Source organism: Bicyclus anynana, chromosome 2 (genome assembly GCF_947172395.1).
Source record: "Bicyclus anynana chromosome 2, ilBicAnyn1.1, whole genome shotgun sequence".
In the NCBI taxonomy this organism is placed as follows: Eukaryota; Metazoa; Arthropoda; class Insecta; order Lepidoptera; family Nymphalidae; genus Bicyclus; species Bicyclus anynana.
Window position 1 is genome coordinate 17,644,882 of NC_069084.1, and position 66,346 is coordinate 17,711,227.

At 37.7% G+C, this 66,346-nt stretch overlaps 3 protein-coding genes across 5 annotated transcripts; all 3 read right to left on the reverse strand.

The window, feature by feature from the left end:
* Window positions 1-1,850: 1,850 nt before the first annotated feature.
* On the reverse strand, window positions 1,851-18,350 carry LOC112044656 (myrosinase 1). 3 transcript variants are annotated; one of them, XM_052886719.1, is made up of 11 exons: window positions 18,046-18,345; window positions 16,558-16,673; window positions 13,476-13,623; window positions 11,508-11,674; window positions 9,823-10,083; window positions 7,785-7,873; window positions 6,338-6,485; window positions 5,250-5,413; window positions 4,783-4,935; window positions 3,511-3,602; window positions 1,851-3,068 (listed from the first exon to the last, which is right to left on the reverse strand). In XM_052886719.1, exons 1-11 carry the CDS (start codon window positions 18,066-18,068, stop codon window positions 2,834-2,836), a joined length of 1,596 nt encoding a protein of 531 aa, XP_052742679.1. In that variant the 5' UTR covers window positions 18,069-18,345; the 3' UTR covers window positions 1,851-2,833. The 3 variants fall into 3 exon arrangements, with proteins under 3 accessions (XP_052742679.1, XP_052742683.1, XP_052742691.1); XM_052886723.1 differs by lacking the exons at window positions 1,851-3,068; window positions 3,511-3,602 and adding an exon at window positions 3,611-4,127 and having other exon boundaries at window positions 18,046-18,350; XM_052886731.1 differs by lacking the exons at window positions 1,851-3,068; window positions 3,511-3,602 and adding an exon at window positions 3,611-4,099 and having other exon boundaries at window positions 18,046-18,347.
* A 1,019-nt stretch (window positions 18,351-19,369) lies between these two features.
* Window positions 19,370-32,617, reverse strand: LOC128198756 (myrosinase 1-like). The gene is made up of 11 exons (XM_052885575.1): window positions 32,612-32,617; window positions 32,259-32,382; window positions 30,932-31,079; window positions 29,916-30,082; window positions 29,180-29,440; window positions 28,254-28,342; window positions 27,520-27,667; window positions 21,894-22,054; window positions 21,166-21,318; window positions 20,470-20,561; window positions 19,370-19,562 (listed from the first exon to the last, which is right to left on the reverse strand). Exons 1-11 carry the CDS (start codon window positions 32,615-32,617, stop codon window positions 19,370-19,372), a joined length of 1,542 nt encoding a protein of 513 aa, XP_052741535.1.
* A 2,660-nt stretch (window positions 32,618-35,277) lies between these two features.
* Window positions 35,278-57,295, reverse strand: LOC112044678 (myrosinase 1). Its single transcript, XM_052889547.1, has 12 exons — window positions 57,212-57,295; window positions 52,501-52,610; window positions 51,351-51,498; window positions 49,372-49,538; window positions 42,992-43,117; window positions 42,024-42,158; window positions 41,017-41,105; window positions 40,131-40,278; window positions 39,399-39,565; window positions 38,564-38,716; window positions 37,266-37,357; window positions 35,278-36,610 (listed from the first exon to the last, which is right to left on the reverse strand). Exons 1-12 carry the CDS (start codon window positions 57,238-57,240, stop codon window positions 36,463-36,465), a joined length of 1,512 nt encoding a protein of 503 aa, XP_052745507.1. The 5' UTR covers window positions 57,241-57,295; the 3' UTR covers window positions 35,278-36,462.
* Window positions 57,296-66,346: the final 9,051 nt, after the last annotated feature.

Below are 66,346 nucleotides of genomic sequence, written 5' to 3' on the forward strand. Positions count from 1 at the left end.
TTCATGAAAGCAGTCCCCAGACGCGGCGCTAATGTCTTTTTGGCGCTCATTGTCATTTGGTACCTTACCTTTAGCCGCAGGACTTCTTCCATGAAAAGGAAGAATATCATAAATATTTAGGTTTTTCAGACAGCGATCTTTTACGCGTTTTTTAGGATATACGGCATACAACAAAATAGGTACGTCTACGTATTTAGGTTTTAGAAGTCGTATATATTTTTTTTTCCCATTTTTAGTGTAACCCCCCTACACCATAGGAGGGGTAGTGTAAACAAACAAACTCTTCAGCTTTATAATATTAGTATAGATATAGGAGTATTGATGGAAAGATCGTAGGTACTGCAATGTTCTTGTATATAGACAAGGCAGAATACAAAGTAAAAGTGAACGATCATTGATGTACCTACATTTTAATATGGTCATCAATCGTTCCGTGTAATAAGTCCTCATTCAGTTCCGGTTGTCTGAATATGGTCGTAAACATTACATTAGCTAGCGGAGTTCTTAATTGAGACCAGAGGAAAAATTACGTGACAGCCATTATTGACGTATAAAAACATGGCATCCATGTTTGTTTAGTTATTGTGAGACTTTGTGATGGTCAAACCTAACCCTCAAAATCAAAATCGAAACCAAAAATCATTTATTTCAAGTAGGCTCAGTTTACAAGCACTTTTGACTCGTCAGTTGACCATTTGTAAAGATTCTACCACCGGTTCGGAAGGCAGGTTCTGCTGAGAAGAAACCGGCAAGAAACTCAACCGTTGCTTTTTTTTAAAAAATCATACAACATTGTAATTTACAATTGATGACAATATTACAATTTCTTATAGTTTTACTTCCTGTGTGAAGGTGGAAGCTGATCCAACGGCCTCCAAGCATCTTTATCATTAAGGAACTCATCAATGTTGTAGTAACCTCGACTAAGTAAATGTTTTTTAACACATTGCTTAAAGGTATGCATTGGCAGGTCCATCACAGTCTTGGGGATCTTGTTATAGAAGAGTACACCCAAACCTACAAAAGATTTTTTTACTCTTTGGAGACGATATGCAGAAATAACTAACTTATGCCCGTGTCTAGTAACACGTGGCTGTAAATCTCCTTTTCGTTTGTACAAATTAATATTTTGTCTTACATAGACTACTTACCTACCCTACATTACCCTAGTCCTACCCCTACCCCTATCATACCTAAGTCTCAGCATTTGGTTTGGTTAGGTGAGCCCGTTCTTGAATTATAGAATTACAACGAAAAGTGGCATTGATTTTATATATATATATATATACCTATATAGATTGTAAAGTTTGTGTGTTTGTGTTTATTATATATTTTGGTGATTATTAATGAATCCTAAAATAAACAACAAATCAATTGTCATCTACATCATTATTATCAAACCATATTTGACTTAATTCTGAGCTCGAGTCTCTTCTCAGAAAGAGAGAGGTTAAGCCAATAGTAAATTTTTAATTTGAAATGTATGCCAATGCGGATTGGCAGACTTCACACACGCAGAGAATTAAGAAAATTCTCTGGTATGCAGGTTTCTTAACGATGTTTTTCCCCTCACCATTTAAGACGCGTGATATTTATGAAAAGTTGGAGGTGCATCCCGGACTGGATTCGAAACCACACTCTCTGGAATCGGAGCCAGAGGTCATATCCACTGAGCTATCATGGCTCATTTACTTATTATGACAAAATACAAATGTCATCCGGTGCTTACTGGTGGATATCATATAGTATGTAGATGATTGGTGAAACCTGCAGGTCAATCCGTTCAGTAGTCTTTAGGTTTATAGCGAACAGACAGACGAGGCAGAGGACTATGTTTTATAAAATGTATACATAAAAAATAAATAAGCCATTTATTCCACATTTCTAATTTATTTACATTTCAAATATTGTTATTAATATGTTGGTAGATTTTCTTAAATTATGTTAGTAATATTAGTGTTATCGCCGCGTTGCAACGACTTGCGGTACAGGCGGCTTCAGTGTGCTCGTGGCGTTCGAGCCGCCCACATCTCTTGTTGTGTAATTCTTTATAGGTTACTTAGGATAGGCGAGGAGAGTGACATTGAGTGGAAAAGGGGAGTGTTTGTTAACTGTCAAAGGATCCTTTAACCCTACACACATCGTTCACAAGTGCGTGACTTCACTCAAGGTCATTCTCTGCCATTCTAGGGCCTTATTTTGGCTACAGTTTGCTTTGTTTATTAAGTTGTCCTGACAAATGTTGGGAATCATAACCTTTGTTCGACATTAGTTTTCTTATTTTTATAATCACCGTTGAGTCTGATAAAAAAGTAACATTTATAATTAAAAAAAAATGAATTATAGTCATGAAAAACTTGTGATATAACTTCGATTTACTCAGTTCAGCGATACTACTTTTGCCCATTGTCCTTGTTTCTTTTTATAATATGATTTATTTCGTTTGACATTATTGATTTAATATTATTCAATTAATTGTTATTGTTCTTCTATTCATTATTTAACTCTTTAATATTGTGTTTATGGTGTAATTTCAAAAAAAGCGATATGTCACTGTGTATGCTATGTAGATATAGCTTGGCAAGTTTGTTCGTAACACTGCCGATGGTTCGCGCAGGCCGAGGGGTGTGTAGCGATGAATGAAAAACCCACGACTGATGCATCTCACTTCCGCATGATTTCACACCCGTGATTTCCCCCGTCGCCCGCATATCATGACAGTGTAAACTTGCCAAGCTATAGTTAAATTTTTTGGACACAATGCGTGCTTTATAATAATGGATGAACGTGGCTTCTTATGTTTTCTGTATTCTGAGATTAAAATCACACTACATTATAAAATGACATGTATAAGTATAAAAATAAGCAACAGTTCTTTGATACTAATTGTAGCTGGAGACGAATTATTAGATTTAAGGTTAGTTGACTTCAAGTGCTGATACTGTTCGGGGCTGTGGTTGTCCAAGGAGTGGTGTTTGATGACGTTGGCGTAGAATAGGGCGGAGGCTCGCGGCGTACGTAGGCGCAGAGGGTGGGAGAAGTCTACAGCATATAGGCCGAATTTCATGCTGAAATAGAATTTTTTTATATACAGGGTGTATCGTAATTAATCGATAAAACGCAAAAATGATACACCATGTTGATGACGGCCTCCGCGGCGCAGTGGTATGTGCAGTGGATTTAATGACGGAGGTCCTGGGTTCGATCTCAGGTTGGGCTGATTGAGGTTTCATTAATTGGTCCAGGTCTAGCTGGTGGGAGGCTTTGGCCGTGGCTAGATACCACTCTAGCGACAAAGACTTAGCGCGATTTAGCGTGTTGCGATGTCGCGTAGAAACCGAAAGGGGTGTGGATTTTCATTTTCCTTTTATCAAGTTAGCCCGCTTCCATCTAAGATTGCGTCATCACTTACCATCGGGTGAGATTGTAGTCAAGGGCTACTTGACTACAACCTAACCTGTAAAAAAAAAATGTTATGATGGTTGTTATTGATGCATTGTCTATACTTACGTGTATCCGAACATCCACTCAAAGTTGTCCATCAGGCTCCACACAGTGTAACCAATCACATTAGCTCCGTCTTCCTTAATAGCCAGCAGTACCTTCAAGAATTACATTTATAATATCCAGTTTTTTTTTATAAGAAAGAATACAGTAATCCTTGTTGCAGTCGAGTAATAAGGCACTTTCTAATTATCACATAATACTACGAGAATGGGGCGCGGGTGAAACCACAGGGCATCAGCGATAATTTTTCGCTCCTCCTCTTTAATACCTGCGAATATCATGAGTCATGATTTTTTATCATCATCATCATGATTAACAGCCGATTATAAGCCGGGTCAGTGGGAATAAAAACACAACTGCCTTTTTCACCAGAATTATCGCATATAATCTATTGTATTTATAATACATAAGAATAATCAATGATAATACATGGGTATTTATGCACTTTTACATATAATTATTGATTTTTTCCTCACACCGATCTCTCTTTTGTCCTCTCTGTACCATATATCCTTTCCCTCCAACTCGTCGACCGACTACGTCACTTTCTCTGCTCTGATTGGTCAATGTTTCTCTGCGTCAACGCTATTGGCTGTTACAGTAAACTTACGTCTAAAAATCTAACAAATAATTAATCACATTTAAATAGTTGAAAGAGAATAGCTTAATTAATTTATCTACTTCCAAATTTACGGAGTATCGACTGTGGGATTTGTGGCCATCTTTAACAGAACCTAACACGATGGACGTCCAATGTTGGACATAGATCTCTAGCATCTACTTTCAAAAAACGTTTGCTCACAGACGATTTACGATTCATGTACTGACAAGTCAATCCTCAGGCTCGACTAGGCTTAAGTATTTTATTAACACCTAGGTGTTAGTAACTTTAATGTTAACTAACACCACAATGGCCCCATCTATACTAATATTATAAAGAGGAAAACTTTGTTGTATGTTTGTTTGTTTGTTTGATTGTAACGAATAGGCTCAAAAACTACTGGACCGATTTTAAAAATTCTTTCACCATTCGAAAGCTACATTATCCACAAGTAACATAGGCTACATTTTATTTTGAAAAAAAAAAGAGGGTTCCGTAAGATATTTGGGTTTTTCGGACACAAGGTGTAAAAAATCAACCAGAAAAGTAGGGTAGGGGTAGGTAGGAGTAGGGTAGGGGTAGGGGTAGGCTATGGGTAGTCGAGTTTCACGCGGACGAAATCGCGGGCGTTGGCTTGTTTGTGAATAAAAAGATTTTTTTTTATTGTTAATTACCTCTCTCAAGTATTCACGTATGAAGTGGATGCGTTGCGTGTCATACAAGCCGGGGTCGCGAGTCGCGAAGCCGTTCTCTGTTATGAGGATGCTCACATTGTTGTACCGCTCTTTGATCCAATTGATTTGTCGGCGCATACCCGACGGTGTTACCTGTACATTATATGCCATACAATTTATATATCCCGTGCATTTACCCGTATCTATACTAATACTATAAAGCTGAAGAGTTTGATTGAACGCGCTAATCTCAGGAGCTACTGGTCCGATTAGAAAAATTCTTTCAGTGTTAGAGAGCCCATTTATCGAGGAAGTCTATATATTATATATTGTCCCCGTATTTCTACGGGAACGAGAACCACGTGGGTGAAGTCAGCGAGGCCACAGCTAGTATACGATAAATTATCCCGTAAAAATCTGTTTCTCGTGGAATGTGTAAAAATCTGAGTAAACTGAAGGAAACTTACCGCTATCATTTTCAAATCGCTGAAAGCCCACTTGGGGTCGGTCTCCAATACCACATTCAGCTCCTTTGAGCCGAAGCTGAACCAAGTCCCGGGTGTCTCGTCCTCATGAGCGGCTCTGACTAGACGGCTGGTGTACTGGTTCAAACTGAAGAAATCGTATGTGCCTGAAACCGGAGTTCTGTACTATTGAATACAGTTCGAATGATGTTTGTACTGTGTTTGTTTGGTAGCCAGGTGTCGAGTTAATGCGCACGAGTTATATTTACAGACCAGTGGCGCTAACATGTGACCAACTAGATACTCTCGTGAAGACAAACAAACAAAATTCATCCAATGTCAATGCAACCGCTTTCATTGCGTTGGGACGAAAGTAATGACAACTCCGCCATTAATGGACGATATTTTGTATATTTCTCTTCACTTGGTCGCATGTTAGCGCCACTGAAAGTCAAAATGAAATGAGGAGATCCGCAGAAGAACCAGTCACCGAAAAAACTCAACGTTGCGAAGCTAAAACTTCAAAATAAAAGTCTTTACTTTCTTTCTTTCTGAAGTGGCAATTGCACTTGACACATATTTCGAAAAGCCGATGGACGCTGCGGTAGCCCAGTGGATATATCTACCTTCGATTCCGAGGGCTAGGTTCGAATCCAGTCCGGGGCATGCACCTCCAACTTCTCAGTTATAATGTAAATGGCATAATTTTGGAATTCCTTGAATACTATATCTGCATTATTGTGTAATTGCTTTGATTTTATACTAATAATTTAAAGAGGGAAGAGTTGAAAAACTCTTTCACTGTTGGGAAAATACACTAGCCCCGGGTGCTATAGGCCATATTTTAAGCCCCTTAGTCCAACAGGGTGAAACCGGGTGAAACCACGCGGTTTCTGCCAGTTGATCATATTTTGATAATCATTGTAAGTGTGGTATTTAAAAATGGGTATAAACACTTCAAATAAGCATTTAATGATATTAATAAAATATTAGCCAAAGCCTTTAAAATTTACTAAAGGTATACCTAGTGGATTAAACAATAGTCCAAATAGTGGAAACCGAACTTAGTAAAAAATTTTAACAAAATATACCTTGTATTAGTTTCTTCTCCTCTTCTGTAAAAGACGGTAACCTTGAATATGGAAAGCCTTGCTTCTTGCTGTACTCTGCCATTATCTCCTCCACGGCAGGTGGCCAGCCACCTTGCTCCGTATAAATGGGATCCGAGTAACGCCCAGTCTGAGAGAAGAATGCTGAATTTTAGGCCAAAGTTCGTCGTCATTAACCCACATTCGGCTCACTGCTGAGCTCGAGTCTCCTCTCAGAATGAGAGAGATTAGGCCAATAGTCCACCACGCTGGCCCAATGCGGATTGGCAGACTTCACACACGCAGAGAATTAAGAAAATTCTCTGGTATGCAGGTTTCCTCACGATGTTTTCCTTCACCGATTGAGACACGTGATATTTAATTTCTATTTTCGTGATTTTAAGGCCAAAGTTAACGTCTATAACGGTAATCAGTCGCGAAGACTGAAATTTTCTCATAGATAAACCTTTCATGTGTTTTTTAGTCTGTATGTGTTTTGGATGAGTACGTCAAACTAAGGCGGAATTATATTTGTCTGACGTGTCGTGTCGTGACGCGTAACAGAATCGGTATCGTACTTTTTGTATACGGCACATTAGAAGCTAACTATGGGCCTCATAAGAAAGCTCAGAGTCACACAGCGGGCGATGGAACGAGCTATGTTAGGAGTATCTCTGCGTGATCGAATCAGAAATGAGGAGATACGCAGAAGAACCAAAGTCACCGACATAGCTCAACGTGTCGTGAAGCTGAAGCTGGGCGGGGCACATAGTTCGAAGAGCCGATTGACGTTGGGGTCCCAAAGTGCTGGAATGGCGACCCCGCACAAGTAAGCGCAGTGTTGGACGACCTCCCACCAGGTTGACATCAAGCGAGTCGCAAGGATTCGCTGGATGCAGGTGACTCAGTATCGTGATGTTTGGAAGTCCCTACAAAAGGCCTATGTCTTGCAGTGGACGTCCATCGGCTGATATGATGATGATGATGATGACGACATGTCACAACACAAACTCATTAGTGCCATAAATGCCGTTTTAAAGTATGCTTTGTATATTTACTTGATAAAACCTAACCAGTTTAGATAGTTGTGGGGCCCCATTTTTTTATTTGCACTTCGGCCCTTGGTTACCTAGCTACGCCACTGGTCGTAAACTGTCGATAGCGAATGTTATTTGCATACATTTTGTAAAATTCGAAGCGTTTGCGATCGTAGAACGAGAATCGACGTATCACTTGGCCGAGATATGTGGAGATCCGAAGAGAAAGAAATATAAGGATATAATGAGCTATCTCTGCCAATCAAAGCATACTCATAAATTACATACCTAATTAATGTTTCTTAATTCATTAAATATTATTTAATTTGTCGATTATTTTTCACTTAATTAAATGGTATCATAAAGCTCTTTATATAGGAAATAAACACATGGATTTATAAGATTTAACTTACTCCAAATTCTCTTGCAAGTTCTGTTAACTCTTCATCTTCCTCTGACAGAGGCTCCAGCCATATAGGGTTATTGGCAATGGACACCTTGCCTGCAAAATATGAACCCCATCACGATCTATTGTTTATTCGATTTTTGTAAGTTACCGGACCCCCCGCGGTTTTACCCCCTTAGTTTCCGTTCCCTTAATCTACCTAATATAATATTTTATAGTCCATTTTACTCGAAGATAAGTTATATACTCAGAGCCACAATTATCCGCCCACTTTAATATACTCGCGTCATTTGTTCATAAATTTCTGATTCAGTTTTTAACATGACTCGATATTCACGTATGGAATCGTAACGACCTTATTAAACGAATAAAAATTGTGTACTATTTATTACTATTGAATAATATAGCTTTAGAATGAGGGTAATTAAAAACAATGTTTCATATTCCGATATACGTTAAGCTACGAACTTTTCAAATGTCCCTAAACTTGCCATTAGTTATAAAATTCTTGCCATTAGGTAGAAAGAGTTTATAAAATGGATTCGATAGGAAAGCGTAAGAAACAAACTCACTTTCGCTTATAAAATTATTATAGCTGTATGGATGTTTTGGGCCATAAACGGCATTTTCCGTTGCAATAGATAAATTCTGCACAATGACACATACGCTTTTTTAAATTATACGAGAGAAATTCAAATTCAAATTCAAAATTCATTTATTTCAAGTAGGCTCAGTTTACAAGCACTTTTGACACGTCAGTTGACTATTTGTAAAGATTCTACCACCGGTTCGGAAGGCAGGTTCTGCTGAGAAGATACCGGCAAGAAACTCAACAGTTGCTCTTTTGAAAAAGTCATACAGTATTACAATTTACATTTGATAACAATTAAATTACAATTTCTTATAGTTTTATTTCCTGTGTGAAGGTGGAAGCTGATCCAATGGCCTCCATGCACCTTTGTCGTTAAGGAACTCATCAATAGTGTAGTAACCTTGACTAAGTAAATGTTTTTTAACACATTGCTTAAAGTTGTGCATTGGCAAGTCCATCACAGTCTTGGGGATCTTGTTATAGAAGAGTACACCCAAACCCACAAAAGATTTTTTAACTCTTTGGAGACGATATGCAGAAATAACTAACTTATGCCCGTGTCTAGTAAGACGTGGGTTTAGATCTCCTTTTCGTTTGTACAAATTAATATTTTGTCTCACATAAACTATACTGTTATATATATACTGACAGGCTACTGTTAAAATGCCTATTTCTTTAAACTTTTGACGAAGGGACTCGCGTGATTTTAGTTGATATATTGCTCGAATTGCTCTTTTTTGAAGTACAAATATAGAATGTATATCAGCAGCCTTGCCCCACAACAAAATACCGTAAGACATTACGCTGTGAAAGTACGCAAAATAAACAAGTCTAGCTGTATCAACATCAGTAAACTGTCTTATTTTTCTCACTGCAAAAGCAGCTGAGCTGAGTTTACCTGACAGTTTTTCTATATGAGCACCCCACTGAAGTTTAGAATCCAAGGTCACTCCCAGGAAAACTGTGGAATTCTCTATTTCTAGTGTTTCACCATTGATCATTATAGACTTATCTAATTTTATAACATTTGGTAATGAAAACTCAATACATTTAGTTTTCTTTGCATTTAAAAGTAAGTTGTTAACAGTGAACCAATGCGACACATGCGATATGGCACGGTTTACATCGTCGGAATTATCTTTACTTCTGTCACTCTTAAAAATTAGGGATGTGTCGTCAGCAAACAGTACTATCTCACAGATGCCGCTAACATGGTGTGGTAAATCGTTTATGTACACTAGAAATAGAAAAGGACCCAGAATTGAACCCTGTGGGACGCCCATTGTGTTAGAAAAACCGCGAGACTTTGAATCATTTATGCATACCTTTTGTGTTCTATCACTAAGATAAGAGGCGATGAGATCGAGTGCAACACTTTTTATGATAAATGAGATAAAAAGATAGAATCACCACAAACACACAAATGAAGGACAAAGTTCAAATAGATAGCTACCATGGTAATGTGGCTTATAAGTGTCGTTGTAGATCCTCCAAGCCTTCGCGTGAGCCAACAGAACATTCTTGTTACACACGTAGGGCCCAAGAAGATCTTCCTTGACCATGGGCACTATGTCACCGACGTTGTACATGTGGTCACACAGTATGAGTGGCTCATTGATGGTGATCCACGTCTTCACTCGGTCGGCGTAGTGGGAAAACACGATCCCTGCGTAGTCCGCAAACCAGTCTACTATGAGAGGATTTGCCCAACCTCCTGAAACATATTTTAACCATTTTTGGTCTTAGAGAGAGAGTGTAAAACGTAAAAGTTAAAATAAAATTAGTCATACTAGTTATCGCCGCGTTGCAACGACTTGCGGTACGGACGGCTTCAGTGTGCTCGTGGCGTTCGAGCCGTCCACATCTCTTGGTGTGTAATTCTTTATAGGTTACTTAGGATAGGCGGGGAGAGTGACTTGAGTGGAAAAGGGGAGTGTTTGTTAACAGTCAAAGGCGCCTTTAACCCTACACACAACGTTCACAAGTGCGTGACGTCGCTCAAGGTCAATTTCTGCTATTCTAGGGTCTTATTTTGGCTACAGTTTGATTTGTTAATTAAGTTGTCCTGAAAAATGTTGTGAATGATAGCCTTTGTTCGACATTAGTTTTCTTATTTTTGTAATCACTTCTGAGTCTGCTAAAAATACGCTATACGTATTAATACGTTAGGTAATTTAGGCCGATCGACATTTGGGAAACAGTGTTAAATACTGAAACAGCGAATAAAAATACGTATGGAAGCTCATTTGACTTGTCATGACCTCTAGAAAAATGGTGCAAAATTTCAGCTCTGCACAGAAACAATTGCCAAAGTTTTAAACAACCAAAGATTTTTTTAAAAAAAATAGGGCTCTACATAAATGGAAATTACTCCAAAACTATTGGTGTTAGAGATTTTTTACATTTTTATTTTCATTCTTTACAAATTTAGAGTTTAGACTAATATATAAAGCTGAAGAGTTTGTTTGTTTGATTGAACTCGCTAATCTCAGGAACTAGTGGTCCGATTTGAAAAATTCTTTCAATGTTAGATAGCCCATTTATCGAGGAAGGCTATAGGTTATATATTATTCCCATACTTCTACGGGAACGGGAACCACGGGGGTAAAACCACGCGGCGTCAGCTAGTTTTCTAATAAAAATATTAAATCGTGTAACTTAATCTCTATTGATAATATATTTTATTTAATGTTTAAACTGGGTTTCCGGGCGGAAAAATCCTTTCTAGAGCTTGACAACTTCGTTCGATACACTCCCGATGTACCGCGCGGGCCGGAGGGCGTGTAGCGATGAATGAAAAATCCACGACTGATGCACGTCACTTCTCCGCGCGCACGATTTCACCAACGCACAGTCTTTCCCCCTGTCGCCCGCATATCACGGGATTGTGATCAACGAACTTGCCAGACTATACACACGTATTTTTATTCGCGGTGTCAGTATTTCCCAGATGTTGATTGGCATAATAGTATAAAAATTATTAACTCTGGTTTTAAAACCTGCTCATGCTCATCACACAAACATTTTTGAGTTGTGAGAATCGAGTCCACTGCCGCGGATGCAAAGAGCAGGGTCACTACCCACTACGCCACACGGCTAGTAGAATTAATAGCTAAATAGAAGCTTATAAGAGTTTACCAAGAGATTGTATGTTCTGAGGCAGATCGTAATGGTACAGGGTCACTACTGGCTCCACTCCGCTCCTCAACAGGCCGTCGATTAGTTTATTGTAGTAACCGACGCCATCTTTGCTGATCTTGTTAGAGAACCCAGTCGGTAGTATCCTGCTCCAGGCTATGGAGAAGCTGAAATGTTTATAAAAAAAGTCCAACCAACTTCAAAATTATCACATAATATTATGCTGCCACTAAAAAGCGGAAAATAGAATTGTCTACTATCTACTGATCGGCTTATAGGTTTTTTATACAAGTTAGCCCTTGACTACAATCTCACCTGATTGTAAGTGATGATCTAACTTTCTAGGAGGAATATGAACACACCCTTTTCGGTTTCTACACGACATTGTACCGGAACGTTATATTGTTAGGTGGTACGTCTTGGCCGGTAGGGTTAGCCACGGCCGAAGCCTCCCGCAGCACCAGACCTGGACGAATTAAGAAAACCTCTATCGCCCCAGTCGGGGATCAAACCGATTACCTTCGTCTTCTACATCCACCGCGCACCCCACTGCGCCATGGAGGTCGTCAAAACCGGTTGGTAAATAGTAAGTAAATACGGGCAGAGCCAAAGAGCATTTTGAAGTTTTAATTAGTTTTTTGGCTTTCTTTTTTTAAATCGGTTATTTTTTTTTATTCTTTACAAGTTAGCGCTTGATTATAATCTCACCTAATGGTAAGTGATGATGCAATCTAAGATGGAAGCGGGTTAACTTGTTAGGAGGAGGATGAAAATCCACACCCCTATTGGTTTCTACACGACATCGTACCGGAACGCTAAATCGCTTGGCGGTACGTCTTTGCCGGTAGGGTGGTAACTAGCCACGGCCGAAGCCTCCCACCAGCCAGACCTGGACAAATTAAGAAAATCTCAATCTGCCCAGCCGGGGATCGAACCCAGGACCTCCGTTTTGTAAATCCACCGCGCCTACCACTGCGCCACGGAGGCCGTCAATTAAAACAAACTCAAAGAAATTAAAGTTACAGATTAGCACTGATAATAATATTATAAATGGTTAAATTTTACAATAATTAACGTATTGTTGTACGCTCTTCTTCGTAGGTTTTAAATCTCAGATCTATACTTTTTATCATGTAATAATTGTCAACAAACTGTGATAGCCCAGTGGCAATGGATATGACCTCTGCTTTCGACTCGGAGGACGTAGGTTTGGATCCGGTCCAGGGCTTTCAACTCCAACTTTTCAGCATTTGAAGAAATTGAATATCATGGTGAAGAAACATCGTGAGGAAACTTGAGAAAACATGAGAATTTTCTCAATTCTCTACGTATATGTGAAGTCTTGCAATCCGCAATGGTCCAGTGTGGTGGAGTATTAACCTAACCCTTTTCATTCTGGGTTGTTGATGATTAATGATGAATAATAATAATAGTGTTGTTAATGAATAATAATAATTCTGTTGGATCAAGAGTCGGATGCAGAAGGCAGTGACTCTTGAGACGGCGCGTATTGTGAGGAGGTTCCTCACTCTGGAGCCCTGACCACCGGTTGCTTGGGCACTCAAATGTCCCGCAGCGGGAGGGTTATATTTTTGTTGTATAAGTTTTTAATAGTGTTTTTTATATTTTGTATGTTTGTTAAAAATTAAAATAAATAAATGAGAGTAATAAAAAAAAGTGTTGTTTTATAATGATACCCGTATTGATTTAATTCTTACTGAATTAACGGAAGTATGTTGCAGATTTTGAGGTAATTAATACTTTTGACTTTAACAATTTTTTTTTAATTGTTAGCCTTTGACTACAATCTTACTTGATGGTAAGTGATGATGCCATCTAAAATGGAAGCGGGCTAACTTGTTAGGAGAAGGATGAAAATCCACACCCCTTTCGGTTTCTACACGACATCATGCCGGAACGCTAAATCGCTTGGCGGTACGTCTTTATCGTTTTTTAATTGATACTCACCGGTAAAAGTGCAGCCCCAAGGTTTTTGCCATATGTATATCCATCCTCCACTGGTGGTAGGAGTCGCAGGCGATGTCGCCGCTCTGACCGTCCGCTGTCACGCTCGGAGTATTGTGCAGCATTATGTCCCAAACATTCCTACCTTTATCTATGGAATACACAAACGTTACATTTAAATTAAAGCCTCAAAAGCTCAAGGGTAAGTAGACTCATCACTGACAGGTCGTAGTCAGTTACTTTGGTTCATCTGTGGATCTCCTCATTTATGTTTCGATCATGCACAGATATACAAAGCATAGTTTTATCGTCTGCTAAGTGTTTATATGAGGCCCATAATTAGAGACAAAATCTTTGTTTTACTTGACACGCATTTTCAAAGACTTTCGGCTTTGTCTTTGCTTTTGGTTTTGAAGAACTTTGACCGAAAATATGTCACGTAGTTTTCCGAACGCCAACCAGCCTATCTAACTGGATTCAAGTAGGAACGCGTCTACAAAATATATTTTTTAAATATATAGGTATATACTCGCAACAATGATACTTTTAAAGCAACTGTTTGAATATATGTCCCGCTGTGGATGGATACAGACTGTTGATGATTATAATTTATAATGATGTTATAAAATATGAGCGCCATCTAGTAAAACATTGGACTGCAATTTGTTATCAAAGGCCATTATTAAAGAGCACTTTAAAAGACATTATATTGATTATTCAGTACTGACCATATCCCTTTAAGTACTCTTGTAGTTACGAGTTACCTACGTTAAAATAATACTAAGTCAATTATCACTTAATTATAACCCGTTTCTATAATTCTTTTAACCAACAGCGAGGCATAATATGTCTGTGAGACCAGCTGGGCTATTAACTTTTTGTTTTTTTATCAACCTATTAAAATAAACATCAAATCAATAGATAAAATGTCATTTACCTACTGTGTGATATCTACCAGTAAGCACCGGATGACATTATACATAGAATCTCATTTTCGTATATACTCTGCGCCACGAAACAAGTCCCGTAGACGCGGCGCTAATGTCTTAATGGCGCTCATTGTAATGGCGGTCTTATTTTCATTAATGTAAGGCGATGTAAATTTTACTTCCGTGGCGCGGAATCTACGTCAACTAGTATGTCAAAGATACGGAATAAGAGCTCACTTACAACTTTTAGTCGGCCGATTATAGAACAGGTATTATGTATCGATCGGTCAACTAAAAATTGTCAGTGAACGGCCACCCTAAGCCTGCCTGTCATTTTAAAAATTCAAATAAGTTTTCCTACCAAAAACGATTTTCGTTGAGATTTGGGATAGCTGCCGTATTACCCATCCCCCATAGTCCGTTCAACCTGCAACGTCAAAGTAGGTGCAGGTTTTAGAGTTTTGATGCCAACCCGGTCTGTGAGACCGGGGTCACCGTTTACGCGAAGACAGGTTCTGATTGATTCAAAACCGAACAGCTGGACCTGCCACGTTACACATGATTATATTGTTATCATCCGAAGCCCACCAATACGCACTGGAGCAGTGTGATGGGTCTAAGGTTCAAATTCTCTCCAAACAACTCTCTGGAGATCAGGTCTTCTTTGTTCTATAAGAGCTCAGTTTTAAGGATAGCTATAAGACGATTAGTACTCTGTGACAAAATCGACATACTTACCAAGAGACTTCTTTTTTAAAAGTTAGTTAAAAATGTTAGTCAGGGATTCGTAGAACATTTTTTTACAACTGATTACTAACAAGTTAATTTTTCGTGAGTAGCGTCATCTTGATGAGCTGCACAGAATTTTTATTTCCTGATAACTAACTCAGTTAGCTACCAGAATCAAAAATTTTCCTCAATAAAAAAGTTGATCGTCTCATCGATGAAGCTACTCACGAAAAATGTTCTGCGGGTCCCTGCCTTTTTTAATTTTAACAAGTTAGCCCTTGACTACAATCTCACCTGATTGTAAGTGATGATGCAATATAAGATGGAAGCGTGCTAACTTGTTAGGAAGAGGATGAAAATCCACACCCTTTTCGATTTTTACACGACATCGTACCTGAACGCTAAATCGGTAACTAACCACGTCCGAACTATTATGTTAATGAAGCCGCAGGAAAATGTTAGTAAATAATAAATAAGAAATAATTATGGTTTAATTTGTATTAAAAGTATCCACAGAGAAATGTTAATGAATAATAAATATGTAGTAAAATGTAACCTGCAATTACTACAACCAGTAATAATCCAGTAGTAAAGAGCTATAATCTTAGTTGACCTTTTTAATGGTAATCTGAAAAAAAAAACAGGCAAGAGCGAGTTTGATTCGACGCGTTTTTCTGAAGTTAAGAAAAAGAAAAGTTTGCCTCTAGCTATGTTACATAGATAACGATTCTCTTTCTACCAACGCTAACTAAAAAAATTATGGTACTGACATATCCGATTGATAGGTTGTCAACCAAATTGTCAAAAATTGTCAAAACAAATGACATCTGTATACATTTATAGGGTGCCGTACCTTATCGGGAAAAACGAAACCCTTTTAAGGTCATTTTGTTGTTCGTCTGTCTGTATTTTAAGACTCAAGACTTTATTTCGGGAATACGTCGAAGCATTAAGTTGAAATTTAAACCGTATACTCAGGTCTATTGTTCCATGAGGTTGTGAGAAAATCAAACTTGAATATAAATTTTCTAAATAAACGCGCGTAAATCGCATAGTTAGACACTCTCAAGGGAATCCAATCTCATAAGGCTCAAATAAAATTTGGCAAGTAACATCGTTATATAGACCAAATACAAGGAAAAATCTCAAATCTCATTTGTAATTAAATAAAAAACAGGGGTTTGAAATTACGGAAAAGCTCGGCAAAAACTGCGCAAATGGATTCCTGAACACAAGGGCTAACTTGTGTTGTGTTGTAAGGGCTATTGGTAGTTAACGTATACCTCGGTGTGCGAGTCCGATTCGCACTTGTCCAGTTTTTTAGTTTTCGAAGCGTTAGCGTTTGTAGAAGATAACTTGGCTACACGTTCAAATTAACCGTTACTTGTGTGTTCTTTTTTTTTTTGAATGTGTTGGCACATTCTTACCACTGGCGTTCCAGGCACCTTCAACTTGGTATGCGGACGTGGCTGCGCCGAACTGAAACCCTGGAGGAAACCTCAGATCTTCACACCAGCTACCTCCCCATATAAGACTGAGTACACTGTAAATAAGTTGAATGTAAACATTCACTCTTCATCATTGATAGCTCTCGTGGCAGTGGTATACGCGGTGGATTCACAAGATGAAGGTCCTGGGTTCGATCCCCGGCTGGACCGATTGAGGTTTTCTTAATTGGTCCAGCTCTGGCTGGCGGGAGGCTTTGGCCTTGGCTAGAAACCACCCTACCGGCGAAGATGTACCGCCAAGCGATTTAGTGTTCCGGTACGATGTCGTGTAGAAAACGAAAGGGGTGTGGATTTTCATCCACCTCCTAACAAGTTAGCCCGCTTCTATCTTAGATTGCATCAATACTTTAAGGTTTGACGGCCTCCGTGGCGCAGTGGAATGCGCAGTGGATTTACAAAACGGAGGTCCTGGGTCCAGGTCTGGCTGGCGGGAGGCTTCGGTCGTAGCTAGTTACCACCCTACCGGCGAAGATGTACCGCCAAGCGATTTAGTGTTCCGGTACGGTGTCATGTAGAAACCGAAAGGGGTGTGGATTTTCATTCACCTTCTAACAAGTTAGCCCGCTTCTATCTTAGATTGCATCAACACTTTGAGATTGCAGTAAAGAGCTAACTTGTAACTTGTAACGTAGGCCACTTCTTTTTACTTCCAACTTTTGGGTTTTTTATTATTAGCAAATCTGCCTAAAAATAACCATTATATATCCATATGTAACTGTGACTAATCGACTCAAATATAACATATTTACGAAAACAATTTAAATAATCAATTATATAATATTAGGAGGAGGATGAAAATCCACACTCCTTTCGGTGTCTACATATCGAACCGGAACGCGAAATCGCTTGGCGGTATGTCTTTGTCGGTAGGGTGGTAATTAGCAACGAACGAAGTCTCCTACCAGCCAGACTTGGACCAATTAAGAAAACCATTTTTAAAATGTTTGTCTGTTTGTCCAGACTAATCATTAGAACTGGACCGATTTCAGTAGGACTTTCACTATAATATAATGCAGGTTATTGAGCAACATATAAAATCCTTTTTATTCCGAAAAAATCAATGGTTGAAAATGCGGGATAGTGCAAAAAAAATTGCAATCTCAAAATAGTAATTAGATACCGGCGACTTCGAGTATTCTGGAAACACATATAAAAAAAACAAACTCCGACAATTTGAGACACTCCCTGACACTCCTAATTTTTGAAGTTTTTTAAAAAAATACTAGGTAGGTATTTATATATTTTTAAAGAATATAATCAATTCTACAATCGTTAAGTAACCTATAATGTATTTTAAAAAAAATGTGTCAACTCTGTTAACGTACTTTTTATTGTAAGCAAAATATTAACGTCATTATATTGTTTTGAAATAATTTAAAATTTTAATTGGAAAAAAAAAATATTTACCAAAATACTGTGACGCACAACATTGCCACGAATTGGACAAACACACACAACTTGCTATACTTATATGTTTACACTGAATGTTTACACTTTTCTGTCGGATTTATAAGAATGAATCCTTAACTACCACGCAACTAGGTGGTACCATATTATAGCAATCAAAGTTCACAATTTACATACTAGGTATGTTAACAAACAACCAATTATTTCACTCGAATTATATATCATACGTTCACGGTAATTGATAAATATTGAATATTATGTGTTGTGCCAGGTTCGATTCTCTTTCTACAAACTGAATGAATGTAAAGGGAATGACAGATCTTATCGAAAACTTGATCACGTGACCTGTCGATAGAATATGTCATTCCCGTACATTTTTTTTAATTTTCGAAGCGTTAGCGTTTGTAGAAAGAGAATCGACTTGCCACTTGGCTACAGGCTCTGTACTATCTTCGCTCTGGGGAAGAGTCTCCAAGCGATAGGTATTGCGTCTAAACTGGTTTGTGTTGAACTAATTCGATACCACTACTAAACCCATCTACTTTATCTTTAACTATTACTGAAGTAATTCAGTCAGTAACTAATTATTTTTCAACATGTAAATAACACACCTAATTATTTTTTTTTTATTGGTTTGCTAAACTGGCACAATTACTTAACCTAACATATATTAAAATTATAGCTTTCTTTTTTTATTTATCGTACAAAATAAAAAGTGGTACCGTTTTTATTGAGGTGCAAAATTAGCCATTTTCATAAACTTGATGTTTTGGTGACGATGCCGGCTCTCTTATAAAATTGTTATACAATATAATAATTAGCTTTTAGCCTTTTTGACATAATTAGGTAGATACTTGCTGCGTCACATCTTTGATGATACCTACATAATATGATAAATAATTCAGCTTGGATGGTTTTTTTCTCTCACCCTAACAATATGGGTATCAAATAAAAGGTCGTGAAAATACCTTAAAGTTTGACGAGAGAGTTTAAATATGTTATTTAAAATATACAAGATTTTTAATATTGATATGGTTGGTCACTTTATGGTTTTTATAGGTTTGCTTATTACGTAATAACTTGAGACAGAAGGCCGATTTGGATTATTACATGTATCTCACAACTTCTTACAGTAGAACAACTAAGTTGCGAGATTTGCTATATTTTACAAGTACTGTTTTTGATTTCTCTTTTCAGTTCATTACATTTAAGCAGTTCTTTTGTTTTTATAATATTTTTTTCAGTACTTTTCGGTACAGCGGCAACATAAATACGTTAGTTATGATACAGTCTGGTGACATACGAACAAACGGACTGCCAGCATTTAGAGCTTTAGTATTAGGATCCTAACTCTAAAAATAAACAAAAAGTTATACAATTCATCAGTAATTTTATTATTTATATCTACATCAAGAGAATGTGACTTGATGACGCTCTTGTAGTAGTGCGCAGAGGCCCGAGGCCTCCTCGTCCGCGCCGGGGCCTCAAAGTCCACCTCGTAGAGGCCTAGTTTTGATCTGCAGAACAATAATGATACTCATCATTAGATTATCCTAACATCCCACTAAAGCACGATCATCATAATTTAAAAAAAAATATATGGTAAATATTCTTTTTGACAATAAAAAAAATCATCAATGGCTAACTATCGAATGTTAATGTTAGAGACTGGGACCGTCGGCTAAACGTGCTCTCCGAGGCACGGGGGTTTAACCCCACCAACTTTCCAACTTCGGGGCTGAGAATCAAACTAATAATTATTATTTAACCAAATCCTTACTTAAAACATATTATCATCTCCATATACTTTTATATGGGGGTATACCTTGGCTCCTGAGCGTTGATGTTGTACTGGCGGGAAGGCATTCCCCTTTAGAAATTATGTTATTCCAAAATTAACCCAAACTTTGAAGATTCGCTCCAGGACCAAATAAATTACAGCATAACTAAATGCATCAGAGGAGTGAAAGGTATCGCCCAACATGCGCATGCGTAGCCAAACAGCATTGCTGTGTACCGCCCTAAAGGGTATATGTATGACCTGCGGCTTCACGACGAGCTCTTAAATCCGTAGCGATTCCATAATATTTCGAAATTTCGTACCCTGAAGCCTGAAGGCTATTAAGCATATGACAGTTTTGTACTGCAATTTTTGACGTCATCGACCAATTAATTCACTCAATTCGTCGAAGTCGAAGAAGTCGAAGTACTTACGCACCTTCTTATCTTATGACTTTATTATACTTACAGCTTTCTATTAGTATTAGTATCTGGACTAAAGCGGAGACAGACATACAGACAGACTGACTGACATGGAGAAAGTTACACTGCGCCCGCCAACCCGATTTGCAGCAAATTCGTGGGTCAAGGTTCTGAAGTGATTCATTAAAGTATCTTAAACGAGTAGTAATAATTTCTTGTCACCTGTAGCCATCGCTCCATTCAAAGTTATCTATCATGGTCCACGCAGTGTAGCAAGACACCTTCACATCGTCCTCTTGTATTGCCAACAGCACCTGCAATAAGTTGTCGAGCAAATTATTATGACGACAGAATCGACACCAATATTATAACATCGATACGAAACAGTTTTGGCCGTGGCTAGTTACCACTCTTTGGAAAAAGACATACCACCAAGCTATTTAACGTTCCAGTACGATGCCGAGTAAACACCCTAAAATCAACTTTTACCTCTTCCAAGTAAGGCGGCTTCCATCTTAGACTTCATCGTCACTTTACATCATGTGAGATCGCAGTCAAGAACTAACTTGTCATAAAATAATATAAAATATACCATTTTAAAATCCTCGTAATGACCTTAAAATTGATACCCATATTGTAGTAAGTACACACACACACAGAGAACACTTGGGTTATTAAGTCAAACCCAAAAATATCTAGAGCACGTAAGGCCGTCGCTCCTGCTTCTGATCTCAACGGTCGTATCGGCTGCCGTCCCATCGGACTATAAAAGTGAGAAAGAGAAAGAGAGTGCACACACTTGTGCACTATAATATCTCCTGCGTATATGGTAAATCTCAACATGAGATTGGCCGCCGTGATCGAATAAAAGGTTGCTTAAAAATATTCTGTGGCGTTGAAAAACGTCAGAGGCAATACCTGTTCCAAATGATCTCTATAGAACTTGACACGGTATTGGTCGTCCAGATCTGTATCGTGTCCTGCGATGCCGTTCTCCAGGATGAAGATGTCCACGTCACCGTACTGCTGCTTCACCCAGGATAGCTGGAGGCGCAGGGCCTTGGGGTATATCTAAAACATTAGGGGCTTTCAGGCGCCGGCCTTTGATAGCCCGAGTCTTTGAGAGGAGAGTAACGCTGTTCTGTGGAAAGGATCTGATAAACAAGTTTCCACACCGATTTAGATTTAGTAGGGGTTGGAGTAGGATAAGGTAGGGGTAGGTTAGAGGTAGGGTAGGAGTAAAGATAAGTAGGGGTATGGAAGGGTGGGTGTAGAGTTGGGTTTCACGCGGACAGTTTTTTAACATATAGATTACTTTGTATCCTGGAAAAATCCATGGTCTCTGCAGGATTTGTGAAAAACTGAATTATACGGGGGCGAAGTCGCGAAGTCGACTACTGATATTTTTGATTTTTGAAATGATATCTTATTATGGGAGGGTAAGCCGCTACGCAACGTTTCCCTTTCTCTCAGATTTAAGTTATCACTTCTGTCAAGCGTCCCGAGACCACACATTCGTTTTTGTTTGTTCCAATTCCAAACGATTTTTTACTATTATAAAACGACATTTCCATCGAGTAAAATTGGCAATTAAATAAATTTCTATAGGAACGGGAACTGTAATATAATAAAGTAATCATACGTACAAAAATCCAATCGGAGGCCCTAGGCCAGTCAGCACGCACAGACAAGACGACGCCGAGGTCCGGAGCTCCAGTAAAGGGCCAAGGTCCAACCTCCTCGCCTGCCTTCGCCTTGCGTGTCGTTCGCGCGGTGTAGAAGTTGAAACCGAAGAAGTCATATGTACCTGAAAAAACATCCATCTCTGTCATGTTATAACTAGCGGACGACCGTGACTTCGTCCGCGTGGAACTTAGTTTTTCACGAATCCCGCGGGAACCAAGTATTTTTCCGGGATAAAAAGCAGCCTATGCGATAATCCAGACTATAATCTATCTTTACTTCAAATTTCAATTAAATGTAAAAGTAATAGTAATTCGGTTCAGTAGCCGTGGCGTGAAAGAGTAACAAACATTCATACCATCAAAATCATCAGGTTTTCTCAAATCTTGGAAATCCGAAGATTTTTTCGAAATAAAAATCATGGGGTGCTTTTTGTGTTAATCCAGAGTAAAATCTATTTTCATTCTAAATTTCAGCCAAATCGTTTCAGTAGTTGCGGCGCTAAAGAGTAACAAACATCCAAACAAACATACAACCATACAAACTTTCGCCTTTATGGTGTAGTGGCTAAAGGTGTTTTGTATAATTCGTAAGTGCGAGTTTCGAATTCACCTCTATGATATGACACTGACGAAGTGATAAAAATGACTTTTTGACATGTGGGTAGGAGTAAAACAACATCATTAACTTTTACTGCTCTTGTTTTATTTAAATATTATTTTTATTTTATAGTAAAAAAGTGTAAATGTTATAGTAAATTGTTCATCTAGTACCTGCACTGCCTGGCACATATAATTTACTGCACTACAGCAAGTATTCACAACAACATGGACCTGCACAGTCAGCTTAGTAAGAACATGGAGCAAATAATATCACAATTTAAATCACGGATGGATAACTTTGACACTGCACTTGAACAGTCCAAGTCTTCATGTAGCAAAGTCCACGATTTAGTTTCACTGAGTGCCGACTACACCATTTTCAAGGAGCTGATGTGGAAGACACTTGCTATGTTGCAGCAGCAAGTGCAACTACTAACAGCTGGTTTTGACAAGCATGAGATGCACTCTCGTAGAACAGTACTATTATTTCATGGTGTACCAGAGGATGACAGCGAGAACACCGAGAGTAAAATCTCCAGGCTGATTCATAATCACTTAAAGTTGCCCTGTATTGATGATGCCTGCATTGAGGCATGCCACCGGCTTGGTGTGAAGAAGGACAGACACCGTCCAATTTTAGTCCGTTTCTCTAATATGAAGCATAAATCGTCTGTTTGGAATGCAAAAACGGCTCTCAAAGGTTCCGGTGTTACTATGTCTGAATTTTTAACGAAGCCAAGACAGGAGACGTTCGTTGCAGCTCGGAAACATTTCGGCATCAAGAACTGCTGGTCGTCTGATGGTGTGATAATAGTCGCCCTCCCGGATAAAACTATCTTTACTATCTTTGTCTGAACTACAGCAGATTATTAGTAAATATCCGCAAGATACTGCTTCTCAGGAACCTAAGCTATTAAGAACAACTCGGCGTGGTAATAAAAATACAGCCAAATAAAGTAGTCGGGCAATAGTAAGATGTCTGGATCTTATGTGGAGCACTATACACTGCCCAGATTGGCAAATAGCGTATATTTTTCTTGTGATGGCCGGTAGTTAAATTTATTTTTGTGAAAGCACAGTTTTATAAAGTATTTTATCACATTATCTGACAATAACTTTTCAGTCAATATTTTTATTTAACTTCGTTTGATTGACAGTGACAACTGACATTTTTAACGTCATACCAAAACGCTGTCACAGTGACATGTAGGTCACGTTCTGAATCGGCAGTGTATAGCGCGGACTTTCTCAGTCTACGGTGTAAAGTGCGTTTGTCTTAACTCGTATAATTTATTATCAATTCTTTTACTTTGTGTTCGTAAGATTGCGTAAGATTGATATATATATTTGTTTTTTACATTATACTATTGTTATCCTGTGACTCTTGCCAGTCAGTGTAGGAAGTTTATGTTTTTTAATTAATTTGCAGTTTTGATTATTATTTTTTTTTTTTAAATAAGTAATAATATATAATTATTTATTTATAAGTATTTTATATTTTTTTAGTTTATTAGCTTATATTATATTATATATTTTATTAATAATGATAGATTTTACTGATATTATTAATGATGATTATTTTTCCTGTTCTTCTGACAACGAAGAGTTTCATAGTGCTGCCAGTAGTTTATCGTTCAATAGTGATAGTTCTACAGGTGCGCTGGATGCCAAACTGAAATCTCTCCTAGTAAATAATTCTCACTGTCTCAATTTTGCACACATTAACGCACAGAGTATTCCGGCACATTTTTCTGATCTTCTCGCATCTTTTAGTGACGTTCAGGTGGATGGAATTCTGATCTCTGAATCCTGGCTAAAACCTTCCCTTCCTACTTCTCTATACACCCTTCCAGGTTTTACACTAATTCGCAATGACAGAAACTGCAAACGCGGAGGAGGTGTATGCATGTACCTCAAAGATAACATCACTTTTACCGTGATCACTCAGTCGCCTAGTACTTACTCGGGGAACTTTGAGTACCTATTTATAGAAATTTCCTCTCATCATACCAAAGTTCTTCTTGGGGTTGTCTACAGTCCTTCTATGAATGTTAATTACTTTAATGAGTTCGATAATATACTCGACGATTTGAGCCCTTCCTATGAACACATAATTATCATGGGAGACTTAAATACTTGTTTATTGAAAAATGACCACCGATCTCTACAATTGAAGTCTATTATATCTTCAATGAACCTGAAAATTCTACCTCTTTCTGCTACTCATTTTTCCCCGCATTGCACTCCATCTCTACTGGACCTCATTGTTGTTTCCAAACCTGATAAAGTTCTTGTCCACGGTCAATTAACAGCTCCATTTTCTTACCATGACCTCCTTTTTTTAAGTTATAATTTATCATTACCTAGACGTAAAAGTAAGATTATTCTGCGACGGAATTACAAGGGGATTGATCTTGCCTCTTTTAATGATGATGTATCAAAACTCGACTGGTCACCTTTGTACAGTGCATCGTCTGTAGATGACAAGGTTGGAATACTTAGCTCGACTCTTATACGATTATTTGACTCACATGCACCTATTAAACGTATAAGAGTCAAACATTTTCCGGCCCCTTGGCTTACTCCGACAATTAAAAAGCTCATGGCTAAAAGAAACAAAGCAAAAGGTCTTTGTAAAAAGTATCCCAGCGATGACAATGTAGCTGCCTATAAGAGATTGCGAAATCGCTGCAATAGGATGTGCAGAGATGCGAAGCGCCGTTATATTTTTTCCCTTATCAAAGAATCCTCATCTTCACAATCCTGGAGGTTTTTCAATTCTCAAGGAATTGGGAAATCATCTGTTCCCTGCAAACTTTCTGTAGACATTAACTCCCTAAATAAACACTTTTCCTCCCCTCCAATCAAAATCCCTTCCTCAACTAAATCCCAAACTCTTCAAAATTTGGCTAGTGTTATTCACAATTGCGATGACTTCATCTTTCAGGATATCACAGTTGATGAAGTTAAAAAAGCAATCCGCAACATCTCCACAAAAGCCGTTGGGTGTGATGGCATAAGCCGAGACATGCTTAGCCTCATCAGTGAGGCTATAGCACCAATTATCAGCCATGTGCTAAATTTTTCCCTGACCTCTAAATGTTTTCCTACCGCGTGGAAGCTAGCCCATGTTATCCCTTTACCTAAAATATCTAACCCTTCCTCTTTCTCGGACTATCGACCTATTTCTATATTGCCCATTATCTCAAAAATCTTAGAAAATGCCGTTTTTAGACAACTCTCCTTCTTCCTTTGTCACAATAATCTTTTGAGTTCATACCAGTCTGGTTTTCGTCCAATGCACAGCACCACCACCGCACTTCTCAAGGTCACCGAGGACATTCGCATTGCTATGGACAACAAGAATCTGACTGTACTCATACTTCTTGATTTTAGCAATGCGTTTAACTCGGTGGATTTTGATGTTCTCCTCGGCATTCTCCACTCTTTAAACCTTTCACCGCCTGTAATTGAATGGTTCAGGTCGTATCTTTTTGGCCGACGGCAGAGAGTCAGTTTTGATGAAACTCTTTCTGAGTGGGCAGACATCTCGGCTGGCGTACCCCAAGGTGGAGTCCTGTCTCCTCTCTTATTCTCCATTTTTATAAATCAAATCACCAAAGTAATATCCTCTCACTATCACCTCTATGCAGACGACTTGCAACTATATAGGCATGCTTCTGTCACGGATCTTGTTTCGGCAGTGGATATTGTTAATGTGGATTTGGAAAATGTCAAGAAATGGGCTGATGCACATGGCCTACTTGTAAATCCTGGAAAGTCGCAGGCCATGATTATAGGAGGTCGACAATTACGGAGTCGTATTCATTTTAAAAATTTATCTCCTATAGTATATGACGGCACACCAATACCCTTATCAAATACAGCAAAAAATCTTGGGCTGAAAATTGACTGTAACTTATCGTGGTCTGGCCACATAAATGAGGTTAGTAGGCGGATCCATTTTTCGCTTCATTCCCTTAAGCGTTTCCAAAATTTTCTTCCTTTACGTACTAAAATCTTACTTGCCCAATCCCTTCTCCTTCCTATTCTTGACTACGCTGACGTTTGTTATTTAGATGCGACAGAGGAGCTACTCGACAAACTCGATCGACTTCAGAATTTGTGCATCCGATTTATATACGGATTGCGCAAATTCGACCGTATTTCTTATTTCCGTAATAAACTGAAGTGGCTCCCTATTCGTCATCGCCGGAATATCCATATACTCACGACGCTGTTCAAAATCTTAAACACCTCTTCTCCTTCCTACTTGCGGGAGCTCTTCCGCGAATCCCCACGCCGTCTCAGACCGGTGCGTTCGTGTGTAAAATTAAAATCTCTATCTGTGCCTCCCTATAACACTGTTTTTTGTGCTAAATCTTTTTCAGTTATCGCAGCGCGTCTGTGGAACTCACTACCTGATACCATTTTCAAAAAAAACCCATCTGTTGATACCTTCAAACATCGACTTCGTGAACACTATCTTTCTTTATCATCATAGATATATTATATGTATGTATGTATATATGTATTTATTTAGTTATTATTTATATATAGTATTGATATGTACTGTTATAATTTATATATTTATTTCAATTTATTTATTAGTGTTATTTTTAATGTATTTAATATTATTTACTTTTATTATTTATGTATTAAGTATAATATGTTTTCTCACTTTTTTTCTGTTGTACCTATCCATTTCTTTTGTTTAAAATCTCTCCCACTGCCAAGGGTCACTGGCAGAGATCTCTTATAGAGATAAGTGTTTCCTTGTTCACTGTTTTTCTTTTTTACTTTTGTGTGTTACTATTATTGGTACAAAATAAATAAAAAAAAAAAAAAAAAAATATCGTTACAGAATAACCTCCCTGGTCACCAGTGGCGTAGCATGGGGGTGACGGGAGAGCCTTGCCCTGGTGGCATACGCAAAGTAGTTAAAAAAATGGAAAATGAAATATGTATTTTGAAATAAATCTCAAACCTCTGACAAATTCTTTCTCTTCCTCCGTAAACGGTGGCAACCTGGAGACTGGGTAACCTTCTTGTCTGCTCTTCTCTGCTATTCGTTTCTCTAACTCCGCAGGCCAACCACCTTCCTCTGAGAATATTGGGTGTGCGTATATGCCTGTCTGTAAATCAAATTCAATTAAATCCATTTTATTCAATAAAAAGCTGTAAATTAATAAATAAAAAAATTGTTTGTTTGTTTCCTTGGTATAAAAATATTTATTCATGACCGTACTGCCCAATCTATTTCTATATGAAACTCAAGCCGACGCCCCTCGGTTTTACCCACATAGTTCCCGTTCCCGTAAAAAAACGGGGATAAAATGATAACCTCTCACAAATAACATGGCTTTCAAGTGGTAAACGAATTTTCAATATCGGTCCAATAGATTCAGAAACTACACTACCCTAGTACACCATAAAATTTACCTGTATAAAATATTAGTATAGAAAACTCAGTCCTGGATTAGCCTATAAGCTATTTAAGAAATTTCTTCCATCATCCCGTCTAGGGGGTACCAGAGTCGACCGGGAAACAAAAAAAACAAGCAAACAAAAGTTAAAGCAATTTTAACAGATTATTTCTTTGTAGTCCACTTAAGGATTAAGTTAAGCTGAGCAAACTATAATCAATATTATCGACAGAGTAGCCAGTAGATATCACTTACGAGAATTTAGTAACATTTATAAAATAATAATAATGCCTACCCAGAGTTGTAGAGCCAGATCAGCACTTTCTTGTTCGTCCTCGGTGACTGGCTCAAACCACGTGAGCTGATTGGTTAGAGAGACTTTACCTGTGGAAATATATATTTTTATACCAACATAATATACTAACGACGTCATAGCCCAGTGGATTTGACCTCTGCCTTCGATCCAGAAGACGTAGGTTAAAATTCAGTCCGGCGTATTCACCTCCAACTTCTTAGGTATGTGCATTTTAAGAAATTAAATGTGTCTCGAACGGTGAAGGAAAAATATCGTTAGGAAATCTGCATACCTGAGAATTTTCATAATTTTCTACGTGTTTGAAGTCTGCTAATTGTGCCAGCGTGCTGAACAATATTGGCCTAACCCCTTTTACTTTGAAAGGAGACTTCAGCTCAACATTGAGCAAATGGATTGTTAATGATGATGATGATGATGTTGATCTATTTATAAGTTTCTTAGGTTGTAATTGTAAATTTTAACAATAAAAAGCTACGTTATTCGTTAGTGTCATAGACAAGTTAGTTTAGCCCCGTATTCCCACGGAAACAGGAACTACGCGGGTTAAACCGCCGGCGTCTGCTAGCCAATACTAAGTGTTTGTCTATGATTTCAAAATAACTGTATTTAATATAGACGTGCTTTGGTAAGCTTTGGTGCGTAAAGAAACTTTATTTATATTTTCGTCTGTCTGTCAGTTTGTTCGAGCTGATCTTTGGAACGGGTGAACCAATTTTAATGGGACTTCTTCATTGAAAGATATTATAGGGCAACATGGAATTCGTCTGCGTTGAAAACCCTTGTAGATCGAGCTTAAGCGATCGATAAGTTTAAGGGAAAACCTTTCACGCTGTTGAGTCACCTCCAAATAAGTATGAGCTGTTAATGTTGGCTGATAGTTGGTACGTCTAGTAAGTAACAAATACCTTTGTATTTAGGTCTGAATTCTTCATCATATATCCTCCATGCCTTAGCGTGTGCTAGCACAGAGTTCTTGCTGCACAAATAGCCGCCCAATCCTATGCTGATGATGCCAGGGGCGTGCAACCCGGAGCCGTAGCTCGCTTGGCAGTAGATGACGGGCTCGTTAATGGTTATCCAGGTCTTGACGCGGTCGCCATACAGGGTATACGCTACCCGGGTGTATTGGCCAAACCAGTCGGCTATCAAGGGGTTGGTCCATCCTCCTAAAAACAATTAGTCATAATGTTTCTGGTTTTTTCTATTAAAGATTTTTTATTGAGAAAGACACATATGCTGACTTATCCTTAAACTCTTACAAATCATGCCCACGTGGAGTGATGACACTGGCTGCATCTCCGCGTTGGATAACTAGGCTGATCCTTTGCGCTAAATGAGCCAAGCCCTTTACTAGTCGAGGTAACTAGCCGTCGTGAAATAATTCGGAGATATTTTTTAGCACTGCGACTTTGGCCATTCAAAGAATCTCCACGACAAAAGGGGCGAATATTTAACTCTCGGTCAGAGAAGCATACCTGTACCATTTACTGATTACAGCATTTTCTTTTGCGGCTCTTCATTCTTGTTCTGTTATTATTTATTATAAAGGCGAAAGTTTGTGTGTAAATAGGTAGGTTTGTACCTACTATATACTATATAAAAGGGCTAACTTGTCATTTAATTTAAAAACTCATTTCTAACCTAAATTCTGCAAGGATTGCGGCAGATCCCAATGGTATAAAGTGACAACAGGCTGGATTCCCTTCTCCAGGAGAGCGTCTATGAGGTCGCTGTAGTACCTCTTGCCGTCTTCGCTGACGTGATTTGTGAACCCGTTTGGCAACAGCCTCGTCCATGATATGGAAAATCTGAAATAAGAAGTCAATAAAACTGATGACTAAGAACACGATGCATGTGAAACTATAAGTGCCGTCCAATACAAGCAAATGAGGTCGGGGGCCTTTTGGGGTCGGAGGCCTTTTGGGGTCGGGAGTCCTTTTGGGGATGGGGGGCCAATTGAAGACCCTGGAGCTCACTAGCTGTCTTCAGGTCATGGCTTACAACTATAGCAAAAACATTACCCTCCTTCTTACGCAGTCGGGTAAAAAGTGTCGTTACAACTTTTTGGTCTTAGTTTATTTCGTCTAGCCCCCTTTCGCAACGCGGGATGTGTAACTTCGTTTCAAAAATATCTTAAGAACAGGAATTTTGAGATTTGTGGTGCCACGACATATTATAAGCGATAAATAGGTGAATTTGAGGCGAAAGAAAAACTTTCAATTAAGTAACTTATGATTAGCTAACAGTTACCAGGAACAATGATGCAGGCCAGGAATGCTAATGCCTGTGTCCAGCAGAGACCGTCCATCGATTGACAATGATGACGATGAATTTATGGACTCCTTTTTTACGAGGAGTAATTGCGTAACTTGATCGAATCCGTTTGACAGCTCCGTTTAATGAAATACACGTCAAATAAATGACAAAACCCTAGGAAAACTGTCAGTTTGACAATAATGGAATGAATTGGCTGTCAAACGGATCCGATGATGTTACGCGATTACTCCCACAATCGCATTTAAAGTTATGCCACTTGGGGTAAAGCCACGTACGGCCGCAACTACATGTCGATAATCTTGGTCGTAAAAGCTATAAGGTCGTGCTGTGGTCAGATTTGCGGCTACGATCACACGATCGTAAAGCGGTCGAGAAGTTACCTATAAAAGTGTAGGCCGAGCTCGGAGGCGATTTCCACATCCCTCCTCCACTGGTGGTAGCTGTCACACGCTACATCACCGTTGGAACCATCGACAATGGCGCCGGGCCGCTCGTGGGAGAACACGTCCCAGATGCTCTCCGATTTGTCTGTGGATTTATTGCGTATTGACATATAGTTCATAGGTCGCCTGCATCCAGCGAATCCCTGCGACTCGCATCCTCCTTCTAACAAGTTAGCCCGCTTCCATCTTAGATTGCATCATCACTTACCATCAGGTGAGATTGTAGTCAAGGGCTAACTTGTCAAGAATAAAAAAAAAATGGCTAGTAACCAGTTAAATATCATGGTAAACAAAGTACGTTTGTGTTACACATGGTCAAAATAAATTAAACAGCTGACAAAACTGATCGTGTGTTGGTACGCATGATGTCAAGCACATAGCGACCAACATATGATCAGTTTTATCGGACGTCAAGCCGTTAGCGCTGCAGGCATGTGAGATTACTTGATCGCCAGTGGCTGACTTATAGCAAAGTGCACTGCCCAATCGACTTTATAGATCTGTTGGGTGCAATAGGTCCCAGTAGTACGGTTGAACAATGCACTGCTCCTCCTCCTGCTTGAAGTTAGTCAATAGAAAAATAAATATAGAACCTGGAGGTTCTATATTTATTTTTCTATATATTAGAATTGCTTATGTGACATTTATATTTTCCAACAGAACTCTTAAAATGCAGATCATATCTGTAGTTATCTGTAATTACACACGCGTACTTAATGTGGAGCACTCTTATCAGTATAATGTTATAATTATCATAATGCAGCAAAAATAGATTTATCAGTAGATAATTCTCAGTTTTATGGTATTATTTTCATTATATGTGACAAGGCTATCGTGCAAACCTTTAATCACCTTTCTACAAACGCATATGTTAATTAAAAAAAATATTTTTTGTTAAAAAAACACACCTATTTCTTCGTTTCGATGATCGTTGATTCTAAAATGTATTTTTAGGTAAAAAAAAATACTCGCCGAATCGTTGTGAGTTAGCTTCCTTCTCTGAAGTCTTGTCACTATTCTTTTGTTTTGGGTCCGAGTTGATTTCATATAATTTTTAAGCGACTTCCAAAAAGGAGGAGGTTCTACGTTCGGCTGTATGTATGTTTTTTTTTTTAAATTCTCTCTAGTGGTAACACTAGAAAGCCACTTTGTTTGTGAGTTATAGGCTAAGTATATTTTATCCGCGTATTCTAACGGGAACGGGAACTACGCAGGTAAAATTATGGGATGTGAGCTAGTTATAAGAGAGTTTTATACAAATTACCGCTAATATTCCAAGCTCCTTCAATTTGATATGCAGCTGTAGCGGCGCCAAACTTGAAGCCAGGGGGAAACTTTCGGCTGCAGTACGCCGTACCCACTAAAATACTGAAAAAATGTTGAATGAACTTTCATGTCATCACCATCATCATCATCATCATCATCATCATTATTAACGACCCATGAGAGGAGTTAGGCCTTACTCCATCACGCTGGCCAAATGCGGGGAGGCAGGCTTCATACATAGAGAATTACGAAAAATCAAGTACGCAGGTTCCTCACGGTGTTTTTCCTTTACCGTTTGAGATATTTAATTTCTTAAAAGTTGGAGATGCATGCCCCCGATCGGATTCAAACCTTCATCGTCCGAATCGGAGGCTGAGGTCATATCCACTGGGCTATTTTTAAAGTAAAAATTATTCACGCTTGACGTGGGAAAAAGTTACGAAAAGAGTAATCGGGCGAACGTTGAGAGGGAGGGCTAAAGAAGTTTCACTTAAGTCGTGTGGTCTACACCCTATCGTTTTTCTTTTACGGAAAAGCCAGAGTTTCCTGGAGTTGGGAGGTTTATGATATTTCATCCGTGCCTTGGATCCGTTGGATTCGATAAATTTTGTAGCTAAAATCCGTTCGATCGATGCGATCCGTACGATGCGGATAAGTGGACGCACTTGTATGTCTTTCTAAACAAAGAATACTAAAATCAGTTCGATACGATGCGTCCGATACGTACGATGCGGATCAGTGGACGCCTGCCTTTAGGGTGAAATTTGACAATCAGTATCAAATGTTGATGGTAATGACCGTAACAGAAAACTTAATGTGCTCTCCGAGGCACAGCGATTGAACACCAACTTCCCAACTCCAGGAATTTTCTTCTCAGTATTTCACAGCTCGATCCAAGACTCGAATCCAGGACCTGGTGATTCTAAACCACATAGGCAAACCATTAGACCAACGGAAAGCAGTTACAGCACTGTACTAACCTGAATGCGAGTATATAATTACACTTCATAATAAATACTTTTGTTACAAGAATGTATTCACCGTACTACACTAGATTAGTAACTAACTGATTATTATTTTATTAACGATAAAAATTTATTTGGCAAGTCAGGCGTAAACCGCTTAAGAATCGAGTGTTCTGCATTGACTTATGACTAAGTTGAAATAATAATTGTGTGGTAAAATATTACCTGCAGCTGCTGATTTGATTTCCATTTTGATTTTGATTTTAAAACTGTGATATAGTTCTGGAAATCTTCTATAGTATGTATTTATTGGAAGCTGAAAAGTAATTTTATCTTTAAAATACCCAACTTCATAAGAACAAACTTACCCTACTTTCCTACCATATCGTTAAATAAATTCCCTGCGCCTTTTCAGTACACTGCACATACGGGTGAGTTATTCACGAAAAGCGGGACTGAGCCTGTCCCGCGCAAAACATTTAATTTAGATTTTAAAATCGCATGGCAACGCTGCTATAGACCAATACCTAGCTAACATAAAATGTAACAAAGGTACCTACTACCTCTAGGTAACCAATCTTATCAAGTAACATGATTGACTCGTCTAAACCTTAACTGACCTTCAATATCACACAAAGAAAAGTCAATGATCAATAAATAACCTATCTTTAACCTTAGATAATAGAATATAGGAAAACCAACACGTTTTACGATCCGTTTAGCACTTTGATAAGAGATAAAGTAGATAGGTGAGTAGTAAGGATCCCCTGTATTGATGTTATCGCTACTGAAGAAGGTCGTTAGATCGTTAGATCGTTAAACTCTATTTTCCTTTTGATAATGCGAATACTATTTATTTATTCTTAATCTACTCATAATAAAAAACAGAAAAAGTAACAAAATCAATTGTTACATACATTATTTATCCTTGCCTGAGGATAGCTACCGTATTAGCCTATCAATGATATGCCATTTGTATTTTTTTGGCCTGACCCAAGTTTCTAACCCTGGACCGGGTCAGCTTTTCCAATCATGTGGTAATGAAACGCGGGTGTCGCTACGGGCAAGTTTTACGTACAGCGAATCCCTCTCGCCGCGCTCCTACGTTGCCGTTGATATCTAAAATCTTGTATTGCGCAGTTTAACGTATGATGTTCCGAAACGTATATAGCACCGTACATCGTCGTCATCAATACTATTCGTCTATATATTAAGTCATCTTCCATCAATCTTTACCAAACAATAGAACAAGCTTTCTCTTTACCCTTCAAGTCTTTACGGACTAAAGTCTTTCTAAAAAAGTTAGTTAGCTCAATAGCACTTTTGACTGGTGGGAGGCTTCGGCCGTGGCTAGTTACCACCCTACCGGCAAAGACGTACCGCCAAGCGATTTAGCGTTCCGGTACGATGCCGTGTAGAAACCGAAAGGGGTGTGGATTTTCATCCTCCTCCTAACAAGTTAGCCCGCTTCCATCTTAGACTGCATCACTTACCATCAGGTGAGATTATAGTCAAGGGCTAACTTGTAAAGAATAAAAAAAATACAACGTTTATGCCACGAGATACGTATCAAATCAACCATTTAGTTGATTGGGCACTTACAAAATGTTTAACTTGGTTCATAGTAATCCTACAACATTTGTGTTTTACTGACTATTACTCCAAAAGGGCAGTTCATACTTTTTTTACTTGGCAGGCTATTTGAAAAGCGAAAAAATGTATAAAAATGATGAATTATCGAACCTCTATAACTTGATTCAGAGCCATCCGATAACTTTTGTGCGATATTAGCTTTTATAGAACTAGTCATTTGAAATGACTAGTTCTAACGATTCATGTAATTTTTCAGTTTCAAAAAAGCCCAAAAATGTATGAAGCGTGAATGATTTCCTTTCTGCTTATATTTTTTTTGTCTGTTACTTAAACAAACAAGCATCATTCAAAACCAAATGACCCCATTTCCATACGGTTCTTGTAGGCAAATGAAGCAAGTTTTAAGCTTTATTTCATTGGTTCATCAAAACTTGGGGTGTTATATCAATTAAAAAACAATTTGTCGTGAATATAACATTTATTATATTACAACTTAGGAACTTAATAAAGTTACTATTACTATAACTAGTTACAAATACTTTTTATTTCATAATACCCTGGCTACTGGCAAAACAATATTTTTCCATTGCAACCCTATTATGCTATTAGAAGAAATTAGTTCCTCCTTTTTACGAAACATGGCGAGATTTTTTTTTGTAAATAATGACCATGTGATCGCCAGATCTTCCTGATTTTTACAAAAGCTGAGAGTTTGTCAGACCATAAATACCATAGATAAGTACGGTAGGCAACTTTGGACCGTGATGTTTTATTTTATTCCTTAAAAGTTAGAATTTGACTACAATCTCACCTGATGGTAAGTGAAGCAATCAAAGATGAAAGCTTCGCTTGCATAGTCCAATATTAATTTAACTCAAAAGAGTGGCACTGGGATAAATAGTACCGGGGTATGTATACAATTGTATTACGTATGGAACAAGAGTCTGCGGGAGCTAGACATGCGCCAGTTTAGGAAGACTGAAAGTTTTTCAGCCTTTGGTCCTGGTAAGTAAGTATGTAGACAATTACGGTGTGTAGACTGTCGTGTATTTGGAAAGTAGCAGGTTTTAAGAGACCGGATCCTCAAATTGTCAAAGTATGGACGTATTTTTTTTAAATTCCATTCCTCCAGTCGCCAGACTCTTAGTTTTGTTGTAACCATCCGTTAGAGGACATAAAGGCATTATAGGATTTTAAACCTAACAGCGGACGGTTGCCACGAAAGTGTCTGTCAGCTTTTATAAACGATGGTCTGACCATAACATGCTATTGGACTATACAGGTTGCTGGGGAGTATTTCCCATAACTTTGAGGTTATATTCTTTACCGAAAATTAATTAAAAATGTTCAAATAACATGTCATAAATACTCTTAAACATGTGTTTTAAATTTAATATTTTCGGAGTAAATAATATTTCTTTTGTAAATAGATATACGCGTCCTTATAAATATGACGTAGCCATATTATAATAAAGGCGTGAGTTACATGTAAAGCCGGAATTATTTGAATTAATTTGTATAAAAACAAAAAGTTTTTATTAGTTAAAAAATATTAGCTATCCAGTTCGGCTCCTCTAAGTGGACTTGTCAACACCTTGAAGTTATGGTAAATACTCCCCAGCACCCTGTATAAAACATTACTTTTTACAATTCATCAGAGATAATGTTAAAACTCTTTGGTATTTCAATATCGTTAGTTTTGATCACGTTTTTGTAATACTTGGCGGAGTCTCTCGCCGTCCGCGTGCGTTTTGGGTCATTGAAATTCACTTCGTACAGTCCGAACTTTGTTCTGAAAATATAAAGTTATTTGTTATAATAAATCAATAAACAATGTGATATATTTACAAGAAATAACGCCGATAACTGAGAGGACCACTCTTGCAACTCGTATGTTGCAATCCGTCAAATGGTTTAGTTTAGACGACCAATGTTGTTATAAAAGGAAATGCCCAATCACGGCCCTGGCCATCTAACTACCCGGCAATTTACTTATATCGAAAAAAAATCTAATTACTTGATAATTCTAATTTAACAATGATTAAAAATTAGGTAATTCTGTAATATACTATGTAGGTACTTTTTAATGAGTACTTTCTGCAATGTAAGCACTATTAGTCAACTCTCATATAACAACACTAATATTATATGACTTCTGATCACGAGGTTCTGGGTTCTAGATAGTATTTGGCCTAGACGTTGTGCTATGTAATACTGAGCCATTCTTCTAAGAAATATAGAAGTAAAACTTCTCAGCCAGCAGTTGGTGGTGTTATATAACGTTGGTCAAGTAAATATTATGGAGTTAAAGTTTGTGGTATTGTAGGGGGTAATCTCTGGATCTACTGAACCGATTTTGAAATTCTTTTACCACTAGAAAGCCACTTTATTTTTCATCTCGCGGGAATGGGAACTACGGCGGGGCGGTAGGCTAGTGTGATACGTACGAGTAACCCTCATTCCATTCGAAGTTGTCTATGAGAGACCACGCCGTGTACCCCGTGATATTGACCTTGTCCTTGTGTATTGCTAGCAGCACCTGAGAAACAGTGAAATTAAATTAAATCAACAACATTACATACTCAAAGGAACAATTATCCGCCCACTTTAATATACTCGTGCCATATTAAAGAGGGCGGATAATTGTGGCTCTGAGTATATTATACCTACAGTGTTACGTCGTTGAGTGATTACGTTGAGAGCCGTAATAGCCCAGTGGACATGACCTCTGCCTCCGATTCCGGAGGGTGTGGGTACGAGTCCGGTCCGTACATTTTATGAAATTAAATATTTCACGTGTCTCAAATGTTGACGGAAAACATCGTGAGGAAACCTGCATACCAGAGAATTTTCTTGATTCTCTAAGTGTGTGAAGTCTGCCAATCCGCATTTGGCAGCGTGGTGGGCTATTGTCCTAACCCCTCTCATTCTGAGAGCAATCTCGAGCTCAGCAGTGAGCCGAATATGGGTTGATAATGATAACGTTGTTGAATGTCTGCGTGATCGAATCAGATCTCGTCACTGACATAGCTCAGCGAATCGCAAAGCTGAACTGGCAATGCGCAAGACACATAGTTCGAAGAGCCGATAGGCATTGGGGTCCCAAGGTGCTGGATTGGCGACCCCGCACCAGAAAATGCAGTGTTGGTCGGCCCCCCACTATTTAGACCGAGGACATCAAGAGGGTTGCAGGGAGCCGCTGGATACTGGCGGCTCGAGACCGTTTTGTTAAGTCCATACAAGAGGCCTATGTCCAGCAGTGGACGTCCATCCGCTGATAATGATGAAGACGATGAAGATACACACACTAGTACTAATAGGTGAAAATTTAATTTATCGCTTTATTTAATTAATTTAATTTATCAAACTTTCGACTCCACGAACCCCACAAACTAATGATTTTTAGATAATTTAATTTAACTGTTGAAGAAAATAAGGTTTTTATTTGAAAAAAAGGTAACACATAAAGTACCAAAACAAATGTCTTGGTAATATTAATGTGATGGGTGTGCTTGTTTCTTGTCGCAAATGGATTCAATGTTAGGAGTAATTTTGGACAATTTTAACCTTAATTCTGACTCGGTATCACTTATCAGGCCACCATTACGTAAATCTTGTCGCGAACCCCCTGCCCTTACCTAACCCCTAGGGGTTCGCGTACCTCACTTTGAGAAACCCTGCTTTAGATAAGCTTTAACCTCAAGGTAACAAGTCACAAAATGAAATTATGCTCGTATTATCTCACCTGCTCTAAATGATCTCTGTAATACTTGATTCTGTCAATGTCGTTTAGTTCAGTGCCTGTAGAAGAGTATCCATTCTCTGTGATCACAATCTCAACGTCCCCATATTGATCCTTTACCCACGACAGCAGTTTACGCATGCCTGGTGGGTACACCTGTAAACAAATAAAAAAAAGTTAAGAATCGGCCTAATCGTTAATGGTAACTAAAATTTTTTTGACTGGGGGAGGCTTCGGCCGTGGCTAGTTACCACCCTACCAACAAAGACGTACCGCCAAGTGATTTAGCGTTCCGGTACGATGCCGTGTAGAAACTGAAAAGGGTGTGGATTTTCACCCTCCTCCACAAGTTAGCTCGCTTCCATCTTAGATTGTATCATCACTTACCACCCTAGGTTAGATTCTATCAGCTCCCTACTGGCAACCATTCGTGGGTATCATACAGTAGATGACATTTCTCAGTTGATTTGATGTTTATTTTAATATGTTTAAAGACCTAATTAGTGAATAGACCTGAGCCAATTTAGGAAATATAAAATCCTACACCCACCCACCCAGGACCACCGTTGAGAACCACAGCAATACCAACTGTGCCAGAGAGTTCGGCAAAAAATGTAATACAAATAGTCAGTCAGTCAGTTTTTGGCCAGGGTCATTGAAATTAGTAGACTCTGCGCCACAAAAGAAGTCCCGCGGCTAAAACCTGAACTAAAATTGACAGTGCCTTACACAAATGACAATAAGACCGCCATTATCAAGTGACAATGCGTCTACGGGACTGTTTCGTGGCGCGGAGTATAGCATGAAATGAAAGAAGAAGCAATAAAATATGACTTACATAAAACCAGAAACTGCTTGACTTCTTCCATGTGGGATCAACTTCCAATATGGCGTTTAATTCTCTAATATTTTTGAAAGGGGAGCGAGCTAACAAATCCTCTTCATCGCCGCGCCTTCGAATTATTCGGGAGGAGTAATAGTTAAAGCCGTAAAAGTCGTATGCTCCTGTTGACAATAATAATAATTATTATGACAATGAATAGAAGCAGGCGTAACGTAAGTTCATTATGAACAGTGTGCTGCATCTAATGGCGTAGTGTGGCTTGTATCAAAATTACTTGTTGGGGGGGCTCATTTAATAAAGAGTAAAGATTTCTCACAAAAGAAACAAAAATGCCCGCTTAAAATAAATATGACAGTGACTTAGCTTATGTGTAGGATGTTTTCAACTTTTGGGTGCATGCTTAAGCAATGAATGAAGTAAGATTGTGGATTACATTTTACAAATTTTTGCTTTTACACGTAAGAGGCCTGTAGGCCTAGGTAGATACAGATATCATTGATAAGGCTGATACGACGATAGTTACGCTTCTGTCTGCAACGCCACATTATTCAGACCAAAAATTTAACGTTCTCTCCAAGGCACGGGGCTGTAACACCACCAACCATTTAACTCTGTGCTGAGAATTACTGAAAATGTCTTATAAGAAGAAAAGTTCTATATTACATAGTTCGAGCCAGGCGTCGAACCCAGGGCCTTGTGATCCGTAATCACAGGATAACCACCTACCTCTTGCTATTTCTTTTTCTTCATCAGTAAACGGCGGCAGTCTAGATCTTGCGAAGCCAGCTTTCTTGCTGTTCTGCTCTATGACTCTCTCTATGCCAGCCGGCCAGCCTCCTTCTTTAGAGTACATGGGGTGAGAATATAGGCCATACTGAAAAAGAATTGAATTATGAATTCTACCCTTTTTTTAAGATGGTGGAACATAGGAGATCTTGGTCAAGAATTTGAAAATGAGCTTTTTTCTCCTACGTCACATCCAAAATTCAGCTTTCTAGGTTCATTTTTATTTCTAATCCGATTTTGCCGACATAATGATTGCAATAGGTTGATGTATAATTATCCAGCATAATTATCATCACGTTTTTCTCCATTGTTTTGGAAAAATGCACGTTTAAAATCAAATTTATTAGCACAACCACTTCGAGTAAGGATGGATAGAAAGCAGCACAGTCGTTTCGCGATCTCAACGAACTTTTTAGAAAAGGCAGGGAGGAAGTCAGCAAAAGTCAATTTATGGAGGGTTTGACCGTTTTAAATCAGGTGATATTAGGCGTAAAGGATACACCAGAAGAAATACTGCCATCGAATCTCAAAATTGCAATAAGATTTAGATAATTTAGATGTCTTGGTGTCAGATATCGTAGCTTCTTAATTCGTAGACTCGACCGTCTACCAAGCAATTGGAAAACAGTAATTGCAGTAGACGATGATTACGCTCCCGAATACCTAATCGCTTAAACATGTTTAATTGTCAAATATTGATATTGATTTTGTTTGTTTCAAGAATGACGGTTAATTACGCTTCAACCATATTACTCAATCCTCAATTAAACTTATTGCATTATGTAACATCCGACCTTAACTCCAAATTAAACAAAAGTAAACTCACGAAAAACTCATGGCCCAACGAAGCTATTTCTTCATCTTCCTTTGTTGCCGGTTTTAGGTAGAAAAGTTGATTGGCAATGCCCACCCGACCTGAGGCAAATGGAAAATGGCATAGAATAAAAGTATTAATAATAACAGACGCCCCACGGTTTCATCCGCGTAGACGGGAGTAAACCATAGCCTATATAAGACAAAAAAGATAATATAAGATTCTGAGGGTGAAAGCCTTTTTCAAATCAGTCCAGTAATTTCTAAACCTATTCAGTTCAAACAGTGAGACAATCAAATCTTGTTTCTTTATAAAAGAAAGTACAGCGTCTGTATCACATGAAAAAGCCGGCAGATATAATCGAGGCGCATCGTACACCATTTGCCATCATTAAATTATTGTTGACGACACTGGTGTTAAAATGACGTCACCTTTCCGGTACATTATCTTGTCATTACGCTGCTGCTCGCCAGTGTGCACCGGCCTTAATAGTCATAGAACAAGGATAAAAATATACGTGTATACGTGTACAAATAGTATGAAATTATTATTATTTCAGGCGTGTAAGTATGTATTTTTGTGATAAGGTAAGCCAATTTAGGTCTACTGCAAGTACATACATAATGTTTCTACATGAATAATATTACATATAGGAATCTACTTGACTTTCCTCTTATTTCATAGTACTAATTTGCAAGCATCATAATTAGTACCTACTTCATTAAATACGAGTAGTATCAATGGGAATTTATGCAAATTATTCTACTAATACTTTTAAAATAGCCATGGTGTTATTGAAATACCTATAACTTTAGCTTCTGTTTATTCAATGTGACATTTTTATAAGTTTTAGAGTGGGCTTTAGGGTTTTTGAGCGACCCTCGGCATCGCCGCAGAGATGTTCCGTATCTCCGAAAGAGCTCCTCTTCTATTACCTAGCATATTTTTAATATTACATACAATAAAAAAGTCAAATAAGCAATTGGCAATAGGAAAATAACGAATGAACGGTGTCTTACCTCCGAATTTGTTCCTGAAGTCTCGATCATAAAGCCTCCAAGCTTTGGAGTGTGCCATGACGACGTTTTTAATGCAGAGATACGTCCCGACGTCTTGGTCCGTAACACCGGCTGAGAAGGCGACCATAGCGTATCCTGTGGTACGTATAATACAATCACAAATCAAATCAAATCATTTATTTGCTAGAATGTGGTACATGTTTTGGTCTTAAAATTATTGAGTTACCTAGACATTCAAATGATTACAGTATGCAAGATTTTTACAATTAAAATATTAATTTCAATAATTTATCCTAATAACATAATTATATTTGATGTGAAAATTTACAATAAAAATTTCAACCTAAATTTGACATATATTTATTACAATTTTTATTATCAATTTTTATTATAATAAACCATAAATAAAATTTTGCTATTTACAGAACAAAACTTTGAAATGATATATGGAAATGAAAAATAAATCGATGATGAAAATGAATAGATTAAATTTCTTATGTCATAATGTCATTATTTCATGAAATTGGTAAATTCATTTATTTTATAAAAAGTCTGTTCGAGCAGCCATTTATTTAATTCTTTCCTAAAAGTTTGGAGAGGCATTGCTTGCAACTTACTGGGTAGCTTATTAAAGGCCGTTACAGCCATATAGTAAGCGTTGTTTTTGAATATAGTTAAGGTACATTTTGGCTGACATATTTTATGAGGGAATCTTTGGTTATTTCCGTCTTTATGTTAAGTTAGTAAATAGGCTGATAGAGCCTGTACTGCTAGGCTATTCTGTAACGATATTTTTGTAACTCGCAAGTGCGAGTTTCGTTATCTTCCACAAGCCAAACCTTGAACAATTAAGAAATCAATCGGCCTAGCCGGGGATCGAACCCCGAACCTCCGTCTTGTCCATCTGTCCGTACGTCCTCCGTCCGTCATCATCGAAGAAATCATGCTGATAAAAAGATTAACGATACCTAGTGTACACATGGAGAAAGGCTCGTTGATAGTGATCCAAGTCTTCACGCGGTCTCCATACAATTTGTACAGAACCCGCGCGTAATCCTCGAACCATTCCACCACCTTGGGGTTGGCCCAGCCACCTGTAACCAAAAAAGTAACAAAAGTCATAAAACACTACAGGACATAGGCCTTTTGGTAAGGACTTCCAAACATCACGATCCTGAGTCACCTGCATCCAGCCAACCCCTGCGACTCGCTTGATGTTTTTTTTTTTTATTCTTTAAACGTTAGCCCTTGACTACAATCTCACCTGATGCTAAGTAATGATGCAGTCTAAGATGGAAGCGGGCTAACTTGTTAGGAGGAGGATAAAAATCCACACCCCTTTCGGTTTCTACACGGCATCGTACTGGAACGCTAAATCGCTTGGCGGTAGAGTGGTAACTAGCCACGGCCGAAGCCTCCCACCAGCCAGACCTGGACAAATTAAGAAAATCTCAATCTGCCCAGCCGGGGATCGAACCCAGGACCTCCGTCTTGTAAATTCACCGCGCATACCATTGCGCCACGGAGGCCGTCAAAATGTAGTCAATCGACAGTGGGGGGTTCACCTGCGATAGTGCGGGAAGGGACCAGCACCTTGGGACGTGGGAAAAGGCGCGAAGTAATTTGAAAGGTAGCGGTGCAGGAAACGAGAGAAGAACATTCGTGAGCAGTCTCGCGAATTCGCGCGCTTTTTCACGCAATGAGGCGAAATTGACCATAGATTTAATAGAGTACAGAGTATAAATTGACGCTTCCGTTCCAATCCGCGATAGTGTCAATTGACCCTAAGCTCAGAATAAATAAAAGAAATGCCGTGATAGCTCAGTGGATATGACCTCTGCACCCAATTCTGGAGGGCATAGGGTCTTCGAATTTTCGAAAACCCTATGCCCTCTTCTTATTCTTCGAAAATAAGTCTTCGAAAATTCGAATCCGGTCCGGGTAATGCATCTTCAACTTTTCATGTATGTGCATTTTAAGAAATTACTATCACGTGTCTCAAATAGTGAAGGATAAACATCGTGAGGAAACCTGCTGAGAATTTTTTAATTATTTACGTGTGTGAAGTCTGCCAATCCGCATTAGACCAGCGTGGTAAACTATTGGCCTAACCCCTCTCATTCTGATAGGAGACTCGTGCTTAGCAGTGAGCCGAATAGGGGTTGATAATTATGAATGACAGAATAAAATAATAATTATTATGTCTGCCGCACTACCCCCGCTGCTGTTAAGTGGTTTTGTTTGTTCAGCCGTTATGACGTCGTCCGTATAACACAACCGTGTTACTCAAATAGGTTTTTCACAATAAAATTAATTATTATTACAAGTAATATGCAATCATTTGTCAGGTGTTCTCAACAATGACAATAAAAATATAGGTAGTGCAAATAAAACATTTCATTGTTTCATGAACAAAAGAGTATTCGTTCAAGAAAACATGAAACCTTACTGTCCATCCATCCATCTGCAGCTTTATTAAGACTAGCAAGAGGTCGTGAACAGTAGCATCTATCACATCACACTAATATTATAAAGGCGAAAGTTTTGTAAGTGTGTAAGTATGTTTGTTCCTCTTTTACGCTGCAGCTACAGAAGCGATTTGGCTGAAATTTGGAATGGAAATAGATTTTACTCTGGATTAACACATAGGCTACATTACATCCCGGAAAATCCATAGTTCCCGCTGGATTTGTGAAAAACTGAATTCCATGCGAACGAAGTCGCGGGCGTCCGTTGTAATGTAGGAACGCGGCGACAGTGCATTAGGCTGCCCAATAGCATTACCCTGCGCGTGCTTCCCTCCCACCAGAAGCGTACTTCATGTACGACCTACTGAAGCAATATACATATAGCATTCGCAGTTTATTTCCGAGAAGTCATAAATATTGCATCCGATTATACCTCATTTTATGAAAAGTTTGTCAGCTCATGTTCCTACCATGCCTAACTATGTGCCTCATATGAAGACTCGTCACTCAACGGACGATGGAACGAGCTAAGCTCGTAGTATCTTCGAGTGATCGAATCAGAAATGAGTAGAACCCGACCGGAATCACCGCAACGACTCGCGAAGCTGTATTGGCAATGAGCGGGCCACGTAGTAAAAGCTGTTTGGTACACAAGGTGCTGGAATGGTGACCCCGCACTAAAAAGTGCAGTCGACCACCCACCAGGTGGAATGACGATATCAAGCGAGTCGCAGGGATTCGCTGATTAGGAATTCAGGAGCGTGATGTTTGGAAGTCCCTACAAAAGGGTTCTTATCTGCAGTGGACGTCCATCGGCTGATATTATGATGATGGATGATGATGATGACTCATACTATAGCCAATTACAGAGTTTAGACCGTGGTGGCTTTGGAATATAGGAAGTTTGTGGGGTCTATAACATGGGCGTAGCGAGGTACGGGCATGGAGGGCAGCTGCCCCCCCCCTCCCCCCTCTCCAGCTGAGCGACCGGTTACTTAAGAAAGAATCGTTTCGGCTAAAACCGGCCGAAACCGAAACTGAGGCTGAAGCTGAAATTCGGTTTGGATTTCGGCCGGGAAAACTATGATTTGGTCGGATCAATTTAGTAATGTGAGATACTCAATTTAAAATATAACTGTCTCCCCCCTGGATGCAATCTTGGCTACGCCCATGGTCCATAACCTAAATCGTCCTATGCATAAAATGTTCTTACTTGCCTAAATAAGGTAGAAGCATAGGTTCACAAACTAGGTATGTCGTCATAAAATGTGGTGTGTTATAATATCCATCTAAATAGGTAAGTATTTGACTATGAAATAAATTAATGTAAGTTTATTTATGGAAGGTGCGTGTGATTATATTATACTAGCGGACGCCCGCGTAAAAATTGATGTAAACTTCTCTACCTCTACCTTACCCTGTTCGTAAACCTACCCAACCCTAACCTACCCTACCCTAACCTTACTCCTAGCCTACCGCTAACGCTAACCCTACCCTCCCCCCACCTTACCCCTACCCTAACCCTACCCTTAGCCTATCCATACCCTATCCTACCCTACCCTTAATCTACCCCTACCCTACCCCTACCTTACTCCTACCCTACCGCTAACCCTAACTCTTCCCTACCCCTACCTTACCCCTACCCTAACCCTACCCTACCCGTACTCTACCCCTACCCTACCTTGCCCTACCTTACCCCTATCCTACTCCTCCCCTACCCTATACGTTCCATATCCTTCCCCTACCTTTACCTTGCCCCTACCCTACACTACCCCTACCTTATCCGTACCCTACCCTACCCTACCCTACACTTTCCCTAAATTACCCCTACCCTACCTCTATCCTACCCCTTCTCTACCCCTATCCTATCCCTACCCTCAGCAAAATTGGTCCAGCCTTTTGTGCGTGGTGCAATAACCAAAAGACTATAATTTCCCAAGCGACTTCTATCCTAATACTATAAAGAGGTAAAGTTTGTGTGGTTGTCGGGGGTAATCTCTGGATCTACTGGACCGATTTGGAAAATTCTTTTACCAATAGAAAGCTACATTATTTGCGAGTGTCATAGGCTATGTTTGGTCCTCATATTCACACGGGAACGGGAACCACGTAATTGAAACCGCGGGGCGTCATATAGCGGCATTTTTGCGACTTTCAGAAATTTTGTATTATCTCCGAAACTATATAACTAATTAACATACTGTAAAGGGCAAATCTTATCTCTATAATATCCTTGTGATTATTAAATAATTTATTTTGATAAGGATTTAAGTTTAGTTGTGTAAATAATGACGTAAACCTTAGTTTAAAATTTAAATAATTTATTAAAGTACTAAAGGTACTATATCTGCTAAAATATAAAAGATAGATATATGGTGTCGCGGACTTTTTTGTAGAACTTTTAAAGGTTCAAAAAGCCTCCATACATTTATTTCAGTTATACGCAATGGTTGAGACAGCGCATGCGAAAAAGTAAGTTTTTCGGTCCGACCTGTAAGAGAAAACCCGCGATAACTCAGTAGTTATATATGATAGAAATATAAAATATAGCCTATAGCACTCCCCGATAACGTAGCATTCTACTGGTGAAAGAATTTTTAAAATCGGACCAGTAGTTCCGAAGATTACCCCATTTCAAAAAATTGTTACAAACTTACAAACTTACAAACTTACAAACTTTACCTCTTTATAATATTAGTATAGACAAACAAAATTTGTATCTTATCGGATACTATATGCCTGTTTGCTTTGCGATTTAAATGGAATATGAGAGTTATTTGTGAGACCATTTTACAATAACACAACCCCTTACATAATACTTTTAGTTTTATTTATACACTTTGATATGGCTGAGTTGGTTGCCATGTTTATAAAGTAACTAAAATAAATATGTAGTCAGTAGCGTGCATAAGGTTGTCGATCAGGGTATACACTAGTAAGAAAAAATAACCAAATGGGAAAATCTTCATTTTATAAGCATTAAGACAACAACTCTTAGGGTATGCAGTACTTTAATGCATGTATGAAGTGCACGCCTCTCTATGCCTACTATAGTTTATAGCTGTTGGGTAAGTCAATTTTCAAGTTTTTAAAAAGGAAATAAATAGTGAATCTAACGAACACACGTGACTTTGCGAATTTTCTATCAGTTTCAACTCTTAAGGGTTGTTTTCAAAATTCTCAATACATTTTATAATATTTATGCGCCAATTTTCTCAAATATAATTTGAAAAATTCAAGATTTTTCTTCATACTTTCAAGAGATTTATATTTTGGAGACAAAAATCTGCTCCAAGGTTCAGTTTATCTATATACTAAAATTCAACAAAACCGGTTATGCGGTTTAGGAAAAACTAGCGGACGCCCGCGACTTCGTCCGCATGGAATCCAGTTTTTCACAAATCCCGCGGAAACCATGGATTTTTCGGGATGAAAAGTAGCCTATGTGTTAATCCAGTAAAATCTATTTCAATTCCAAATTTCAGCCAAATCGCTTCAGTAGCCGCAGCGTAAAAGAGGAACAAACATACTTACACACAAACTTTCGCCTTTATAATATTAGTAGGGTAGGAAGTAAGATAGTATACCAAACAGATAGTCCTATACTTTCGCATGTAATTTATCTTGTTGGGTTGTGAACAAAGTCTAATGCCGACATGCGACGTACATATTTGGTTGTAAATATTTTAAGTGCTTAAGAACAGTATAAACTGTGATAGTTCTTCAAGAGAGATTACATATCTATTATATCATATATTATTATGAATAACATTTATGTTGTATTTTATTTTGTAGCAAACAAGCAAATTCTGCTCTGATAAGATCAAGCCTCTAGCCAAGTGGCAGGCCGATTCTATTTCTACGATCGCTAACGCTTCGAAAGATAGAAAGATGTATGGGGATGACATTTGCTATCGACAGGTCACGTGATCAACATCTGTCTTTCCCATACATCTTTCTAGTTTTTGAAGCGTTAGCGATCGTAGAAAGAGAATCGACGTGCCACTTGGCTAGGGGGGGCAGATCTGTTTGGTATCTAGTAGTAGCTGCGTCGTTTGACTAGTGGTTAGTTTAGAGATGGGAAGTCAGTGATGGTAAGAAATAACAGAAAAAAAATATATCATGCCAAAAGCCAATAACTACTATGGTGAAAGAACTACCGGCTACATGGTGGCCAAAATATATAATAAAATTGAGTGGCTCAAAAAAGAAAGGGAGATCAGTGAAGGAGTCCTCAAGAAGAAATTAAAGAAAGTTTTCCTTGGGGACCCCATCACTGACGGATTTTCTTTATAGAAATTGTTTTGCACCTTTTGTAATTTTTTTTTGTATTTTTTCATTTTATAATATTAAATTCGTAAGTTACCTTAGTTTTAATTATGTTATTAAAATTAGATTTAGCAATTACTTTTAAATAATAACTAGAATAATGAGCGTCAACTCGCCAACAAACTGCCTGTACAGTTTGGCGAGAGTATCGATATGTTAAATAATTGTTATATCTTATCAATAAAATAAATTTAAAAAAAAAAGTACAGCCCCGAAATGTTGCCTGGGAAAGCACGTTAAGCCATCGCTCCTGGAATAATATTATCACCACCAACCATCATCGAAGCAGTGCTTTAAATTTCCTTTATTATTAGACTAGTAAACGCCGCGCGGTTTCACCCGCGTGGTTCCCATTCCCGTAAGAATACGGGTATAAAGTATAGCCTATAGCCTTCCTCGATAAATGGGCTATCTAACACTGAAAGAATTTTTCAAAACGGATCAGTAGTTCCTGAGATTAATTAGCGCGTTCAATCAAACAAACAAACTCTTCAACTTTATAATATTAGTATATGAGACCTAAGCCTGCAGTAAAAAAGAATTGTAGTTACCAAGATTTTGCAGCCGCTGCGGCAAGTCCCAATGGTACATGGTGACCATGGGTTCGATTCCCATCTCCAACAGGCCGTTGATCAAGTTGTCGTAGTACCGGCGGCCATCTTCGTTTATAGCGTCCGGGAACCCAGTTGGCAAGAGTCGAGGCCAGGATATAGAAAATCTGTAATTGGTGAATGTTGTTAAAGCTACCTTTTACTACCCCAAGCTCATAAATCCGTAGCGATTCCATAATGTTTCAACATTTTGCACCCTGAGGGTTATCGCAGAATTGTTTCGTATAGCGATATTGAACGTCATCGCCAATTTCATTCGCCCCAGACGCGGCGCTAATGTATTAATGGCGCTCATTATCTTTTGGTAATGGCGGTATATTGTCATTTGAAAAAGGCGCTGTCAATTTTAAGTTCAAGTTTTAGCCGCGGGACTTCTTTCATGAAAAGTACTCCTCTACTTACTGAGGTAATATTACTAACGCCCTAAAACAAGATGGACAGATATCATGATGGTTTTGTAAAAGGTTGTGGTAAGCCCCTGGCTAGGAAGTAGTGGGCTATATCTCAAAAGTGCGGAATTTTTCGCAAAAAAATTCCTTGAAATAAGTAATAAGAAATTTTACACTATTAAAAATAATAAATTTTGATACTACATGAGAGGTACAGGTCAGGTTTTCAGCTTTTCTTATATTGTTCATAATTTTCCTTCAACTACCCACGAAGTAGACCATCTTGCAAACCATTAGGTTCGTAGCATTGTACAAAATTTTGGGTATTCTAAAAAATATACCTATCGATGGCTCCGCTTTTGTCATCATCATCTGCTTACTACGGAACAAAACTCATGTCTCAGAATACGAATAGTTCCAATGGAGTATTGAGGGAGGCGCAATAGGGATGATGACAGTTTTTTAAATTGTATATAAATTAAGAGTACGCTAATAGTAAAGCAATTTTGTAAAAGTAACAGGGTATCTGCGATCATTACTTTCGGAGCTACAGGGATTTAAAGGGTCAGATTTGCGACGCTGCCGCGGATCCCTGAAAAACGCTCCATACAAAATGGTACGAATTAATGACGTCGTAGGCAATTAATGATCGTTAGATTTGTATGGGCGTTTAAACAAAATTACTAATATCTTTGTTATTTGTGCGTTTAAGCTTATAGTTCACGTATTAAAAAATGTCACATTTAATGTAAGGAAGCTAAAACTGTATGAATTTTCATCTAATTACGATAAAATATTTTTAATAGATTTTGAAATTTTATAATCTCATTTATTTTGCGAATATCGGGACAATCTTTGCTTTTTATGTATAAATTAGTTAACATTGACCTTATTTACCCGAATGTATCATAAAAATCAATATATTCAAACCTAGTCATCATCCCCATTGGCTAGGTCGCATAATCACTTAAAAGTGATGTTACAATTCAATGAACATTCGAAAATATGAAACACCCTATTTTAGTTGGTAAGAGTTTGATTTAACCCCTTTAGATGACAATCTTTAACGATTGTATAAAACTACTTGGCCCATTTTACAGTTGATCAAGTTAATTTTCCGTAAGTAGCTTCATCTTGATGAGAACATCTTTAATATTTACGAAAATTCTTGATTCTGATAGCTGTTTTGGTTTTTGGTGTACAACTTTTGGTAAACTAACCTCCTCCTAACTTGTATCAATAACTAGGTTATTAAAAGTAGTTACTAACTAGCTTTTTTTACTGTTGCTTAATTAATAGTTATACAACTTAACAACCACGATGTCCCACAAATTGTGTGGTACATTGCGACGCTCAGAAATTTTTATATAGATAGATAGAAGAAGCTATCAGAATCAAGAATTTTCTTAAATATAAAAGTTCAGGGTCTTATCAAGATGAAGCTACTTACAGAAAATTAACTTGATAGTAATCAATTGTAAAAATGCTCCACGGATCCTGGATCAATGTCTTAACAATGTAAAGGTTTACCTATAAAAATCCAGTCCCAAATCAGAAGCAATTTTTATATCTTCCTTCCATTGGTTGTAGGAGTCGCAGGCGATGTCGCCGCTGCTCTGGTCAATGATGTGGTGAGGTCGGGTGTGGGTTATTGTGTCCCAGGTACTCGGCGACTTGCCTGGGTTAAACAAAATCAAAACTTAAAAATACACTGATTGATTGCAATCTAAGTACCAAAGATAAAAACCTTTACAGTATGTTTCACTTCGAAACCGGAGAATGTTTTGGATTTTTTGATGTCGAAGTGTTCTCCGACATAAACTAATTGAATATTTCACTAATTTTATAATTGAAATTGCAAACAAGTCAACTAATATGTACGGGACAAACTTCCATTAATTATAATGCCCGATTCAACCTAAATAGGTACTAGCAGACCTATTTAGGTTGAATAATTTCACTCGCGAAGAATCGTACTCGTAAGAATACGGAGATAAAATATAACTTACTAGCTGACGCAGCGCGGTTTCACCCGCGTGGTTCTCGTTCCCCTGGGAATACGGGGATAATATATAGCCTATAGCCTTCCTCGTTAAATGGGCTATCTAACACTAAAAGCATTTTTCAAATCGGACCAGTAGTTCCTGAGATTAGCGCGTTTAATCAAACAAACTACTAATAATGTAGCTGTCCATTGGTGAAAGAATTTTTAAAATCAGTCCTGTAATTTTGGCCTGTTCGCTACAAACAAACAACCAAAAATAGCCCTAAACAGAAAAATACGCATGAATTTCGTACCTTCCGCAGGTGAATTTGAACAAATTTCATCTTCACCGTTGCTCTATTATATCATCTTTATTTGCAAAAATATTAATTTGGTTTACCATAACAACTGAAAAAAAATTGTAGTATTGTAGAATTGATAGTCACCAAAGCTAAAAAAGTTACGCAACTATAATTGTCGTGGGTCCCACGGACCTACACAAACACCAACCCATGTAGTAGAGAGCGAAGCATGTCCGTTCTTTCAACATGCTTTGACGTATTTTCGGAAGGTACCTAGGACCGGGAGACGCTGTGTTTTTACACGCGTTCATAAATTCAACATGGGTCCAGGGGACCCATGACTGTAGTTAAGGGTTAATTTTGATCTAAATACATTTTGAATATGTTGTCTTACCACTGGCATTCCATGCTCCCTCGATTTGATAAGCAGAAGTAGCGGCTCCGAACTTGAACCCTGGCGGAAACTTCAGCTCGCTCGCACACCAAGCTCCCTCGGCAAGAAGCCTGGGAACCAAAAGCGTTTATTACCAACTTTTATGTATAACCTAACCGTAATCACTACACTACATAATAATATCCTATTAAAACAAATGTGAAAATGGGAGCCAAATTCAACACAATTGTGTGTCGGTATCGATTATGCTAACAAAAGAAATGATATCTAAGTGGGGGCCAAATTCTATAGGTTATAGAACTTAGAATACATTAAAGCTCAAGATTTGACTTAGCAAATTTTTGCATAAAAGTATTATATATGATATAAATTATTATTAATAATTTATAATTTATATTGTTTTATTATCAACTAGCGGACGCCCGCGACTTCGTCCGCGTGAAACCCTACTTTTACCCCTACCCTACCTCTAACCTACCCCTACTCTACTTCTACACTACCCCAACCTTACCCCTACTCTACCCCTACCGTACCCCTACCCTACCCCTACCCTATCCCTACCGTAGGGTACCCTATCCTATGCTTACCCTACCACAACCCTACCCTAACCCTACCTTATCCTTACTCTACCCCTACCCTACCACGCGACGACGACGGAAGCTTAAAAAATTGAGTAACTTTTCCCGTTTTCCCAACATTTCCCTTCACTGCTCTGCTCCTACTGATTGTAGTGTGATGAAAAGTATACTGCAACCTGCCCAGGAGTGTGCAAAACATTTTTACCAAGTTTCGTTAAAATCCGTCGAGTAGTTTTTGTTTCAATAACGAACATACCACGCGGCGAAAGCTTAAAAAATTAAGTAACATATTCCGTTTTCCCAATCCCAACATTTCCCTTCACTGCTCTGCTCGTATTCGTTATGAATACGAGCAGATTATTAATTGTAGCGTTATGAAAATATACTATAACCTGTCCAGGAGTATGAAGAATAATTGTACCAAGTTTCTTTAAAATCCGTCGAGTAGTTTTTGTTTCTATAAAGAACATGCAGACAGACAGACAGACAGACAAAAAACATCGACCACTAATCACCCCCTGATAGTTATTTTGGAAATAAATTTCATTTACAGAATTGACCTCTCTACAGATTTATTATAAGTATTGATAATTTATGTCCTTTTCTAATTATTTTTTGTTAAAATGCACGTAGGTACTGTGAACATATATTTGGGAATGCATTTGTTGTATCTGAACCCTTTTTTAACATCCGTTAAAACCTCTCGTGCAAATGACTGTTAGTTACACTATTTTATAACGTGGGCTTAACATATAAATAATAATCATAGAAAAAAATGATATTCTGTGCCTTTATTGATGATGATATAATTTAATATAACTAGGCACCTATTTCCGTATTTACTAGCTTTTTTGTTTACAAATTGTGGATTATCAATGATAAATTGGAAGTGCTTATCTGTAATTGTTATATCCATACGATGCACGTAGAAATCGTAATAAATAAAGATCTTAAATAAAATATTATTATAAAAACAAAAAACCCGACTGCTTATGCATAATGAACGGAAAAGAGAAAAACAAGTATCATAATATCTACATAGAGTTCTCCTGGCCAGCCCAGCAATGATTAGAGATTATTAGATTTTGATGTTTTTCGGCTCAAAAAGAGCCAGCAAAACAAATTTAGCCAGCAAAAAAGTGTTTTTTTTTTTTATATTGTCTTTGAGATTTCTTAAAATCAATCCGAATCGGTTCATCAATTCTATAGGAAATCCTAGGAAAGACCTAATTTGGAAAAAAAGCTTTTTTGAACTTTTCTTTTGATATCTCTGAATATTTATTTAGCAGTTCACTGACTTGCTGAATAAATATCTGTTTTCTCAGACAATACCTGTCATCTTAGTTATGTAACCAAAGTTATCTAAGTAGGTTGGTAGGTAACTACATTGTGCTATCGTGTTGCAGGGAGCATTTATAAATAGCAAGTCCTTCAAGTTATATATAACAGAGTATCATATAAAAACCGGCCCTTTGCCCTTAAGCTACATATTATTCTTCTTATTGTAATTCTTTAATCTAAAAGTACGCGATCCGGCAAAAAGGAATGTATACCCTCACCTGTTATTTATTTGTGTATGCATTAATTACGTAGATATGCAGGATGTCCCGTAATTAATGGATAAAACGCAAATGACACCATCTAATTAACTAAAAATAATTTGAATAGTTTTCCAAAAAATCCTAGGGTGACCAAGTAATGACTTTTTTTTCGAATTTTTAAATTTTTTCTATCTTAACTCAGTTTTTTCAATGCTCTCTGCAGATTTATTATAAGTAGGTATAGAATCAGATATAGGTACTCAGATACCCTGTTACTTCTAAAAAAATCCTTTACTATTACATACTTTCAATTTACTTATATATCTACAATACAATTTAAAAATGTGTTATCATGCCTAGATTTTAACCTAGGTAGGCATATATGTACATAATATCTAATAAATAAACTGAAATAGAGAATTTAATTATGTATTAATTAAGTAAATGTTTAAAGTTCAAGATTATGTAAATACCTAACAATAAAGCGACGATGTAAGTGCCTATCTAGTCATTATGTAAGTTTTAAACTTAAACGAGTAGGTAATGAAGGTTAACTTAAATGACGACCTGTGGGTTCGTATAACTTGACCTTATAATAGGACTAGCGAACCCCCGTGACTTTTTCCGCCCTTAGACCTCTTTAATCCGGCCCTATCACAATATCCGTTTTTAGTGGATACCTTCTAATTATAAACTATCTCTCTGTTAAATTTTAGCTATACATCAAGCGGTTTTCGAGATTTCGTGACCCTTTGCATTTATATATTAAGTACTAATTATCAACTCATATTCGGCTCACTGCTGAGCTCGAGTCTCCTTTCAGAATGAAACGGGTTAGGCCTTAGTCCATCACGGTGGTCGCTTTTCCTTCACCGCTTGAGACACGTGATATTTAATTTCTTAAAATGCACACAATTGAAAAGTTGGAGATGTATGCTCCAGACCGGATTTGAACTCACACCCTCCGGAATCGGAAGCAGATGTCATATCCACTGGGCTATCACGGCTCTAGGAACCTAAAAACCTTACTATACGTTTTGAAATTGCGTGTGCAAACATTGACATGATTTTATTATTTTATTAAAATTATTATTGTTATAAGTAACAATAGCATTTTATCATAATTATCATTATTTTATTACAATACTAGCGGACGCCCGCGACATCGTCCGCGTACCCTAACCCTGCCCTACCAGTATACTACCCCTACCCTACCTTTCTCCTATTCCACCCCTACCCTAAGTATCCTATGTCCGTTTCCTGGTTCTAACCTCACCACCAATTTTCAGTCAAATCGGTCTAGCCGTACTTGAATTATAAATATAAATAGTGTAGGCAACAAGACTTTCTTATATATATGTATAACTAGCAGACGCCCGTGACTTTTTCCGCGTGAACCCTACTTCTACCCTACTCGTACCCTATCCTACATATACCCTACTCTGCCCTAGTCCTACCCTAACCCTACCGTACCCTACCTTTCCCCTATCCTAACCCTACTATACCATAACACTACCCTACCTTACTCCTACCCTATCCCTCCTCTACCCTTACCCTACCCCTACACTAGCCCTACCACCTAAGTATCCTATGTCCGTCTCCTGGTTCTAAACTACGTCACTGCAAATGCTCAGCAAAATCGGTCCAGCCGTTCTTGAGTTATAAAATAGTATAACTAACTCGAATTTCTTTTAGTTATAATATAGAAGATTAACGAACACCTGAAACTTCGTCCGCGCGACATTCAATTTTTCACAAATCCCGCGGGAACCATTCTTCTAGCATTAAAAGTAGCCATATGTTGCTCAATAACTTCCTCTATCTTCCAATGATAAGTCCACTTAAAATGGGTTCCGTTGCAAAGATTAGTCCGGACGTACAGGCAGCCAGAAATTTAAAAAGAAGTACTTGTTTAAATATTTTTAAACAATTGATATAGCACAATTATTTTGAAAACATAGACCTATAACTTTTCTTGATGAGTACTGTTTACTAACAAAGAAATTAAAAATGAAGGTAGAAAACGCATTTCATTTCATAACTTATTTATTTTTAATTATGTATGATTTATTTATAAAATGTTATATAAAATATATTCACCAAATCTAATTGTTCTAAGCTTATTAATCTTTATTTTCATTTATTTAAGAACAAGTAAATTACAATTATTATTAGGTGTGGAATGACTAGTGATTTATACCCTAATTTTTAATTTGTTTGTTAGTAAACAGTACTCAACTAGAAAGGCTGTGGTATAGACACTTCAATTTATAGTAGGTATTTAATGATTGTACTTCGTTTATTTACCTACTTAGATTTACTAATCAGTTTTAAATATTATTCATTTTACAACGTAATCCATTAAAAAACTTATTAAGTATTAATGATCGTGGTAGTATGTAAATAATAGTAAAAAAAGTATAAATACTTATATGAAATTTATTTACTTATTTTTAATCTTATATAATGCTTATAAAATGCATATTAATTTTATGTAAATCACTATTTAAAAATTCATTATTTTTATTATTATTATTCTTGAACACTTATTTTTTGTATAAAAAGTTATTTTATAATATAAACAATATTTACCACACTGCGAACAGTCTCCACGGTGACATGTTGAATGTGTATGTATTGTATTCAATTCAGCCGGTTGTACTGAGGAAACTATTTGTCATCTTGTTTTATACTCCTACGTATAAGGCTATGTTCACAACGCTGGAATTTGCCGTGCGTTTTATACTATACTAGCTGACGCCGCGCTGTTTCACCCGCGTGGTTCCCGTTCCCGTTGGAACATGGGGATAATGTATAGCCTTTAGCCTTCCTCGATAAATGGGCTATCTAACAGTAAAATATTTTTTCAAATCGGACCAGTAGTTGCTGAGATTAGCGCGTTTAATCAATCAAACAAACAAACTCTTCAGCTTTATAATATTAGTATAGATATGTATTATCACTACATACTAAGTCGCTTTCTCTCTGTCTCTATGACCCTATGCTATGCTTAAATCTTTGAAACTACGCAACGGATTTTGATGCGGTTTTTTTTAATAGATAGAGTGATTGAAGAGAAAGGTTTATAAGTATAACTATCGACCCGCCCCAGCTTCGCACGGGTACAACTCTGATGCTAAATACACTACAGAAAAACTGTGAACGTTGTTAAAAACATAGCGACCCGCTCCGGCTTCGCACGGGTATCACATCACACTAATATTTTAAAGGCAAAAGTTTGTGTAAGTGTGTGTGTATGTTTGTCGCTCCTTTACGCTGCGGCTACTGAAGCTATTTTGCTGAAATTTTAAATGGGAATAGATTTCACCCAAGAATAACATATAGGCTACTTGTCAGCCCGGAAAATCCATGGTTCCCGTGGGATTTGTGAAAAAAGTGAATTCCATGCGGACGAAATCTCAGGTTTCCGCTAGTTATATATGATGAATATATTAAGGTTGTAAAGAAAGTTCGCAGAGATTTTATATTTTCTTGTATTTCACAATAATTTGTTATCTATTACTAAGTAGTAGCAAATTGTATAGGTCCATTCATTCTATAGAAGTTGTAAAGCTGTACAAAACTGTGTTATTTGTTTTTTGGACAACTTAATTTTTCATTACTTTTCTGGCTCCAAAATTAAGTAGATAGGAGGCAAAAATCAGCATTTTCGACAACTGCTTTTTTTCGCTTTTCATTAACGTTTAAAAGCTGCCGAAGCCGCTCACGACATATTCATCGTGTATGGAGATGGTCTTAGGCTTGTCTAGTGCAGAAAAATGCTTTGCAAAGTTCAAAAATGACGACTTTCGCAATTCGACGAGAATCGACTCGAAGCATTTTTGAAGGAAGGTGGTCGCCAAAACCCCGTCAATAATGAAGAAGATATTAGAGATATAAGATTTGCCTTTTACAGTACGTTAATTAGTCATAAAGTTTCGTACTGGCGATAGTTTCAAAAACAGAATAAAAGTACATATACTAGTACTCTCATAGGTTTTCATTAAGGTCATCATTGACAACCCGTGTTCGGCTCACAGTGAACATGAGTCTTCTTTTAGAATCAGAGAGGCTAATAGTTTACCACGCTGGCCCAATGTGGATTGGCAGACTTCACACCTAGAGAATGAGAAAATTCTCAGGTATGCAGGTTTCCTCATGATGTTTTTCCTTCGCCGTTTGAGACGCGTGATATTGAATTCCTTAAAATGCACAGAACTGAAAAGTTAGATGTGCATGCCCCGAACCGGATTCGAACCAACGCCCTCCGAAGGTACAGGTCATATCCAGTATCACATAGGTAGAATAAGGTATTCAGTAAAAAAATGTACAATTGGCTATTGTCCAGATACCAAAATGTAATCTGTGAGCCATCTTCTTAACAATAAAGGTACAGCGTCTCGTATGCCGACAGCTCAGGCGATCTATTCACTAATTTAGTCTTTATAACAACCTATTTAAAAACATAAAATAAACTGTGAAATGCCAATTACCTATTGCACGATATCCACGAAGGGTTGTCAGTAAGCACCGGATACATTTGTTACATGGAATCTCAATTTCGATGTCAACTAACATATGTCAAAGTTACTGAATTAGCTGCTTTATTAAAATTTATTATTAAGATTGTGCAATATGTAATTTGGTGGTTACAAATGGTTCTGGATCTCAGATTCTGGAAAAGTTAGGAGCCTGATATGTATTTGGGTAAATGATATTTCAAAGTGTTAGCTTCGTTATGACTATACAAAATACACAATTTGTAAAACTTTTCTCGGTAGTTTATTTTTTTGAAAAATACGTTTTGCTTTCAATCTCAGGAAAAGCAAACTTATTTTTTTAAATTTTTGTTTTGTATAGAAAATTAGGTATATATCTTGAACATGGCAATTTTGTTTTTCGTTACGTTGTTTAATTTACTTGCAATTAGGTAAAAATGGTTTAGGTGCTCACGTCATAAAATTTGCGTCGCGCGTCAATCGCTCCGTGCTTTTCACTCACGTGAAAGTCATAATTCGGCGTCTCGTTTGCGCTTCGAATTTTATCCATATCGTACCGACGCGCTGCGCGTTACATTGATCATCACTTATGAGTCGATTATCTTTGTTTTTTAGTTTTTCTATGGTCGATTTAGCAACGGCAATATTTAATTAAACAAAACTTTTACGTAAAAATTCGCGCTAAAAATTACGACAGTGTGTACAGACTTTAGATAGGGTGGCGTATATCAGCTAATATGTAATAAACATTGTAATCATACAACTTTTTGTGAGGGCTTCTTATCTCTTACTACAGGAACATATTATATCTACGAAATTACTCACTTTACAGTTGTCAAAAGAAATGGTTTAGTCAGAGTCAGAATTATTGTTTTCATTTCATGATATGAATGCTACCTAGACATTTTTTTTCGAAGTGTGTTCAGGTATCATTATTTTAACTAGCGGACGCCCGCGACTCCGTCCTCGTAGAATTCAGTTTTCACAAATCCCGCGGGAACCATGGATTTTCCGGGATGAAAAATAGCCCATGTGTTAATCCAGGGAATTAACATAATATATATATTCCTTTTAAATTTCAGCCAAATCGGTTAAGTAGTTGGGGCCATCTCGGAAAAATTCATGGTTGTGAAAACCATGAATTTTTCCGAGATGATGTGTTAATCCAGAGTAAAATCTATTTCCATTTCAAATTTCCGCTAAGTCGCTTTAGTAGTAGCGGCGTTAAAGAGTAACAAACATCCATACAAACATTGCATTCATAATATTAGGATTCTATGGCTAGAGTAGAGTAAACATTTTTGGAAGGCGGTTGGAGTATGTTCAGTATGTGACGTCACGAAAAACTAAATTTTAAGCGAACGCTACTATAGCTTGGCAAATTCGTTCGTAACACTCCCATGTTCCGCGCGCACGACTTCATACTTCGCGTAGTCCTTCCGTCGCCTGCACGACTTCACACCCGCACAGTCCTTCACCCCAGTCGCCCGCATATCATGAACGAACTTGCCAAGCTATATGGCATCCCACTATAAAGCCATAAAGCCATGACGCCATTTTCACGCGCAGCCAAAGAGCAAACTAGTTTTACTATGTTCCAAGGATATACAGATATACCTAACCAGGATTTGTTTACATTCGTATCGTGTTCCCGACTCGTAGAAATCAAGCCTGGAGCCATGGAATTGAAACGACCTTCTTACTAATTGTAAGATCTTAAGTTCAAGCCCTGAATCTACCTATATATAGTACCTAAGTACATTATATACCTACTGGCGGACCCAGTTAAGCTTCGTTTTGACTTCTGTGCACTTCTTCGATATACTTACCCTACCTTACTTTCCCTACCCTTCTCCTACCCTAAAAAAACTCCGTAAAATCCATCGTCGTACTTCAAAGAATATTCTAAGGGAACCAAATCGGTTCAGACCTTCTCGAGATTTGAGCATTAGAAAGACATTTCTTTAATTTTTTAAACCCTAATAGTCCACCTCGCTGGCCCAATGCGGATTGGCAGACTTCACACATGCAGAGAATTAAAAAAATTCTCTGATAAGCAGGTTTCCTCACGATGTTTTTCCTTCACCGTTTGAGACACGTGATATTTAATTTCTTAAAATGCACACTGTAAAGTTGGAAGTGCATGCCCCGGAACAGTTCGAACCCACACCCTCCGGAAACGGAAGCAGAGGTCATATCCACTGGGCTATCACGGCTCTTATTGTTTACAAAATGACAAATCATCTATATGATTCAACAGACGCCCTTTTGATATACCTAATCGTAGTTAGATACCTTAGTAGATAAAACGTAGCTTTACAATAGGTATAAAATAATTTATCAGATAAAGAAATCCTACCTGATCCGAGCATTGTTGAATATTTACGTCTTATAAATATAAACAAAAACAATTTACTTGTATACATCGATATCAATCGTTAGATGGGCCCCTCCATACTAAAGAACGCACAATTTTATGTCATTACCCAAAGACGTCCACGCACATCTTATCTTAGTGCGTAACAAGCGCTGTGAGTGGACGTGGACTTAAGAAAATATTTACTGTACTGTTTTTTTTCATTTTAATCCCTTAATTCCTCTTCCGCTGAACGTCGTACGAGTCTGACGTGTTTTTTGTGCTCCTAACTTTCCGTCATAATTTAAAAGTGTATTTGTGGCAGTTCTTAAAAGTTTAAACTCACTATTACACTGGAAGTGTCCGGATCACAGTGATAAATCATTTAAATCACATCACTTTATCTAATACGCGCGAAATAAGAAACGTAAAATCAAATTGTTACTACGAATAGTTTCGCTTACCGTCCCTGTCACTACGCTTGTGTCTTTCGTGGCGCATTTCTGTTGCACCGTTCGCTACACATAGGTGCAACTTTTAATCATTATAACATGTCCCGAACTCCACCTAATGGTTTCTCGGGTTCACAAGCTGAAGCTAAGAGTGAACAGAAAGAAGATCATACATCTCATACATCTAGTCGCCCTAAACGTAAACATGACAGCTTCTTGAATGAAAATTTAGAATCCTTTCAAAATGAAATAAAAGCTATGTTGCAAAAGTGGAATGATGATCAGAACAGCAAACTCTCACAGATCCAACAGGACATGGATATTATAAAAAAACAAATGACAGACATTAGGAAAACAAACACGGATATAGAAAAATCGTTGGAATTCATGACATCTCAATACGACAGTATGAACCTAAAAGTAAATAGTCTGGAAAAGGATTGCAAGGATTATTCGGCAAAAATTAATATATTAGAAAATAAAATCGAAGAAATAAATAGGCAAAATTTTCTAACAAAAGTCGAAATAAAAAACATTCCAATGGAAAATCCAGAGTCACAGACCGAATTGCTAGGAAAGGTTCGTGCTATAACATCCTTATTAAAATTCGATATGGAAAATCAAATTTGCAATGTACAAAGATTACCAGTAAAATCACCGAATAACAAACCTATTATGGTTGAATTTACTACTCCAATCACTAGAAATAATTTTCTTCAAACAGTTAAGAAATTCAATTCTCAATCTAAAGATAACAAACTCAACACGAGCTACCTCGGATTACCTGGCCCTAATAAACCAATATATGTAACAGAACTCCTTACCCCGAAAATGAAAAGGCTATTCTTTTTGACCAGAGAACTCAACAAGAACAATTATTTTAAATACTGACAGTTTTAAATACGGACAGTTAATGGGCGAATTTATCTCAGAAAAGAAGAAGGGTCACAGCTAATTCAAATTTCAAGTGAAGAAAAACTACAGGAAATAAAAAACCAATATTCACTATGACTAAGGGTATCAATTACAATTTTGTATTACTATATATTTGAAAAACACAACTACTCACTTTCATATATACACTTACATATACACTCTTCAACTTCTTACAAATCGTTAAACACCCAATACATGATACGAACTATTGCGCACACTCTTTTAGCGAATAGTAAAATCACAAACGATGTGCCTCTTTACTCAACACACTCAGTGCTTTTAAATTTCTACTCTTACGTGAATGCAATACGGCTGTTTTTTGTCTGCAGTAGTAATAGGTTCGTTAACGTAATCAACTCAAACAGATACCTACCCTCTACAAATTTTAATGGCTAATTTTATGAGTGACTTATTTAACAATATTGATAGTGTATCAGCACAATATCTAGTCTGTACTCCAGAGGAATGTCCTTCCCTACTAACAAAGAAGACTTATAGCCTAAAAGTGTTTGTGCAAAATATTCGAAGCATTAAGAAAAATATAAGTAACATGTGCATGCTATTGGCCAGAATTAACACTGAACCAGATATTATTGTTTTAACTGAATGTTGGTTGTCCAAGGTGATATCTCCACCCACATTAAATGGTTACACTAATTTTCATACAATAAATATTTTAAATCAAAATGATGGTGTGGTCTTATATGTGAAATCCAATATTAAAAATACGACGTACGAACCAACTTTAACAGATGCCAACTGTCTTATAACTAATATCGGTTGCAGTTCAATTATAATCTCAATTTATAGGCCACCGTTTAACAAAAATGCGGATAATTTCCTTTCTAGCTTGGACTCGTTGCTAAAGTCCATTAAACATTTTTCCCAAATAGCGATAGTAGGGGATATTAACATTGACATTACTGACAATAATACTGACTCAAATTCAGCCAGTTACCTTAACCTTCTTGCGTTGCACGGGTTCTTACCTGCTTTTACACATCCCACAAGGGGCGAATCATGTTTAGACCATGTATTCTTAAAAATCAAAGACAACTCGCTGTGCCTCATAATCCAAAATTCAATTACTGACCACGACTCAATTCTCTGGTGTTCAGGTCCAGATAGAAAAAATGATAGTATACATGAAGTTAATCAAAAAATGAATTATAAAACCTTATCGCATGATGTTTACAATACAGACTTTAGTTCTATCTTTCAAATTACTGATTGTAACCTAGCTGCCGAATTTTCACTTAATTCTATTGTCAAACTTATAAATCAAAACTCATACACTAAACGCGCTTCGAAGCATAATAAAATTTTAAAACCCTGGATGACTGCTGGTTTATTACGATGTATCAGAAACAGAGACAAAATGCACCTAAATCTCAAAAAAGATCCTAATAACGATATTTTAAATGTAACATACAAAAGATACCGAAATTATTGTAACAATTTATTAAGAAAAATAAAGCTAGCGTACGATAGAAATGAATTTTTAAAGGCAGCTTCAAATATTAAAAAGATGTGGCAGTTTGTAAATAGATTGGCCCAATATAAAACTAAGAGCCCACCAGGTAATAGCTTATTAAAGGTGTCGGGTTCTGAAATAGAGTCTGTAAACATGGTTAATGAACATTTTGCCACTATTGGCAAGGTGCTTGCAGAGAACGCTAGTTCCTCCGTAAATCTAGTATGTAATAATAACAAAAGAATCTTATCAGGTGTTGGCTCATTTGTTCTTCTTGATACTGATGAAGCAGAAGTTGGAAATCTAATTGATGGTCTCAAAAACAATAGTACAACTGGCTGGGATAATATCTCAGCCGAGTTTCTGAAACGTTATAAAGATATTCTGACTCCTCTTATAACATACATCTGCAACAGAAGCTTTAATTGTGGTACATTTCCCAACGTCTTCAAAAAAGCTATTGTGATACCTATACATAAATCTGGTAATAAATTAGAAATCAATAATTATCGCCCAATATCGATTTTACCTACATTATCTAAAATTTTAGAACGGCTCATAAATAAAAGACTAATCAATTACTTAGAGGCTAAAAAGCTTCTTTCTAACAATCAGTTTGGTTTTCGGCAAACAAAGTCAACTTCTGGAGCTGTTGGGGAGCTTACAGATTTTATTGTGGATGCCTTGGATAGGAAGCAGAAAGTTGTAGGGATTTTTCTTGACCTGGCCAAAGCTTTCGATACTGTTTGTCCATATCTTCTCGCACAAAAATTAGAACAAATAGGCATCCGGGGTAGGCAACTCAATCTTTTTCGTGACTACCTGAGGAACCGAAAACAAAGTGTTAGAGTAGGTGGTATCGTAAGTCACGAATCAGACATTCTTTATGGAGTTCCTCAAGGAAGCATCCTCGGACCGACCTTATTTTTGGCATTTATAAATGACCTTTGCGACATACAGTTGGCTAATGGAAAAATAATAACATATGCTGATGACACGGTTCTTCTTTTCAAAGGTAAAAACTGGACTGAAGTTTATAACACAGCTCAAACAGGTTTAAATAAAGTCAATGAATGGCTCATTGTTAATAGGCTTACACTAAATTCACTTAAAAGTAAATATATCTGCTTCAGCATAAGAAACACATCTCTGACTAACAATCCTTCTCTTAAACTGACAGCTCACTCTAGTGTATGTCTTACTAGAAATTATACTCAATGCTCTTGCCTACCGTTGGAAATGGCTCATACAGTGAAGTATCTAGGAGTGATAATTGATAGCCAGCTATCCTTTCAACCACATATCAATACTGTCACTCAACGAGTAAGGAAGTTAACTGCTATATTTAAGAACATAAGGAGTGTGGTTGATTATAAGACCTTGAAATGTGTGTATACTTCACTGTGTGAGTCCATTCTAACTCACACATCACTGCATGGGGAGGAGCTTGTACATCTCATATGCTTCCTCTTGAAAGAGCTCAAAGGCTGGTTCTAAAAGTAGCTACATGTAGGCCTTTTGATTACCCTACTCGTGATCTATATAGCCATTGTCAAGTCCTAACAGTTAGACAATTGTTTATACTTAATATTATAATGTGTCAACATAAACAAAATAATTTTAAACATAATATTAAATACAGACGGAGGAAAGACAAAATTTGTGATGTTAAACATTGTAGAACCAGCTTTGCTCAAAAGCATTTATCATTTCTTGGAAAGCATCTGTACAATGTAGCTAGCAAAGTAATGGAATTGCGTTCATTGACTAACAATACTTGTAGAATCAATGTTAAAACCTGGCTTCAAACATTAGATTACGATGAAACTGAAAAATTGCTAAAGATTCTTAGATAATTACTTAAACTTACTAGCACGCACACTCTCATGTACACACACACACATACACACACACACACACACACACACACACACACACATACGCATACGCTACCTTTAAATTATTAAAATAAAACTGATATAAATTACAAATGCACATATATTAAGTTTT

Coding starts and splice junctions, on each gene's coding strand:
- LOC112044678 (XM_052889547.1), bottom strand. CDS start 57,240: ATGTCACCGTGGAGACTGTTCGCAGTGTG. Junction 52,611..57,211: donor TGGAGACTGTTCGCAGTGTG/GTAAATATTGTT, acceptor TTTGGTTCCCAG/GCTTCTTGCCGAGGGAGCTT. Junction 42,159..42,991: donor TTTCTCCATGTGTACACTAG/GTATCGTTAATC, acceptor TACGTACCACAG/GATACGCTATGGTCGCCTTC.
- LOC112044656 (XM_052886719.1), bottom strand. CDS start 18,068: ATGTTGTGCGTCACAGTATTTTG. Junction 16,674..18,045: donor TTGTGCGTCACAGTATTTTG/GTAAATATTTTT, acceptor ACTTATTTACAG/TGTACTCAGTCTTATATGGG. Junction 7,874..9,822: donor TTATAAGCCACATTACCATG/GTAGCTATCTAT, acceptor CATATTTTGCAG/GCAAGGTGTCCATTGCCAAT.
- LOC128198756 (XM_052885575.1), bottom strand. Junction 31,080..32,258: donor AGGAGCTTGGAATATTAGCG/GTAATTTGTATA, acceptor ATAAATCCACAG/ACAAATCGGAGAGCATCTGG. Junction 29,441..29,915: donor GCAATCCTTGCAGAATTTAG/GTTAGAAATGAG, acceptor AATTGTTTTTAG/GAGGATGGACCAACCCCTTG.